Source organism: Pipistrellus hanaki, assembly GCF_964339955.1.
Source record: "Pipistrellus hanaki genome assembly, chromosome: 9".
Lineage (NCBI taxonomy): Eukaryota > Metazoa > Chordata > Mammalia > Chiroptera > Vespertilionidae > Pipistrellus > Pipistrellus hanaki.
In genome coordinates, this window is record NC_140511.1 from 79,112,725 (window position 1) to 79,174,625 (window position 61,901).

At 56.7% G+C, this 61,901-nt stretch overlaps 4 protein-coding genes across 8 annotated transcripts; 3 read left to right on the top strand and 1 right to left on the bottom strand.

The window, feature by feature from the left end:
* Positions 1 to 1,758: 1,758 nt before the first annotated feature.
* On the top strand, positions 1,759 to 17,443 carry DPF2 (double PHD fingers 2). Of its 2 annotated transcripts, XM_084895330.1 has the most exons (12): positions 1,759 to 1,891; positions 8,918 to 9,078; positions 9,458 to 9,565; positions 9,872 to 10,035; positions 11,016 to 11,108; positions 11,245 to 11,323; positions 11,799 to 11,840; positions 12,852 to 12,989; positions 13,112 to 13,240; positions 13,389 to 13,501; positions 14,324 to 14,405; positions 16,154 to 17,443. In XM_084895330.1, exons 1-12 carry the CDS (start codon positions 1,860 to 1,862, stop codon positions 16,228 to 16,230), a joined length of 1,218 nt encoding a protein of 405 aa, XP_084751456.1. In that variant the 5' UTR covers positions 1,759 to 1,859; the 3' UTR covers positions 16,231 to 17,443. The 2 variants fall into 2 exon arrangements, with proteins under 2 accessions (XP_084751456.1, XP_084751457.1); XM_084895331.1 differs by lacking the exon at positions 11,799 to 11,840.
* Positions 17,444 to 17,576: 133 nt separating this feature from the next.
* Positions 17,577 to 23,007, top strand: TIGD3 (tigger transposable element derived 3). Its single transcript, XM_084895329.1, is given in 6 exon segments — positions 17,577 to 17,889; positions 19,591 to 20,043; positions 20,869 to 21,288; positions 21,291 to 21,533; positions 21,536 to 22,051; positions 22,054 to 23,007. Coding segments are annotated over 4 exon segments (1,407 nt in total). The 5' UTR covers positions 17,577 to 17,889; positions 19,591 to 20,043; positions 20,869 to 20,882; the 3' UTR covers positions 22,296 to 23,007.
* A 5,776-nt stretch (positions 23,008 to 28,783) lies between these two features.
* Positions 28,784 to 33,317, bottom strand: SLC25A45 (solute carrier family 25 member 45). 3 transcript variants are annotated; one of them, XM_084895345.1, is made up of 6 exons: positions 32,904 to 33,317; positions 31,838 to 31,881; positions 31,574 to 31,645; positions 31,222 to 31,407; positions 30,266 to 30,524; positions 28,784 to 30,106 (listed from the first exon to the last, which is right to left on the bottom strand). In XM_084895345.1, exons 1-6 carry the CDS (start codon positions 32,938 to 32,940, stop codon positions 29,838 to 29,840), a joined length of 867 nt encoding a protein of 288 aa, XP_084751471.1. In that variant the 5' UTR covers positions 32,941 to 33,317; the 3' UTR covers positions 28,784 to 29,837. The 3 variants fall into 3 exon arrangements, with proteins under 3 accessions (XP_084751471.1, XP_084751472.1, XP_084751473.1); XM_084895346.1 differs by lacking the exon at positions 32,904 to 33,317 and adding an exon at positions 32,679 to 32,757; XM_084895347.1 differs by lacking the exon at positions 32,904 to 33,317 and adding an exon at positions 32,642 to 32,738.
* A 3,432-nt stretch (positions 33,318 to 36,749) lies between these two features.
* On the top strand, positions 36,750 to 51,807 carry FRMD8 (FERM domain containing 8). 2 transcript variants are annotated; one of them, XM_084895333.1, is made up of 11 exons: positions 36,750 to 36,923; positions 37,408 to 37,492; positions 39,134 to 39,298; positions 41,741 to 41,842; positions 42,484 to 42,542; positions 42,645 to 42,811; positions 43,816 to 44,037; positions 44,568 to 44,691; positions 45,416 to 45,559; positions 48,845 to 49,049; positions 50,441 to 51,807. In XM_084895333.1, exons 2-11 carry the CDS (start codon positions 37,408 to 37,410, stop codon positions 50,557 to 50,559), a joined length of 1,392 nt encoding a protein of 463 aa, XP_084751459.1. In that variant the 5' UTR covers positions 36,750 to 36,923; the 3' UTR covers positions 50,560 to 51,807. The 2 variants fall into 2 exon arrangements, with proteins under 2 accessions (XP_084751459.1, XP_084751458.1); XM_084895332.1 differs by having other exon boundaries at positions 36,751 to 36,923; positions 39,131 to 39,298.
* The last annotated feature ends 10,094 nt before the right edge of the window (positions 51,808 to 61,901 follow it).

The window sequence follows — 61,901 nt, forward strand, 5'->3', positions numbered from 1 at the left end:
AATAGGTATATGACAAGGACCAAAACCCGAGCTCTGATAGTTATAGGTGGAACAGAGGACAGAGTCAGCAGGCTGCTGGGCTGACAGTGTGATGGGACAGCCAGGCGCATGTTTCAGAAACCTGGAGCCAAGTTGGAAAAGGAGGGACTGGTCACTGGTGCCACGGGAGTTGACAGGCTGTTGAGGACGACAGAGAAGGGATCTCTAACTTATTGAAATGGATGTCATGGTGACTTTGTTAGGAGCGGTTTCAAGTGACCTGGTGGGTACAAAACCCCCTTTAAATTCAGTGGAAAGACTTGGAAATAAGTCAACAGAAATAGGAAGTATAAGCAGAACACCGGCTATAAAAAGGTGAAAAAATCAAAGGCAGTCATGGGCTCAAGGAAGAGGCTTGCTTTTTTTAAATTTTTTTTATACTAAGCCATGTTTGTACATACATTTGCATGATTTGACAGTGAAGGAGAAGTGAGTGGTACAGGAAGAGGGGTAGGTGCGGTGTTGTAGTGTACCCCGAATCTCACAGAGGGCGCCTCACCAAGAAGTCTATTATGGAGTCATTTATTAAAGGCCGGCGGCTTAGGAGGGCCAATCAGCACTCCAAATCTCGCAGCCCCGAAATGCTCGCCACATCTGGTAGCAGATTACCACAAAGGTACCGATTACATCTTTGGGTTTGGAATGAGGAACCTGGTTTGCCCAAAGCAGTTACAGAAGCGAAATTGAGCAAGTTAGTTATCTATACAGATTAAGTATAGTTTTGGGTCTACAGACCACTGAGTCAACAGAAACACATTGTCTGGAGCCACTGAGGCAATTGAGGGTAATTGTGCTGTCCTGGTTCCCAGGTACAGAAGAATGTGCCTAGATAACCAGTAAGATCACAATCAACGGGGTATGCAAACCACCATCCATGGAGTATTCAATCGATTGGGATAACATACATAAGTTCAGAAAATCAAAATAACGTTTCTATTGTTTTAGCGAGCAAGTAAGTACAGAACCCAGAACAGCAGGGTTAAAGTTAAAACTGCAGCCAAAACCCGTGTGGCTCAGTGGATAGAGCGTCGGCCTGTGGACTGAAGGTTCCCAGGTTTGATTCTGGTCAAGGGCATGTACCTGGGTTGCAGGCACATCCCCAGTGGGGGGTGTGCAGGAGGCGGCTGGTTGATGTTTCTCTCTCATCAATGTTTTTGGCTCTCTATCCCTCTCCCTTCCTCTCGGTAAAAAATAAATAAAATATATATTTTTAAAAACACCAAAAACTGCAGTCTCTACCTGAGAGGATCGCTACCGTACCACACTTCAGCCGGAGGGAAGCTCGGCACCTCGGCAGAGGGCCCAGCTCAGACAGGAGCAGGAGGCCAGGGGGAAGAGGTAGGTACAGTGAAGCTGCTGGCAGGAAGGCGGGGGTCCTGAGCAGACCCCCATATGCAGGCCAGAGAATTAGCCAGTTCTGGGCGTTAACGTTCCTCTCCCTAAAATGGCCACGTTCGGCATCCCAAGTGGACTGTGCGCTATCATCTTCCGCTGCCCACGCCCGCCCCGCCTGTGATGACAGCGAAGGGTTAACCACAGGTTAAAGGTCGGCGAGGTAACGGGACGCTCGGGGCCCCCCTGGGCCACCTCGGGCCTCCCATGGGAAGGCGGGGCCGGAGCGGGCGGCTCGGCGCGCACGCGCACGCCTGGTCCGTTGCGCCTGCGCGTCCGGCGCGAAGCCCGTCCTCCGCCGCCCGCTCTGGAGGGCGCGCGCTCGGGCGGCGCCTGCGCAGAGGATAGGAAACTGGGTCCCCGTTAGGTCCCCGCGCCTGCGCGTTTGGGCTCCGGGCCTCCCGGCCTGAGGGAGAGGAGCAGGGAAGATGGCGGCGGTGGTGGAAAATGTAGTGAAGCTGTGAGTGGTCGTTTCTCTCTCTCCTGGGCCGGGAGGTCCTGTGGAGGGCCTGGGAGGAGAGGGTGGCGCGGGAAGGGACGAGGCGAGGAGCGGGACGTGCCCGGGGAGGCCATGTTGGGGCTCCCCCCGGGGAGGGCGGCGGGAGAGTCCGGAGAAGACGCTGCGCCTCTTTGGAAACTTGTGGCGGCCCTGAGGGGCACCGGGAGCCCCTCGCGGGCAGCCTCCTGGGCTCGGCGGGGCTGTGCGGCCTGAGCATCCCTTCAGCCGGCCGTTTCCAGAGCGGGGCGCCCTTGCCGCGTCCGAGGGACCCTGTCCCGGGGTCGCCCCGAGACGCCGCAGTCCGGGGGAGGCTGGCCGAGGGCGGCCCGGGCCCGACCGGGTCCCCGGAGCCGGTCCCGATCTCCCGCGGGCCGCCCGCCGCCGGCCTGAAGCCGCCGCCCGGCAGCTCGGCGCGGTTAGGACCGCGGGACTGTTTCTGCCTAAACAGCTGCGCGACGTGGGGGTGGGGTGTTGGGCATCAGGTACCCAGCACCGAAACATGCCCGGTGAGGATCCGTTGAAGAGCAGGAACCAGGGGAGGAACCAGGGGAACGGGCTCTGCGCCGGCGCATCCCGCCATCGCCGCCCGGGGATGGACCGGAGCCGCCGGCCGCCCTGCCGCCCGGGAGGCCACAGCCGCTGTCTGCGCGGCGGGCATACCTGTGCCGGCAGATTTCGAGCCAAGTTAAAGTTAATATTGTTGGGGAAATGGAGAAAGGCCTGGGACCTGCGAGGGAGAGATGCTTTGGGACCTGCTTCAGCCCAGCCCCCTCCCCGAAGAGGACTCGGAATGAGCCTGGACACGGGTTCATGCCCGGGGCGAACAGAGCGGCTCCTTTCCCGTCGGCCGTGGTGCCAGAGGGATCGGAAAGCAGAGGTGTCTGGTCGTCTGGTTAGGGCTTTGGGGTTTTGATGGGATGACGAGGTAAAGGCCTGGGAACTGTTCTTAGGGACCCACGGCTTCTCGTCTGCCTTTGTGGTGGGCTGAGCTACCCTTCCCCGGAGCCTGTTAGTAAGAGGACAGCTCCCCCGCCCCGCCTGGAGCCTTTTCTTTGAGGATGCTTTCCCACTTCCATTAAGCTAAGTGCCTTCTCCTCCTCCTGTGGTTTGTGTTTTTTATTTTTATTTTTTACTTGCTTTTAGCTGGATCCTCCTGCTTTCAGCCATCCAGCCACCCATCCTCCCAACATTATCATCCTCCTCTCTGATCTGCCCACTCCAGCTTCCCCAGCTCCCTGCACACATTTCCCTCCGTCTAGAAAGGATGCTGTTGATCTACCACTTGTGTACTTATTTTTTCCTGATTCAGATGCTCTTTCTTTCTCTGCCTGCCTCTCTCTTTATTGACTCCCCCCATTCCATGGAAAGGAGAGGTTTTACACAGGTTTTGTGCTTCCCAAAAAAATAAAGCTAATACCTTGGAAATCTTACCATACTGGGGAACGTCAGACTTGCCTAGATTTTGAGAGTTATATGTAGTGAGATTTTTAAAAAAGATCTTTTTATTTCAGAGAGGAAGGGAGAGGGAAAGAGATAGAAACATCAGTGATGAGAGAGAAAATCATTGATTCGCTGCCTCCCCTTTGGGGAGCAACCTGGGCATGTGCCCTGACCAGGAATCGAACCCTGACCTTCTGGTTCACAGGTCCATGCTGGCCGGGCTGTAGTGAGATTATTTATGTTGAAAGACTTTCTTCAGGGAAATAGGGTTGTCAACTCTTTGTGTAATGTTAGATGTAAGGAGCTGCCTACTTAAATAGAGCATTACATCTTTTTTAAAAATATATATATTTTATTGATTTTTTACAGAGAGGAAGGGAGAGGAGAGGGATAGAGAGCTAGAAAGGTCGATGAGAGAGGAACATCGACCATCTGCCTCCTGCACACCCCCTACAGGGGATGTGCCCGCAACCAATGTACATGCCCTTGACCAGAATCGAACCTAGGACCTTTCAGTCCACAGGCCGATGCTCTATCCACTGAGCCAAACTGGTCTTGGCTAGAACATGACATCTTATTTCTCTTTCAAGAGCTGTAGAGCTTGGGAGGGTCACCAGGCACTGGTTCCTGAGTGCTGGTGATGAGGAACCAACACTGTCTTCCTTGGTTCTGGTTGCAGAGGGCTGTGGATCACAGTGCATTTTCCTACAGAACTTCCCCTTTCAAAAGGAGCCTCCGTTCTCTCAGTACCATTCCCGCCTGGGAAAAAATGCTGTTCCATTGCTTTTCTTGATCATGGCGTGCCTAGTCTTCTGACAGCTGAGTTGTACATCGAGGTCAGGACTGCTAGCTCATCTTTTCTAACTTACATCTTTATTTTATTTTTTAAATACCATATATTTTTATATATACGGAGAGGAAGGGAGAGGGACAGAGAGTTAAAAACATCGATGAGAGAGAAACATCAATCAGCTGCCTCTTGTACACTCCCCACTGGGGATGTGCCTGCAACCAAGGTACATGCCCTTGACCGGAATCGAACCTGGGACCCTTCAGTCTGCAGGCCGACGCTCTATCCACTGAGGCAAACCAGTTAGGGCTTACATCTTTTTTTTTTTCTTTTTTTTAAATAAAACCTTAAATTTGATTTTTAGAGAGAGGAAGGGATGGGGTAGATAGAAACACTAATATAAGAGAGAAACATCAGTGGCCGCCTCCTTCATGCCCCCATTGGGGACTGAGCCAGAAACCCAGGCAAATCCAACCTGAGACCATTGGGTGCACAGGGGCTGCCCAACCAACTGAGCCACACCAGCTGGCTCTGACTTGCATCTTGTTCTGGGGGAAGAATTTTCCTATTTATAAATTCCGTGAACTCCAAATGCCTCAAAATTGAAACAGTCTTTAAGGTATTTACTAGGGTAAAATAATGGTGGTAAATATCTGTGGCTGCTGACTAGTTTTGAAACCTGTTAGGTAACAAGATACAGAGAATAAAGTTAGCTTGAAATTTCTCACGCTAGGACTCAAGTTTTAAAGAGTCCTCTCATTCTCTCTTGCTCTGCCCTCATCAGGTCCTGTCTCCCCCCAACTGGTTTTATTCCCACCCCTCTTACCCACAAGACAGTTTGTCCCACCTTCTGAGATTTCACTGAACTCATAAGAACTTTGGTAAAACATCTCTCATGCATTCCCCTCAGGTGTTTCCAGCCTCCTTGCTTTGACTTGGCAGCTCTCAGCCGGCCTGGCCCTTCCGTTTGACTTCCAGTGTCAGTAGCAATTCCCATCAGCAGACACAAAGGAGCTGCTGCACTCAGCCTTGTTTATCCAATTTTCCTCTGATTATGAGGCCGTGGCTGCCTCCTAAAGGCGAGCAAATGTGAGCCTGTTCCATTCTCTCCACTCCAGCACAAGAGTTATGCCTACCTCAAATTACAGTCACTCAGCCTGCTGAAGCACGCAGGCTGCCTTGTGGAGTCACTGCCTTGTGTGTGGTGTGACTTTTTCAGTTGCTGGGAACATGCTAAGCTGGGCCTAAGTGGTCGATTGCAGCTGCTCAGTGAACCCCTCCCCCCTCAGATTCCAGAAGGATTTGTTGGTGTAACTCAAGATACCGACATAAGCAACACAGACTTACTCTGTCCAGCTTTTCCTGAGTCTCCTGTCTTGGAATATGTTGGGACTTATCCAGCCAAACCTCCCCTGTCTATAGAGGCACTGGAGATCCCATGGTTTGACTCGAAGTTCACATTTGATGGCTTTTAGCCAAGTCAGGTCTTTACTCCCAAGTCCAATCAAGATGCCCAGACACCTTCCTTGGTACTGGAGTTTCTGTGAGAAAGAAATCATCTCTCGCCGGGACCGGTTTGGCTCAATGGGTAGAGCGTCAGCTTGGGGACTGAAGGGTCCCGGGTTCGATTCTGGTCAAGGGCATGTACCTTGGTTGCGGGCATATCCCCAGTAGGGGGTGTGCAAGAGGCAGCTGATCGATGACTCTCTCTCATCGATGTTTCTAACTCTCTATCTCTCTCCCTTCCTCTCTGTACAAAATCAATAAAATATATTAAAAGGAAAAAAAGAAATCATCTCTGTTGAAGATGGATAAGATATGTAAATATGAATTGTTATAGTTTAAGCTCCAGTGCTAACAGATTGTTTCCATAAGCATGCTTAGAACCAGATAACTGGCACTGTGCAGTTTTCCAGCTGTTAGACCACTTAAAGGTTTGCCCTTGATTACAGTTTCCAATTGAGCCCAACCAGTGTGGCTCAGTGGTTGTGTATCGAGTTATGACATACGAGATCAAGGTTTGAGTCCTGGTCAGGGCACATGCCCAGGTTGTGGGCTCCATCCCCTGTGGGGGGCGTGCAGGAGTCAGCCAATCAAATATATTTTATTTATTTTTTAAATATATCATTAACTTTTTACAGAGAGGAAGGGAGAGAGATAGAGATTTGGAAACATTGATGAGAGAGAAACATCAATCAGCTGCCTCCTGCACAACCCCCACTGGGGATGTGCCTGCAACCAAGGTACATGCCCTTGACCGGAATTGAACCTGGGAACCTGGGACCTTTTCAGTCCCCAGACCAACACTCTATCCACTGAGCCAAACTGGTTTCGGCTGAGTGAAAATTTTTTAAAGCAAAGATTTTAAAATCAATTAAGACCTGATATAATTTACTTATAGGATATATCTTTTTCTTTTTAAAATTTTTTTTTATTAAATTATCTGTGTACATATTATAGGATATTTCTTACAGGATATTATTCTACTATCCTCCCTTTTTTAATTATTAGAAGACTTTTGGAAATTTTTTTATAATGCAGTTTTGATAACTTTACATTTTAATTTTTGCACAAAAATATGATTACTTTAGGGTTCATTGTATGTTAAGCAATTTTACCATGAAATGAACTACCAATAGAAATTTTGGTTAATACTTTAGGAACAGCTTTTTGTACAATTAAATTTTCTTGAATATTCACTTATTTCATTTAGCCAATTTAAATTAATCTGAAAACTTGACTATTTTACTGTCAAATTTAATACTTGAACAACAATTTTAATTTACCCTGTAAATATTAGTGGAAAGGATTATATGCATCCTTGAGAAAGTTCTAAGCATTCCTGGTGTTAGACTGGATTTAAATATAGGGCAGCTGCCATCAACCACTTCTCTGTTGCCTAGGTCTCAATCTTAGCTGGGTCTCAATCTGAGCTGGGCCAAATCTGTTTGTGGCCTGGGTCCTGATGGGAAGCGCGAAGCAGCCATGGGGCAGGAGACCTCCCTCAAAAGAGGCGAGTGTTCAAGCCCCTGTAATGTGGGGGGGGGGGGGGTGAGGATCTTTGCCACACCTCCGTTGATCCCCAAGTTCCCTGCGGCTGTGCCTGGCTTAGGTCGCCCCTCCCTTGAGGAATCTTACCCGTCATTAGCTAACCAGCCATCCTCCGGGGCCAAGCAGAGTGAAGTGAGGTTCAGTTCTGTCTCCTTGGTAGCCTATGCCCCCGTGGCCTCCATGCCCAGCACCTGCCTTGGGATCCCCTCGCCTGCTGGCAGGCCCCGGCATTGATCACATATCTTGGGGAACCCAGGTTTCTTCTCCAGGGACGGCCCAGCTCACACCATTGTGAGACAGACCCATGGTACCATCCACCTTGAGGCTTCAACCTCAGCATGAACTGAAAACTCAAGCAACAGCTGTGGGCAATTGGATTGTGAGAAGAGGATCCCTCTTTGTAAATAAGGCAAGAAGGGCCAATATAGAATGCTTAAGTGCCTTCTCAAGGGGCCCTCCACACAGTGGAAGGAATTAAGTCCTTCATGTCCTTTTTAAATTGCTGCCAAACAGTCAAAGAATTCGTTTAAGTTTGTTTGGGATAAATGCACAACATGCTCTTGAAAAATATCAAAATTTATAATGACATTGTAGAATAATATCATGCAAGGATGTTCTTTGCTCTAGGTCCATTACTATTTACTTTTAATTTATTGCACCCATTTTTAAAAATTGGTTATGTGCATATCTTCTAAATTTATATCAATATGAATTAATGTGGGTTTAATAATTCCTTTATAATTTTGCAATATATAATTTAAGACAACTAAATGTTCCCTGCAAAAGTAAAGTTGATCGTTACTTTCTGCAATTATATGTTCAAAAATAAAGTACATGTTGGATGTTGGTAAATTAAAATAATAGGCTTTTAAAAAAGAATAGTTTTCAGGGAAGTCCAGGGTTTTTTTCATTGACTCTAAACTTTTAGTATACAGAATTAAATAGTTGGATAAGTAAATACCTATAAATACCTAGTTCAAAATTCAAAAGATATAAAAGAGCAAGTAGGAGAAAATCCCCTAATCACTTGGTTTTTCTTCCTGGAGGCCTACAGTTTCTTTTCTTCTCTTTGTTCCATAAATGGTAGCATCCTGTAACACTTGTCAACACCTTACCTTTTGTGTTTTTCCCACCTAGTTGTCTTGGAGATTATTCAATATCAGTTCATGAAGAGCTTTCTTCTTTCTTTAAGGCTAAATATAATTTCATTGTACAGGTATACTGTAGTTTGCTAACTGTGTTTTAGTAGGTCTCCCAGACCTTGTTGAACTCATTTCCTTTTATAAAAAGGAACTAACCACTGCTTCTCAGCATGAGGGTTAAGAGAAATAGCATTTTTTTTTCCTTATTTCTTTTTTGATTCCCTTTAGAAATGGCATCTTGAGTGGCACGGGGTTAAGACTCATGAAAGCCCAAAATAAGCATTAGTTCTCTTTGTGAATTACACTTAAGTCTGATGAGACACATGAAGAGATCATGTGTTCCCAATAGTAATTGCTTGTTAAGTGCCTTTTCTCCCACTGGCTTAGTGAAGGGGCTTGGTGTCCCCTGAGGCGGAAACGGAGGCAGATGGGACCAAAGCAACAGTCTCCCAGCCCCTTGAGCCTCTGGAGAGGCGGGTGGGAAGGGGGAGGGGTAGTTCAGCACCCTGTGCCCCGCGCACACCCCCAGCACGGACACACACCCGATTGTTGTCTCTGCGGCAGCCTCGGGGAGCAGTACTACAAGGATGCCATGGAGCAGTGCCACAATTACAATGCCCGTCTCTGTGCCGAGCGCAGCGTGCGCCTGCCCTTCCTGGACTCGCAGACCGGAGTGGCCCAGAGCAACTGTTACATCTGGATGGAGAAGCGCCACCGGGGGCCAGGTGAGGCGCAGCCCAGGAGCCCAGGGGAAGGGGCTCCCTCATTTAGGGTGCGCCAGCTGAGAGGGTTTCCCTGCTTCCCACCATGGTGAGCACGGTCTCCGTGATTAGAAGCCCGGGAGGAGGCAGCAGACAGGTTTATACCAGCTCTCGGTTCTCTGCAGGACTGAGGCTATTGCTGGGCTCCTGCAGAGTTATGTGTTAGCCAAGGCCCCTCGTTCACATCTGTTTTTCTTTTCTATAAGTTACCACCCCGCCCCGGCACTGCCATTGTTCCTCCCTTGCTCTAGATCTCCTGGGGCCTACTCATCTATATAGAAAGTGTTTGCCGTTATTTTCTAGAACTGGGTTAGGGCTTGACTTCTCTCTCTCCCTTCCACAGGATTGGCCTCTGGGCAGCTGTACTCATACCCTGCCCGGCGCTGGCGGAAAAAGCGGCGAGCCCACCCTCCTGAGGACCCGAGGCTCTCTTTCCCGTCGATCAAACCAGGCAAGCCCGCCCTTCCTGCGCAGGCCGGGGCCTGCTGCGCGATAGGAGGCTGCTAACCTGTTATGTACCGGTGATAATGCTAGGTTGTGAGGTACTAACATGAGTAAGATGTGATCCTTTCTTTAAAGAACTCGGTCTAGTAGAAGAGACAGATAACTATGGTGCCCAGTGAATTAGGGTGTCCTGGTTCCGGGGCAGCCAGAGGCCAGAGACAGTGCCTGGCCTGTGGCTGGCCTAGCACTCTGTAGACCACGCGGTCTGTGTTCAGCCCTTCTGAGTCTTGCCTCCTCCTGACCTTGCCTGCAGACACGGACCAGACCCTGAAGAAGGAGGGGCTGATCTCTCAGGACGGCAGCAGTCTAGAGGCTCTGTTGCGCACTGACCCCCTGGAGAAGCGAGGTGCCCCAGACCCCCGAGTTGATGACGACAGCCTGGGCGAGTTTCCTGTGACCAACAGTCGAGCACGGAAGGTACAGGACAAGCACTTTGGCTAAGGGAGCTTTGCTGGTGACGAGCCTTCTCGGGAGAGGCCTGAGCAGAACGGAAGCAAGCAGTGGCCAGAGGCAGGCCCCCGAGTTCTGCTGTTTCCCTGTTAGTGCTGGGTGCGGCCAGCTTCTCTCACCATCCAAGTTCATCCATCTGCACAAAGGTTCTGGGGGCCTGGGGTTACATAAGTGACATAGACCTGGTCCCTGCCAACAGGAACATAAAATTATACATAAAATGATACGAGCTAAAACTGCTCCAGGCACGGTGCAAAGTGCTTTTCCATCGTTTTCTCCAGTTTATACAACCTTAGGAAGTAGGTACTGTGGTCCCCAGTTCACATACAGAGAGGCTGAAACAGCAGTTAACAGAAATCCCCCATACGTCCACACAGTTAAGCAGGAAGGTTCTAAATCTAGAACGTGAGGTGCTTCCAGGGAGCAGATCAGAGGCAGGAGGGGGCATGGTCTTGGGGTGTCGGGGAAAGCTGTGTGGGAACGCTGGGAAAGGCATTCAGGCTAGGGAAACGAGTGGCAGAGGAGGGAGAGCCCAAACACGGAAGGGAGAGGGGCAGGGTTATGGGTGTTGAAGGGCGGCAGTGAGAAAGGAGGCTTGCCGAGACCGGTTTGGCTCAATGGATAGAGCGTCGGCTTGGGGACTGAAGGGTCCCGGGTTCGATTCCAGTCAAGGGCATGTACCTTGGTTGCGGGCACATCCCCAGTGGGGGGTGTGCAGGAGGCAGCTGATCGATGACTCTCTCATCGATGTTTCTAACTCTCTATCTCTCTCCCTTCCTCTCTGTACAAAATCAACAAAATATATTAAAAAAAAAAAAAAAAAAAAAGGAGGCTGGAGGGAGAGACAGGTCGCGACGGAGGTTCTGGTGGCCTTGCCGCTGCCGTTGGGGGCGCTTTCGGACGTACATTGTTTCTGCCCATCTAACCCTGACCTCCGCCCTCCTCAGCGGATCCTGGAGCCGGACGACTTCCTGGATGACCTCGATGACGAGGACTATGAGGAAGACACTCCCAAGCGTCGGGGCAAAGGGAAATCCAAGGTGAGGGGCCAGGGGCTGCCTGCGGCCGGGGGCAGGGAGCTGTGGGTTCGCGTGAGGTCAGCAGCCACTCCCGGAGAGTTTACCCTCCTGAGGCCCAGACGCCGTAGTGAGAGCAGCCCTGTGCTCTTTCTGGCAGGGGAAAGGCGTTAGCAGTGCCCGCAAGAAACTGGACGCCTCCATCCTAGAGGACCGAGACAAGCCCTATGCCTGTGACAGTGAGTGCCTCCTGAGTGGTGGGTAGTCCTTGCCTCGGACCCAGCTCCTGCTCAGGATGTGAGGAGGGAGGGCTGTGTTCTTGCTCAGCGCGGTGAAACAAGCCTGGACTCTGGTCCTGCCTGCCGACTGATCCCCTCTGGGACCTCTGCTCCGGGGGGTGGGGCCCGCATGCTCGGGGAGACTGCTGTCCCCGGGGCTGGAGGCTGGTGAAGGCGCACACCGCGGGCAGAATCAGCCTCTTGATGGCATCCAGGTCTGCTGGCCCCAGGCAGCCAGGGCCCCAGAAGTCCAACACCCAGTTTTTCACTGTCTGTTCTCTCTCCCCCTTTGCTCTGACTCCCCACTCTGTCCCTCCACCCCGGAGCACCATCGCCGCTGAGGTTTCTCTCTCGTTTGCTCCGCTTTCCCGCGGCTGCTGCTCCTGTCTCAAGTGTACAAGGCCTTCTTCTCATGACTTTTCTTTCTGTCTTTCAGATAGTTTCAAACAAAAGCATACCTCGAAAGCGCCCCAGAGAGGTAGCTCTCTCCACTTTTCAGACTTTTGGTTTTCCTCTCCCTTCTTCCCTCCTCCCTGGTTCCTCCTGCCTTTCTCATCTCCTGTGATGCTGGTTTAAAGGTCTCTGGAATGGCTTGGGGATGGGAGCAATGGGCCTTTGTTGTGCTCCAGTCCTCCCAGTCCTGGAGCTGCCTTCCCCACTGCTTGTCTCCCACAAACCTGCTGCTAGGGCTGCTCGGGCCCACTGCATGGAGTGGCTTCAAAAGCATTCTAAGAAACCCGTTACAAACAGATCCCTCTGCTCCCCTTCCCCCAAACAGCCCTTGCTGGTGAGCTAATGTTCCCATCATCTCCTCCTCCCATCCTCTTCCCACTCCTTTCCTGCTGGCTCCCGGGCTCTTCTTGGTCTCACTGCTCTAAAGTCCCAGGTGCCTCGTGGAGCTCTGCTTTCCTTGCTGGTTGGTGGGGTTGGGCCGGCACTGGTTGGTTGGGAGTGTCTTTGAATTTCTTTCGGGGCCAGCTACCTTGCAGACTCAGTTGACAGGTTATCCCCAAGAGAGCCAGGCCCTAAACCTTTGTCCACTTAGGGCTGAGATGGGCTCCGTGTTGTATATGGGGTGTATATATGAGCCTCCCACGTTTACTAAGAGGCAGGAAAGTTTGGATTATCTCTCGTACCTTTCCTCTCCTTCCTGTCATATCACAAGACTATAGACACTCCCTTTCCTCCCTGTCCTGGAGCTCCCAGACTCCCCAGGGCACGTGCTGTGGGGCCAGGGCTCGGACAGCCAGTGTGGGAGAGGAGAGGTGGCCATGGGCTGGGGTTAGCAGGGAGAAGAGCCATGGAAGCTGGAGAGCCCCAGGGCCCGATGCTCCTGACCAAGGAGAAGCAGCCGCCCCTAACGGCCTGTCCCAGAACACAGCTGACGGGTGGGGGGGTTGTCGGCCTCAGGTGGAGCCCGCAGCTTAGCGGGAGAGGTGTGGCGCCCTTGGACCCTAATACCTTTCTCTGCAACCTTCTCCCCACTCAGTCTGTGGAAAACGTTACAAGAACCGACCAGGCCTCAGTTACCACTATGCCCACTCCCACTTGGCTGAGGAGGAGGGCGAGGACAAGGAAGACTCTCAGCCGCCCACCCCCGTTTCCCAGCGGTCCGAGGAGCAGAAATGTGAGCGGGGGCGTCAGAAGGGGCAAGCAGGAGCCGGCCTGGTTATGGAAACCCTCCTTTCAGGGATGTTGAGGGACCTCACGGCCCCCAGGGGAATCAGAGTTCTTTCTTTCTCACTGCAGCCAAGAAGGGCCCCGATGGACTGGCCCTGCCCAACAACTACTGCGACTTCTGCCTGGGGGACTCAAAGATCAACAAGAAGACAGGACAACCCGAGGAGCTGGTGTCCTGTTCCGACTGTGGCCGCTCAGGTACTTCCAGGGGCGAGGGCAGCCACAGCCAGCACCCAGGCCCCAAGAGGGCCTTGACTTGTCACTGTCCAGTGGCTGCCACAGTCAGCCAGGTCACCTCGCTTCTCCCCGTTTCCAGCTCCTATCTTACGCTCCTCCCCCCGCACAGGGCACCCGTCCTGCCTGCAGTTCACCCCCGTGATGATGGCAGCAGTGAAGACCTACCGCTGGCAGTGCATCGAGTGCAAATGCTGCAACATCTGTGGCACCTCCGAGAATGACGTGCGTGTCCCTGCCCCTCCCCGCAGCTCCTCAGCTCTCACTGTTACCTCCACAGCGCTCTCAACTCAAGCTTTCTAGTAAGAGGGAGCCAACTCCCTCCTCGCCCCTCCCCAGAGGCCTGGGTGGAACTTCCTTTGGCAGGAAGATCATACCGATGATCTACATGGTGTCAGATACCGTTGTAGACACTGAGCTCACCAAACGAGACAGACAAGGTCCCTGGAATTTACATTCTTGTGGGAATAAGCGAGGAAACGACACTTTTATGATGTGCCATGAAGAAAATGAAAGCAGTAATGTGGCAGAGAGAAACTGGCCGGCGTGGGTAGTCAGAGATGGCTTTTCTGAGGAGGTGATGTTGGTGTTGAGCTTTGGATGATACCGAGGAGCCAGTCCAGGAAGATTTGAGGTGGAGCGCTCCTAGGAAAGGAGCAGTGAGTGCAGACTCAGGCGGACAGGCCAGGGGAGCCGGTGGAGTCTTGCCCTGGGAGAGCGGTGGAAGGGATTGGAAGGCAGGACCACCAGGTCTGAGGGTTTAGTTAGGGCAGAGATGTGGCATGTCATATATTTTAAAAAGATAACTTTGCTGCTCTCTGGAAAATAGATTGTAGGGGACACAGGACCATGAAATCAGTTAGGCAGCTGGTAGGGTAGAGATGGACACCAGTGGTTTCTATGCAGAGTGCCCATGTCTGTCCTAACCCGCACCTATCTCACCTTTCTTGGAAGTAGCAGCAGTGTCTGCATGCTCCTTCCTGCCTGTCCCCGTGGCCTTCCTGAGGCCCGTTGTCACTCCCCTCCTCCCTGCTCTTCTTCGTGCAGGACCAGCTGCTCTTCTGTGACGACTGTGACCGGGGCTACCACATGTACTGTCTTACCCCGCCCATGTCTGAGCCTCCTGAAGGTGGGTCGCCTGGATCTTTTACTCAGAACAATTATCTGTATCATACATGAGTTCTCTCACAGTAATATGTCCTTCCAAATTGGGGCGTAGGCACTTCGCCTTCACTCAGTGTAGAATGCTTTCCTAGGATTTCAACTTCAAATGTATCATGTTTGCACGTTATCACCAGATAAATTTGCAAACACAAGATCAGCAGTCCAAGAGAGAGCGGATACCGAGAGAGAGCAGATACCGAGCAGAGAACAGTTGCCAGAAGGGGTGATTTGTTTTCCTCCCGTTTGTCTGGGAAACTCACTCCATAGCTTGTCTGAAGTGATGTTTTGGTATCAGCTCTTTGAACCTGACAAATTAGTGTTCATTTCCACCCAGTCTGGAAGGGACTTGAACCTGGAGCCTGAATGGGTCAGTCTGGCCTTCAGTAGTTTGTTTAATAATGCTCCACGCTTATGGAAGCTCTTTGAAGAGACCGGTGATGGCACCAGCAAGTGGCTGCCTCTCCACAAGGCCTCTCCCGGCCAAATTTCTGTGCTAAGCCCTCCTTTATAGAAATCCGTGAGCTTACTCAGGAGGGTGTGAATGCCAGAAGCGGTTACTATGCACAGAGGGTGTGGGCCAGCTTTCCCGGCAGGAGACTCTCACTGTGTGATGGGAGCTAACCTGTAAGGTCAATAGCGATCCTCCCCTTCCCCCAGGAGAGGCAGGCCGCTAGCAAAGGCCGAGTCTTAGCAGCTGCTCTTGTCCGCTGTCAAGCTCAGTTTAGAAATCTACTTTGGGGAGAAGTCATGAGTTCTGTGTTTTACTTTTTTAACCATAAAGTATAAATTTACTGGTAAATTCTGCATTACCTCTAGAAGGCTCTCCTTTGGAAGGACTGTCAGACACTAAAGAAGAGGAGAGCTGCAGGCAGCCAGGGGTAGAGGGCCTGGAAGTCCTCAGATGGCTCTAGGTCAGGGGTCGGCAGGCTGCTCCACAGCCCAATCTAGCTGCACCTAGTTTAATTAGCTCCCAAGCTAAGACAGGTTTTCATTGTTTTTTTCTTTTGAGAGTGTTTATTCAAACTGGAGACAGTGAAACAAAGGAAGTGTGTAGAATGGAAGAGGCAATAGAGTGAGCCCTGGTGCTCACTTAACTCACTGAAAAGTCAGAGACAAGGGGGCCTTGGAGACAGAGTGAGCGTTAGCCAGATGAGCTGCCGCTGCCTGTTGGCCCCGGGTTAAAAGTGGCTGCCTCTCCACAAGGCCCCTTCCGACCAGATTTCTGTGTAAACCCCTCCTTTATAGAAATCCATGAGCAAGTCTCGTGTGGACCTTTGTAGTTGAGGAGAGAAAGGCGCACACTCGAGAGGGAAGAGACGCGTGGTGTGCTCCAGAGAGAGGAAGGGGGAGAGAAACATCAGTGATGAGAGAGTCATTGGTTAGCTGTTTCCTGCACGCCTCCTACTGGGGATCCTGGGCATGTGCCTTGACTGAGACTCAACCGTGACCTCCTGGTTCATAGGTTAATGCTCAACTACTGAGCCACACCAGCCGGCCTCCAGGTGATTCATCTCCGTTGAGAATTATTCTTCATGGTGTGTGAGGACCTAGCAGTGTCTCCCAGCTCAGGATAGCTATGACCTTTCGCTATGCAGAACGTCTCCCATCCTGCCTATAGCCGATCCTGACACAGAGACGATGTGGGGAGTGGAAGGACAGCACGTTAAGATTGTGTGGGAGCCATCCTAACCCCATCCATGTGCTTCTCTGTAGGAAGTTGGAGCTGCCACTTGTGTCTGGACCTGCTGAAGGAGAAAGCTTCCATCTACCAGAACCAGAACTCCTCTTGATGTGGCCAATCCCCCTGTTCCCCCTGACATCTAGGGCTGTTCCTCCTCTCTTGTTTTTCATAACCCATTTCCCCTTCCTCCTCTCTTTCGAAAGTCCAGAGAACCTGGGGGTGGTTGTGCCAACCTGCCTTTGGCAGCAGCAAGCTAGAGTGGCAGCTCTGGCTGCCCATGGCCCCGGGCCCTCAGGGAGAACAGCGACATGTGCCCCACGTGTCCCTGCGGGCCCGGCTTCTAATGGCTCCCCAGGAAGTGCATTCACTTTGCCTGCCTTGGGCCCTGGCCCGATGATCACAGGGTTCACACAGTGTCCACTGAGGAAGGGGGGGAGCTCACCTCTCAGCTTTGCCTCCACACTGGTCCCCAGGGCTTTCCCTTCCCCCAGGGCTGAGTCACGCTGGGACCTCTCCAGGAGCAGCTGGTGGTGAGCAGCTGAGGGCATTGAGGAGGAGTAGCTGGTGGTGAGCAGCTGAGGGCATTGAGGAGGAGCCTGCAAGGAGCTTTCCATGCCCTTCCTGCTGCTCAGCCTCCCACGCTCTTCCCTCAGAGTGGCTCTGGAGCCTTCTGTTCCTGCTGCTGAGGATCCTTTGCCCACGCCAGTAGGTTCTTGGTCACCCTCTGGGCTCTGGCCTGTCCCATCCCAGGGGAAGGAGCAGCTCCACCCTGACTCTGTGCTCACCTGGCTTACTCTCGCAGATGACTGCAGCATTCCCCACCATTGGAATCTCCTATCTTCCCTTCCCTTCCTATTCCCTTAGGTTTTGTGGGGAGAGGAAGCATCAGGGGTCCAGGCCAGCTGCTTGGGGGTCACAGGGAAATGTTGGACAATGTGCCTGTTTTTTAACTCGATAAAAAAGCCTACCTCCGTAATCCCCTTTTTGTTCTTCCTGGACCTGGTATTCAGCTCCTGCCCTTACTGAATTGAGAGTCCCTGCCTCCTGTTCTGTGGGTCCTGGGTCCCGGTCACAGGGAAGCCCCCAGACATCCCATTCTTCCCTGCACACTCACTAGCAGCTGGTAAGGTCTTCACACCCTGATAACTCACCTTTCTGCCTGGTAACACTTACGTAGGGAGGGATCCTCCATGCTAGGACACCTGGTGTGGCCTTCCCTGGCCATGGGCAGGCCCTAATTCACTGTTGCTTTGGAGTTGTGTCTTTTCTTTCTTTAGTTCTCGTATTCTAAACATTAGTACAAATAAACATTTTTACACAGAGTCTTCTGCTGGATGGTTTATCTCCTGAATCCCTTTCCTAGTTATGAAGGCCAGTTCATTTAAAACTTTCTTAGGGCTGTGAGGTTTTTTGTTTTGTTTTTTTAAAATATATTTTATTGATTTTTTTACAGAGAGGGAGAGAGAGCTAGAAACATCGATGAGAGAAACACCGACCAGCTGCCTCCTGCACACCCCGCACCGGGTATATGCCTGTAATCAAGGTACATGCCCTTGACCGGAATTGAACCTGGGACCCTTCAGTCCCCAGACCGACGCTCAATCTACTTAGCCAAACTGGTTTTGGCAAGGGCTGTAGGTTTTTAATTTTTTTTTACTTTATTGATTTTAGAAAGGAAGGACAAAAGAAAGAAACATCGACATGAGAGAGAAATATTGATGAGTTGTCTCCTGTATGCACCTGACCAGGGATTGAACCCACAACCTAGGTATGTCCCCTGCCTGGGAATTAATCTACAACCCTTCGGTGCACAGGACACGCTAACAACCACACCACCCAGGGCAGGACTGGTTTTTTCATGTTTTGAAATACAACTTTTTCTCCCCAATTAAAATTTTTGATGAATTCACTCTGTAAAGCAGATAGAAAATTGAATACTTTAACTTCTTATGTAAAGTCAGGTGATAACATTTCCTTGTTAAAAAGAACAATGAATTGCCCTAGCCGGTTTGGCTCAGTGGATAGAGCCTCAGCCTGCAGACTGGAGTGCCAAGTTCGATTCCTGTGAAGGTCACATGCGCTGGTTGTGGGCTCGATCACCAATAAGGGGCATGTAAGAGTCAGCCAATCAATGATTCTCTCTTATCATTGATGTTTCTATCTCCCTCTCCCTCTGAAATCAATAAATATGTTTTTAAAAAAGTTCTCAAGATTCATTCATGTTATATGTAGCATCTATGAGGACTTAAAAAAAAAAATAGCCGGGACCGGTTTGGCTCAATGGATAGAGCGTCGGCTTGGGGACTGAAGGGTCCCGGGTTCGATTCCGGTCAAGGGCATGTACCTTGGTTGCGGGCATATCCCCAGTGGGGGGTGTGCAAGAGGCAGCTGATCGATGACTCTCTCTCATCGATGTTTCTAACTCTCTATCTCTCTCCCTTCCTCTCTGTACAAAATCAATAAAATATATTTAAAAAAAAAAAAAAAACTAAGTTGTTTTGATTAATACAAAATTTGTAGCCCTGGCCGGGTGGCTCAGTTAATTGGAGCATAGTCCCATACACCAAAAAGAGTGCAGGTTCAATTCCTGGTCAGGGCACATATTCTTGGGTGAGGATTAAAAAAAAAAATTTAGCCAAAGCCGGTTTGGCTCAGTGGTAGAGCGTCGGTCTGTGGACTGAAAGGTCCCAGGTTCGATTCCTGTCAAGGGCATGTACCTTGGTTGCGGGCACATCCCCGGTAGGGGGTGTGCAGGAGGCAGCTGGTGGATGTTTCTCTCTCATCGATGTTTCTAGCTCTCTATCTCTCTCCCTTTCTCTCTGTTAAAAATCAATAAAATATATTTAAAAAATAAATAAAATTTTTTAAAAAATTTAGAATTTGGGTTTAAATCAACTTTAGCATCCTATTTACTTCTGTATTTTGGTTGATTTGGAGGAAATTCAGCTAAACTTGCATACACAAGTGGTGACAGGTTTGTAACAGTTGATCTTACAATTTTTTTTAATTTAATCTTTATTGCTCAGATTATTACAATTGTTTCTCCTCCCCCCCCCCCATAGCTCCCTTCCACCAGGTTCCCACCCCACCCTCTGCCCTTACCTCCTCCCCATTGTCCTCATCCATAGGTGTGCGATTTTAATCCTGCTCTTCCTGCACCCCTTTCCCCCTGATAATTATCAATCCACTCCCTTTCTTTGCCCCTGATTCTATTATATTCACCAGTTTATTCTGTTCCTCCGATTTTTGATTCACTTGATTTTTAGATTCACTTGATATATATGTATTTGTTGATCATAATTTTTATCTTTACTTTTTTCTTCTTCCTCTTCTTACCAAATCTAGTCTCCACACGCCCTAAGTCAGAATTGGCCCTAGGCAATAGTTCTCTGTAGCTGGGGTGCGACTTAGGCCAGCGCTGTCCCTGATAACAGCTTTAGTGAAACAATGCTTGCTTCCGTTTTCTCAGACCACTTCCTGAGGGGCATTAGCCCTGTTTGGTGGTGAGGAAGCTGCTCTCCGGCCCCCACATTCAGGTACCGCGGGCCGGGTCCCAGCTGCGGGCGGGTCCCAGCTGCTGGAGGAGCCGCGAAGGCTGGGCGGATCGGCCTTGTCAACCGCGCGCTGAAGCCCCGCCCCCAGACGGCTCGACGAACCGCCACTTCCGCGACGTCCAATGAGACTTGCCCGGAGGCGGGACCGGCCTGGCTGAGGCCAATCTAATCGCTCAGGGGCGGGGCCGCGGCGGGTGGGAGCGGAGCGGCGCACAGCTGTCTTCCCGGGAGAGCCGGCGCGGGAGCGCGCAGGAGGCTGCCGTGCGCGCGCCGCCGCCGCTGGCCGCGCAGCCCCTCGGCCTCCTCGCCCTCCGGGGGGCGGCAGCGTCCCCCCCACTCTCCCGCCGCCGCCCGGACTGGGGCTCGGGGTACGGGCGGGAGCCGCGGGGCGAGCGCCTGAGATGGGTGCGGAGCGGGAGGGGGCGGCCGGGGGACCCCGGGTCTGGCCGGGACGGACTGGCATCGAGGCGGGAAGAGGCCGGCCAGGTCCGGAGCCTGCTCCCGGCCGGCCTAGGTCTCGGACGCTCGAGCCCGCGCCCAGATACCCTTCCCGGCCCCCACCTCCCCATCAGTGACACCGCCCCCTGGAGCGGCCGTGGCCTCCTCACCCCTCTAGCCCTTTGTCCTCTGTGCACCTGCCCTCAGGCCCTGTGCTCCCATTCACTCTCCAGACCGCACCCCGCCGCGCCTAGCTCCTCGGACCCAGCACCAAATTAGATTTGCTTCCTCAGCCCCATCCATCTCTCTTTGTCATCTGTACACCTGTCACCTCAACTCTGTTCATCCTCTCCACCACCCCGTCTTCCAGGATCTCATCTAGATCCAGCCCAGGCCCTCATCCCCCTTTTCCTCCTCCGATTCCTCCCCCAGCCCTGATTGTCTGACCTACAACTGCCCACTCAGCCCTGGCCCCATGTTCTCTCCATCCACACTCTTTTGTTGCCTCTGCAGCTGTTCCCTTGGCCCTATTCACCTTTCTCCCCCAATTATATCACCCCCCAGCCCAGACTCCCCTCTCCTGGCCATTGAGCCACCCTCTCCCCAGCCCACCTCTGTGTTCTGGCATTCCTCTGATCGGTGCCCAGCCCTGCTCACTCAGCCTAGCCATTTCCCTTCCTCTTTCAGCCCAGCCCTCACACCTCCTACCCAGTGTACCCCTCACCCTTCCCAGATGGCCCATGTCCTCCCCACAGGTGCCTGGAGAGCCATGGCGTTGAGCAGCAAGAAGAAGCTGCATGCCCTGTCCCTGGCTGAGAAGATCCAGGTGCTGGAGCTCCTGGGTGAGTCCAAGATGTCCCAGTCGGAGGTGGCCCGGCGCCTCCAGGTCTCCCAGCCCCAGATCTCACGCATCTGCAAGAACAAGGAGAAGCTGCTGGCAGACTGGTGCAGCGGCACCGCCAACAGGGAGCGCAAGCACAAGCGGGAGTCCAAGTACAGCGGCATCGACGAGGCTCTGCTGTGCTGGTACCACATCGCCCGGGCCGAGGCCTGGGATGTGACGGGGCCCAGGCTGCTCCACAAGGCCAAGGAGCTGGCCCACATCATGGGCCAGGACTTTGTGCCCAGCATCGGCTGGCTGGTCCGCTGGAAACGCCGGAACAACGTGGGCTTCGGGGCCGCCATGTCCTCGCACCTCCGTTTCCCCCGGAGCCACCTCCTCCTTCAGGCCTCACGTCCCTGACCCAGCTGCCTCTTTCCCTGAAAGACTTCTCCGCAGAGGACGTGTTTGGCTATGCTGAAGTGCCCTTGCTGTGCCGGGCAGTGCCTGGCAGAGTGGGCACGGGTGATCGAGTACAGGTGCTGCTGTGTGCCAACGCCAGGGGCACAGAGAAGCGACGGGTGCTGGTCAGTGGGCTCCAGCTGCACCAAGGTGCTTCTCTGGGGTCAGCAGCGAGGCTCTGCCGGCCTCCTTCCACCCTGACCGGGGCGTCCCCTGGTCAGAGTGGTTGGCACAGTTTGACCGGGACGTGGGGACGCGGGGCCGACAGGTCGCCTTGCTGCTGGCTGCCCAAACGGCGGAGAAGTTGGCAGGCCTGTCTGGGCTCTGCCACCTGAGGCTCCTGCCTCTTTCTGCCGCCAGCACCGCACGTTCCCTGCCCAGCTCTGTGGTCCGGGCCTTCAAGGCCCATTACCGGCACCGTCTGCTGGGCAAGCTGGCAGCTGTCCGGAGCGAGAGGGCCGGCACTTCGCTGGCGGAGGCCGGGGCAGGCATCACCGCGCTGGACGCTCTGCACATGATGGCGGCTGCCTGGGCCGAGGTGCCTCCCCCGTCCATCGTGAGCAGCTTCACTCGGGAAGGGCTGGCTCCCTGCAGAGCACCCCTGTCCCCGGGCACAGCCTCTGCGATGCCACCCGTGCCCTGCGGCCTGAGCCCCGAGGATTCTCCCGCTTCGTGGACCTGGAGGGTGAGGAGCCCGTGTCCGGAGTGTGCAAAGAGGAGGTGGACACTGAAGACGAGGGGCCTGGTGAGGGCGGCTTCGAGCCCCTGCCCACCAAAGCCGACGCCCTCCGGGCCCTGGGCACGCTGAGGCGCTGGTTTGAGTGCAATGGCGCCTCCCCAGAGCTGTTTGAAAAGTTCTATGCCTGCGAGGAGGAGGCGGAGCGGCTGTGCTGCCTGTGAGGGCCCCGCTGCTCTCCCGAGCCCCTTCCTCTCCCGTTTCCCATGGAAACGCCCTCAGAGGCGGGGGGAGGCTGGTCTGTTTCCCATGGAAACGGGCTTTTGTGAAAGGTGAAAAGGAAGGCAGGTTGGGAGACCAAGTCTAAGCTCTGACCAAGTTCTCAGCCCAGGGAAGAGGGACCCCGGGGCGGGGTAGGGGCCTGAAGCCAGGCGGGTAGTTTCTGAACCTCTAGGGAGGCTGGGACTAGGGAAGGTGGAATTTGGGCTTTACAGACAGGCCGATGCCTTGGACTCTCTGTGTTTAAAACAGTTCTGCTTCTGAAAATAAAGTTTTTAACGAGGAAAGAGGCCAGGGTGTAATTTTCAGGGGAGAAGGATGGAAACTTGGAACTCGGATTTTTATTTTAATCCTCGCCTGAGGATAAGTTTATTGATTTGAGAGAGAGTAGCATTGATGAGACAGGAACATCGATCTGTTGCCTTCTGTATTCTAAATAGACAGGAAATGTTAGTTTAGGGGTAGAGGGAGATTGAGACAAAGGAAGACCATGACATATTTTATATTTAAAAAAAAATCTAATTCTAGTTGCGGTATGGAAAAGTGGGAAGGTGGGGAGCAAAAGTGGAAACCAGAAAACCGAGTCAGGAAGCTGCTGAGTTGGTGGGACTTCCTTGTGGACAGGGCATCAGGTGTGAAGGGGTGAGAGGAGCCGAAGAGGACTATTTCCAACAGATCAAGTTTTTTGTGTTTTTTTTAAAATATATTTTATTGATTTTTTACAGAGAGGAAGGGAGAGAGATAGTTAGAAACATCGATGAGAGAGAGTCATCGATCAGCTGCCTCTTGCACACCCCCTACTGGGGATGTGCCCGCAACCAAGGTACATGCCCTTGACTGGAATCGAACCCGGGACCCTTCAGTCCCCAAGCCGATGCTCTATCCATTGAGCCAAACCGATCCCAGCCAGATCAAGTTTTTTAAAATCAAGGTCAAAGCAATTCTATTCAATTTCGCAGGTACTGCCACGTGCAAAGTAAGGCGAGGCAAAAAACATTCTGTACCTTATTTCACTCCTTTACAAGCCTGTCACGGACACCCCTGTGTCCAGAAGGCAGACAAGGCTCCAGGGCGAAGGTAAGGCACAGTCCCTGTTCTAGAGGGAGAGATGGCAAGTGACCGACTACACGTTGGTCATGTGGCTTAAACAAATTGATATTTATAAAGGGTTTTCTACTTGCCAGGCACTATTTTATTTTATTTATCTATATTGTTGGGAGTATACCAGGCATTATTTTGGGACACTCTGCATTGTCATCACCAGTCTTGAGAAGACGATGGACGGGATGCAGAGCCCAGAGGCAGGAAGATGGGTCCCATCTTCTTATATCCCTGCATTCTGCTCCAGTTCCTTCCCATCTGCCTTCAGTTCTCTTCCGCTGTGACAGTTCTTTGGGTGATTTTTTTTTCCAGATAGCCATAATAATTTTTATACTGTCTTTCTTTTAATTCTTTTTATGCATTTAAATATTTTATGCATGGTTACTTTACATTCTATATCTGATAAACCTAATATCGGAAATGCTTGGGGGCTAAATCTGCTGTGGGTTTTTTGTTCTGGTGCTGTAGTTCATGGTGGCTTTTTTCTCAGTGGGTCTGGTAATTTTTCTAGTGGGAATTTTTTTCGTTGGTTGCACTTTGTCTCAGGAAAACCTCAAGATCCTGATTCAGGCTGCTCGCCTTTCAAAAAAATGTAGTTGCTCCAACCAGGCACAAGGGGGCGCTGGCACCACGATAGATTAATTTCTGGGAGGAAGGTGTCCCAGCCCTCAGGTACCATAAGGTGAAAGTACAGGCGTGTGGTTGGTTTCTGGTTCACCCGGGAGCTGATCTTATTCTTAATTTCCCCCCACCATACACAGAGAGGCATATTTCTTTGTAGGTTCCCCTTACTGGTGGGTGGAAGTTTTCTGGTCTCTGCTTTTGCTAAAAGTGTAGCCCCTTCCAGATCTTGACTTAATTTATGAGACTTGGGTTCAGCTGGGACTCACGGTCTATGTAGTCTTCTGTGTGGTTCTTTAATCTTCAAGGTGACAACCTGGTTTACGCTCATTCTGTCGTTTGAGGGGTCCTTGGGAAGTTCCCACACCATTGGCAGAATTAGTAACGGTTCTTAAATGACGTCTGTTGTATTGGGTCTGGAGTCTAGGCGCTTAATGATAGCGGGATCCACATAAAGTCTAGAGCGCTGGCCTGACGGAAGGGAAGTCGGGAACTTCTTTCATTCATTCATTCACTTATTCAAATTTATTTATTGAGCACCTCTGTATGCCACCTAGAGTCAATGTCACTGCTTCGTGGAGCTCGTAGTTTAGAGAAGAGACAGTTATCATCAAAGAGCACACAACTGGGAGTATATATTGAATAATTGCAGAATGCAAGGACAGACAGCTAAATCTGTGTGTTTTTTGTACTGATTTTTAATTCGATGGTGGCGTTTTTCCCCGTGGGTCTGGACATTTTTGTTGTGGGAATTTTTTCCCTGTGGTCTGGTAATTTTTGCTGTGGGAATTTTTTTAATTGGTTGCACTTTATCTCCGGAAAACCACAAGATCATTGTAAGCTAAGCAACCAAGAGAAGGCGAATGCTCAGAGTGAGCCTTGTAGACTGGAAGGAGCTTGCTCTGACTCAGAACAACAGGAAGCTATCAGGGGGACAAAAGGAGCAGGGTGACTTGATCAGAACGGCATTTGAAAAAGTTGAGTTATTGTTCAGATTCAGGATGGGACCAGGGCTGTGGCACAGCACACCTCGCTTTATTGCCCTTCACAGATGTTGCACTTCTTACTAATTGAAGGTAAGATGCATCACCAGCAAAAAGATTATGACTTGCCGAAACCGGTTTGGCTCAGTGGATAGAGCATCAGCCTGTGGACTGAAAGGTCCCAGGTTCGATTCCGGTCAAGGGCATGTACCTTGGTTTTGGGCACAACCCCAGTGGGGTGTGTGCAGGAGGCAGCTGATCGATGTTTCTCTCTCATCAATGTTTCAACCTCTCTACCCTTTCCCTTCCTCTCTGTAAAAAATCAATATGTATATTTTTTTAAAAAGATTATGACTTGCTGAAGGCTCAGATGATAGCATTTTTTAGCAATAAGGTTTTTTTGGGGGGATTTGGTGGCAGTGGTGGGATCAATAAAATAAGGTGTTTTTAAATTAGGGTATGTGCATTGATTGTTTTTTTAGGCACAATGCTATTGTACACAATAGACTACGGTATTATGTAGAAATAACTTTTGTATGCACTGGGAAACCAAAAACCTCATGTGACCAAAAACCTTATTGCAATATTTGCTGTATTTCAAAGGTCTGGAGCCACGCCCACAGCATTCCTGAAATATGCCTGTGTTCGGATTGGAAGGAAGGGAGTGAGTCCCAGGAAGCTTCAGGTTAACAAGCGCTGGAGTCTCCTCTGAAGCAGGAGGAGAGGGGAGGGAGAGCTTTGAGATGTGTGGCCTGAAGGCTCACTCTGCCACGGAGCACGGCAGGAACAGTGCCTTTGGGATGGCGCTCAAGGACCTGTGACCAGAGATGGCTGTTTGCCTGGAGCTCAGGACAGTGGTCAGACTGGAGACACCAATTAAGAGTGACTCCTCGCCGAAACCGGTTTGGCTCAGTGGTAGAGTGTCGGTCTGCGGACTGAAGGGTCCCGGGTTCGATTCCGGTCAAGGGCATGTACATTGGTTGCGGGCACATCCCCAGTAGGGGGTGTGCAAGAGGCAGCTGGTTGATGTTTCTCTCTCATCGACGTTTCTAGCTCTCTATCCCTCTCTGTAAAAAATCAATAAAATATATATTTTTTAAAAAAAAAGTGACTCCTCTTTTTAAAATATATATCTAAATATATATAATTTAAAATTATATAAATATATATATTTTTTAAATTGATTTCAGAGAGGAAGGGAAAGGGAGAGCGAGATAGAAACGTCAATGATGACAGAGGATCTCTGATTGGCAGGAGTAGGGGGACCAAGCCCAGAAACCCGGGCATGTGCCCTGACGGGAATCAAACCGTGACCTCATTCGTAGGCTGACACTCAATCACTGAGCCATCTCTGCCAGGCTAAGATGACTCCCCTTAAAGAAACTAAAGCTAAACTCTGCTGTCCAGTGAGTCTGGCGATCGATAGTGATTTATACCAGAACCTGCCTCACCCTGTCAGTCCCCCTTTACCTGCACATGTAGCCTGATGGTTCCGATACACATAAGTTAGTCTCCTGTGATTTCTAAGCCCTACATGCATCCCTCAGCCACCACCCCCATTTTCAGCCTCAAAGCAGGTCATTGACTATGTCCTGGTTCTTAGGGATTCCTTCTACCTAATGAGTCTCAAGAATAATGATGACCGCCGAGCTGGCGTGGCTCAGTGGTTGAGCACTGACCCATGAACCAGGAGGTCCCTGGGACAAGATCCCCGGAGAGGGTGTGAGGAGGCAGCCAATCGGTGATTCTCTCTCATCACTGATGTATCTACCTCTCTTCCTTCCGCTCTCTGAAATCAATAAAAACACTAATCTTAAAAGGAGTAATGATGATCTCTAATAACATCTGTTAATTCCTGAAGGGATTTAATGTGCATATTATGAGACCCAGCTGATGTAAAACATCCAGCTTTTAAAAATATCTCCAGCCATTTCCTGCCTGCCTGTTTGTCTTTCCACCCTCCTTTCCAATACTGTGGTGAGTTTTCTCACTGCTCATGCTATGCTTACCCTCCCCCCTGCAGCTACCCTCCCCCTCCCCCCTGCAGCTCTGCTTACCCTCCCCCCTGCAGCTCTGCTTACCTCCCCCCTGCAGCTCTGTTCTTCAGCCCAGCTGCAGCTCCTGCCGGGCTAGTGGAAGGGGCTGCATGGCCCACGAGGCCTGCACTCTGGTTCTAATGAGCTCAGAGCATGGGAGCTCAGTCCCTCCCCACGAGGTGCCTCTGAGAGAAGCAGAGAAGGAAAACAAGTGCAAAGGCAGGCTTATGGGTGAAATTAACCCCCAGAGAGGATTTCATTTTAACAGTCACACCAGGATTTTAATATTTTATTCTCTTGCTAACTGGTAATGTGGTGAGAGATGGCAAACTTCAGAGGACTACCCTGACCTCCTGTTTCTTCTTTTATTTTTTTTAATTTTTAAAAATGTACTTACTGATTTCTTAGGGAGGGAGAGAGAGAAACACCGACTTTCGTTGTTCCACTTACTTATCCGTTCACTGGTTGGCGCTTGTGTGTGCCCTGACCAGGGATCAAACTCGCCACCCTGGTGTAACGGAAGGATGCTCTAACCACTGCGCTGCCTCCAGAGCTCCTGCCCCTTCCTGCCGGGTTAGTGAGCCGCCACCTCTTCACGTGCCCTTGGCTCTTCCAGCCTCAGGCGCCCTGCGGCGTCCCCATGACTGTCCTGTCCAGCCCCACCCCCGGTGCTTGGCGGAGCTGCCGGCCGCTGACCCACAGGCTGGCCAGCGGGAAGGGGTTTGGGGGAGCCGGCCCGGGAAGGACAGTGCGGCTCCGGCAGACCCCCTTTCCACCGCGAGAGGCTTCCTGAGGCTGCGGGTGGCGGCCCCGGCACAGGTCAGGTCCCTCCCACCCGCTCACAGCAGCCTCCCGGGCTCCTGTCTGCTGCCGAGCGGCCAGACACCTTAGGTGTGTGAAGTCACAGGAGACTTCTCCCCACACAGACTGGCCCAGCCTCAGCCTCTGACCCGCCCAGGCGGGGTGGGGGGGTGAGGGGGCGGGTAGGGGTGGCTGCTGGGAGTCGTTCTAACCGGCTCCGGAGTCCGATGCCGCTGCTCCCGGACACACTGGGACACCGGCCAGGGTGCAGGCCCTCGCCCGCTGTGGGCGGCGTGAGGGCTGGGCGGTCCCCCGGTTCCGGGCCAGTGGCGCCCCCTGCACCCTCAGCAGTCCTCCCAGGGCACCGGCGGGAGGAACTGCCTTGTAAGCAAGTGAGGGCAGTGTGCGCATCACCACTCCTCCAGTAAGAACCACGCACAGCCCCCACCCCACCCCCACCCCGCTGCAAGGGAGGCTGGGACCCACCGGCTCCGCGGCCGCGCCCTGTGGCCATGGTACGGCGAAGGGCGGAGGGAGAGTGACTGCGGGCTGTGCCCGCCATCTGGTGAAGCAGCTCCGATAAGCCCCCGGCAGGGCTGGTGCCGGCAGGCCCACCAGGTGAACTTGAACGCAGGTGACTCCTGGGAGACTGAGCGCCTGGAGAGCAGGCGGCAGAGTAGCCGCTGAGCTCTGGCGTCGGGGCTCAGAGGCACCCAGGCGAGTGTGTGATGCGGGGCCCCAGCTGTGCCGCCCGGGACCCGTTACCCGCGTCTGAGCCTGAGAGAGGCCCCGTGCCAGGGTGATTGGAGCCTCAGCGAACGGGCAGGGGCAGGGGTTCAGGCGTCAGGTCCCCACAAGGGGGGCCCAGGTTGACCAGCTTGGTCTCAGACATCAGGACAGACTCTGCTCAGCTTTATTGCCGGTTACACGAACCCTCAGCCGGTGCTCACGCCCACTCTGCCGGAAATGGCTGGAGATAAGAAAGCCTGTGCCGTGGTGGGAACGGCTAGGCCGGTGGTCGGCAAACTGCGGCTCGCCAGCCACGGTTTGCCGCTCTGTCGACTAATGAGTTTGCCAACCACTGGGCTAGGCAGACACCCTGCTGCTGGCACCCTGAGCTGACCCCAGGAGGCAGGCTCCCCGGGAGGGGCCGGCGGGCAGGGGCAGGACAGGAAGCAGGTGGGCGGTTGGAGTTCGGCCAGAGCCCGGAGCACAGCGCCACTCCTTCAGCAGCCGTCCACCGGCCGCTCTGAGCACCAGGCCCGAGCTGGGAAATGGTCAATGTGCCGCCCCTGCCTCGAGGAGCCCCCGTTTAATGGGGAGCTGGGAAGGCCATCAGCCACCAGGACAAAGAGAGGGCTGTGGTAGGGGGCAGGGGATCTGCAGACCCGAAGTCAGCCTGGGGGGCCGAGGAGGGACAGGAGACAGAGCTCAGCCTGGGCTGGTGGAGTCACCCCTCGGCGATGCTGTGTTGGGGGGGCTTCGGGGGGGACTCGGCCCCAGGCCAGGGGTGCCGAGGGCGCAGCTTGTTCTGGGCGGGGCGAGGCCGCCCAAGCTGCGGAGGGCGAGGAAAGCTGGGGGCGGAGGCGCCCCCTCAGGAGCGGTGGAGTCTGGGCTTCTCCCTGGAGGGGGTGGGGGTCACGGAAGCATGTGGACCTGGAGATGGGAGGGACGAGGGGAGTCCGGGGGGGGGGGGGGTTTGGAAAGGAGATGGGGGGAGGGGCTGAGGCGCCCCCTGGATTCCAGGGGAGAGTTAGCAGCAGGCAGCGGTGGAGGCTGAGAGCTCTTGGAGGGTCAAGTCACAAGGGGGCCGTGTCCCTTCCAGGCGGGAGGGGCCCCCCCAGGACGGCTGAGACCCCCATTGAAATCTCAGCCTGGTGCTTTCAGCTCGGCTCCGACTGGGCAGGCGGGGGCTCGGCCCCCGGAGCGGCGGCAGCCCTGCGCCTCACCCCCACGCCTGGAGGAGGTACTCGTAGCTGAGGAAGATGACGGCGTTGACGGGGAAGGCGCGGGCGCTGTTGATGGTCAGCCCCCGGAAGAAGACGCCCAGGCCCTCCTGCCGGGCGCTGCTCACCATGCAGTCCAGCAGCCCCCGGTACTCCCTCTGCCCCAGCCCGGCCATCTGCATCCGGGACTTGACCACGTCGAAGGGGGTGGCTGTCACCCAGGAGGTGATGCCTGCGAAGCCCCCTGCCACCAGCACTGTGGCTGAGCCTGGGGTTGAGGGAGCCGGGGGGTGGGGGAAGGACAGGGTTAGAGGGGGCAGGGTCAGACCGGGGAGCGCCCTCCCCTGACCTTGCCTCCCCATCCTCCTCGCTGGACCGGCTCCCACCTCACCCCTCTCCGCCCCCGCCCTCACACCACCTCACTTACTGGGGTCCTGGCCCTCCGGCGTGGCCTGGCGGCAGAGCCATTCGTAGGTGACGAAGTAGATCCCCAGGGTGGGGGTGTCCCTAAGCGTCAGGGCCCAGGCTCCCCGGAACAGCCCCCGCGGCCCCTCCTCCCGGAGGATGGAGGCCGCGCAGTGCACTGGCCCCCGGTACCGGGGCGGGGGGCCCCCCCGCCCTGCCCGCGGCTCCGTCTGGTTCTGTAGCCGGACTTTGATGAGGTCGAAAGGGGCCAAGCAGTAGGTCTGCAGGGAAAGAGGGTGAAGGCCAGGAGGGGGGCCTGTGCTGAGGAGAAGGAGGAAGGCGAAGGGCGTCTTCCCGCAGCACCTCCCGCGGCCGAGCTCGGCTTCTCCCACTCCGAGCGGGCGGCCAGGGAGCCCCCCAACCCGGGGGAGAGGTGACGGGTCTGAAGAAAGGGGCAGCCTGCACCCACACTCCGGGGTCGTAGGTCACCGCGTGGGTGTTGGGGTCTCAGCTTCAGAGAGCCTCCCTCCCCGCCTCCCGGGGCACCTCTCCGAGGGGCGGGCGCTGGGCCAGCCTCCCGCCTCCACACCCTCACAGCTGGTGCCCGACAGAACGTGGTGGCTCTGAGGTCTGCAGGCCCCAGAGCTCATACATATACATACATACATATCTATACATGTATGTTCTGTGTGTTTTTTGGTGCTAGAGCTCTTAGCACTGGCAGGCCAGGCCCCCCCCAGCCTGCGGGCGGAAGGCCACTCAGCCAGGCCGGGCGGTTGGGAACAGCCTCTCACATTCCGAGGGCACAGCCATGGTCTGCAGTGTGTCACCACATGAGGCTAGGAGGGGAAAAGCCGAACTGGCCACCTCTGCCCCCGTGTGTGTGTGTGTGTGTGTGTGTGTGTGTGTGTGCGTGTGTGTGCGCGCACGTGTGCCTGTGCATGTGCATGTGCGTGTGCACGTGCCCCCTGCCCTGACCTGGAGGAAGCCCCCGGTGCAGCCGGCGATGAAGACGTGCGTGTAGCTGGGCGGCTGCAGGCGCCGCTCGTGGTGGGAGGTGGCGGTGAGCAGCAGCAGGGCGTTGCTGTAGACGCCGAAGAGCACCGAGTTGACCACGGCGATGCTGGCGATGGGGAAGCTCATGCCCTTGAAGAAGCCCAGGACCTGAGGGGAGGGCGGCACGGGGGTGGCGGGGGCCTGGCCTCCCCTGTGCCCTTCCAGCCCGGCCCGGCCTGGGTCTGCTCCCCAAGGGCAGAGCCTGCCTGGGAGGAGGAAGCCGGTACGATGCTCAATACCGCCCACCCCCAAGCCCCAAAGAGCAGCCACCCACCGACTCGCGGCGGTAGGTCTTGACCATGCAGTCGATGATGCCGCTGTATGTGCTCTGGGTCTGCAGCCGCACCTGGAGGGGAGAGCGGGCAGAGGGGGCGGGCGGGTGGGCGGGCGGCGGGCATGGCAGCTCACTCAGCCTCTGCCCCGGAGCAGGAGCCCGCGGGCAGCAGAGGCGGGAAGGAGCCTCAGCCAGGCCCTCCCTTGGGCGTCCGCCCTTTGGTTCGGTGACATCTCTCCTTCCTCGTGCCTCCCCCCCACTCACCTTCACGGTGTCGAAGGGGTGTCCCAGCACCAAGCCCAGGGCCCCTGTGGTGACAAGAAGGTGCTGTCAGTGAGGCCCAAGCGCCAGGCCGAGGGAGCGAGTCTGCGCTGGGAGGAAAGGGGGGTTCAGGCAGGAGAGGGCCAGGCCTTCCACGGCTCCAGACACCCCGCTGGCCCGTGGGCCCTCCGCACGGGCGCCGGGACCAGGGGACCCCAGGAGGGAGGGCTCACGTGCGGAAGGGAGAAGGCAGCCACGGACACGGGGTCCTCCTGGGCGCCCACTCCCCAGTGCCTTGCTGGCTTTTCTAGCCACGACTCTGGAGGGGTCCCCATCGCTCCTGCCTCCCTGACAGCTTTTCTCCTTCCTTCCTCCTTTCCTCTCTCCCTTCCTTCCTTCCTTCCTTCCTTCCATCGACTCACAGCCGCTGTCCAGTCTGGGGCCTGGGTCCAGTCCGGGCCCTGCCCCACGGGCGCTCCGCCCTGTCCGCCGGCCGTGCAGAGCCTGTCCTCAGGGGAGCCTCTCTGGCCCCAGGCGCAGAGGGTCCAGCCCCGGCCTCTCCCGCCTCCTGGTCTTGCTCTCTGCAGCAGAGCCGGCCCTGGAGCCCCGGGAGAGGTGGCATCCCTGGAGGCAGGTTCAGAAAGTCCCCCTGTTTCTCCTAGAGAAGTGTCCCAGAAGCTGAGCGGGGCCTGTAGCACAGCGGGCCTCAGGGTCCAGGCCTCGGTGCATGGCCAGGTCGGCACAGGCCAAAGGGGGAACACAGGACAGCGGATGCCCTCAAAGGTGAACTTCCTTCTGAGCCCACACCTGGGGAGTGGGTTCAGGCAGGTGCTGTGGCGTTCACCTGGCTCCCCCCTTGGCAGGCGGTGGGCAGCATGGCCTTGGGGCAGCCCCTGCCACCTGTGCCTCCCTGTCCTCTTCCCTCGGACCGCTCCCAGCAGGCCCTGGGGCCGCTGGCCCGGACCCTCCGGGAGCCAGGACTTTGGCCTCAGCTCCTCCTATGTCACCTACCTTCCCCAGGAAGTGACCCGCCATTGGGGGACGTGACAGAGGAAGAGAGAGAGCTCACCGGAGACCCAACCGGCCACAAACTCCTCCACAGACATCGTCCAGCCGGGGCCGGTGGCTCCCGCAGAGCAGACGTGGTGAAAGTGTAACTACCCTCTCCCTCCCGAACCCAACTGATAACCTCCCACTAATGTTTAACCCGGCCTGGGCACCAGCGGAGGGAGCGGGTGGGCCTGCGGCCCGGGGGTGTGCGGTGCGGAATCTCAGGGGCCCCACGGTGGCCCCGGCGACCTGCCCGCCAACGACGGCCTGGCGGTGTGACCAGGCCTGGCCCCTCCGGCTGCCTCGGCCAGCAGGGCTGGAATGAGTCTGCTGGGGACAGGGCCTGCCCGGCCCGCACTCCATTAGCCCTGCAGCACAGACGGAGGCCCCCCGGTTGAGGACAGCCAGCTGGCCACCAGGGGCCGCCTGGGCCCCGTCCCCTGAGCCTCGGAGAAACAAGGAGCCGGCAGGGCGGGAATCACCCCCTGCAGTGACTCACCGGCCTGGGGCCGGGCTCCTCCCAGTTGTTTACCGCCCGCTGAGTCATCCACAGCCTCATGGGGAGCGGGGGGCGGGGGGACGGAGTGCATGAAGGGTGGAGCACTCTCTGCTTTGGATGGAAGGCTCTGACCGCCACTGCTCCTGGAACAACTACAACCTTCACTGACAGGGCGGGACCCCAATCCCTCTCCGCAGGATGAGGGAGGAGAGGATGGAGAGAAGGCGGCTCTTCTTTTTTTTTTTTTTTTTATTAAAAAAAAAATACATTTGTATTGATTTCAGAGAAGAAGGGAGAGAGGGAGAGAGATAGAAACAGCCATGATGGGAGAGAATCATTGATTGGCTGCCTCCTGCCAATGACGCCCAGGCATGTTCCCTGACAAGGATCGAACCGTGACCTCCTGGTTCATAGCTCGATGCTCCACCACTGAGCCACACCGTCCGGGCTAATGTTAGTTATCTTGAAGGCTTAGAACAACGTGTGGCACAGAGTAGACACAATAAATGTTCATGAAAGAAAGGAGGAGTAGACGAGTCAGGGGCAGCATCAGCGGACAGCCCTGCACCGTCCCTCAGCCCCAGTCCTCTCCCCTCATCTCCAAGGGGCCGCCAAGAATGTGAAGGCCCAACAAGACCCCTCCTGCCCCTCCAGATCTGGTGGCAGCTCTCAGTTTCCCATCAGATGTCTGAGGACCAGTCCGCTCGCCCTTCTCTCCCTCTGCAGAGCGGATCCCATCACCCACTGCTTTCTCCTGCGGGGTAGGCTCTGGGCAGCAGGGTTTCACCTCTGACATCGCCCCCTGGAGCTGCCCCTGCTCCTGGGGCCGCCCCGAGATCTTCCCAGCCCTGGTCTCTCACGCAGGGCTGGGCTGCCGTGCTCCTGCTGGCTCTCCCTGGAGTGATGGCAGAGAATCCCTTCCTGGGCCTCAGACTCCTAACGCTTGCAAAAGCAGGGGGCCAGCCCCGCTGATGGCTGAGTCTAAGGCCTTGGCTCTCAAGGTTAGTGCCCCCCTGGTGCCCTGCAGGACGGCCTCCCTGACCAGTCTTCTCCATCCTTCCAGTCCCACCAGGTCAGCCGCCTGCCGGGCAGAGCAGAGCTCTCATCTCACTGCCACGCCCACCACACTCCCCCCCTGGTACCCCCGCCCCCGCAGCTCCCACTCCCCGAAATGCCTTCGGGATCTCTGCTCCTCCGCCTGGGCCTCAGCTTCCTCACCACCACCACGCCTACACCAGGCCTTAGCCTTGTCACTTCACCTCTCTGACTCTGTTTTATCATCGTAAAATGGAGAAATATACCCAGTGTGTTATAGAGTTAAGCCCTTAGGCTGGTCTGGCAGCTGCTCTTACTCAGGTTTCCACCCCCGGGGCCGTAGGAGGCAGAAAAGGGGCCTCCCGCACGGAAGACGCCTGGGAACTGAGGCGAGTTCCCTTGCTGCTTGTGGCATTTTACGTTTTTTTAAGGCAATCTTGTCATCTTACATAGTTTCAAATGTGTTTCAAATTTCACATTGATGCTTCTCTCTCTCCCCTCTTTCTCTCTCTAAAATCAATAAAATATATATATTAAAAATCTTAACACTTTAAAAAATAAATAAACCGCCGAAATCGGTTTGGCTCAGTGGATATAGCGTTGGCCTGTGGACTGAAGGGTTCCAGATTCGATTCCGGTCAAGGGCATGTACCTTGGTTGTGGGCGCATCCTTAGTACGGGGTGTGCAGGAGACAGCGGATCGATATTTCTCTCTCATCCATGTTTCTAGCTCTCTATCTCTCTCCCTTCCTCTCTGTAGAGAATCAATAAAATATATATTTAAAAAATAATAAATAAACAAACCATAAGCTTCCGAATCTCACCCAGGCCTCCCTCCCCCGCCCTTGCCCAGGCCCCCTCGCAGTGAGCACTCAGCTACTCTGAACTATTGCTCCACTTTGCTCCGACGGGTGTAGGAGGCCAGGAGCCAGCGTCCGGTCTGAGGGTCAGAGCTGAGGACCAGGACGGAGATGCCTGTTGCCACTGTGTCCTCTTCTCCGGCTCACGTCTGAGCATCCTGAGACCTCGGTCACTCTGGTGAGGAGGACATTGTAATGGCCTCCATTGCGGGGCAGTGTGTGTCCTGAGAGCAGGCTGAGAGCTGTTTCAAACACGAGGAAACGAGGCCCGAGCCAGGAGCTGGGGGTCCCTTCCGCTGCCCGGGGAGCAGGGCCTGGTGACCCAGTCCTCCCACCTCCTCCCGCAAACCCCTCTTGGTTCTGCTGATCACCAGGTTCTCCGCGGTCACCTGGAACAACCTCTGATCCTCTAGTTCCAGAAGGCGCCCCATGGACCTGTTTTTCTCCTGACACCCACACCTCCGGCTCACAAGCTGGCCTTGCCAGGGCTTGTTGGTGACGTGGCCCTGGGGACAGGCGGTTTCACACCTGCTCTTCCAGCCCCAATGCCTTTCCCAGCCCTGGGAAGGCCTGCGGGCTCCGAGGCTGTGTGTGTGTGTGTGTGTGTGTGTGTGTGTGTGTATAAGATGGCAGGGCTCGTGGCTGCTCCTGGAAACACAAGTGTGCCGGCCTGGAAGGTCCTTGGAGGGCATTCTCTTTTCACAGAGGAGGAAACAGGCCCGGAGGGTTAGGGGCTTGTCCGGGATGAGTCAGGACAGGGATGCGGTCTCCTGACCACAGCGAAGGGCCTCACCCCTCACGGGTGCTCCTGGGTCACCTGCACCCAGCACCCAGCACAGTGGGAGCCCCTGACGCGTCCCAGGAGGCATCTCCTTTTCACAGGTGAGGGGAACAGGCTCAAAGTCACTACGCCCAGACCCCCGATTGCCTAGAACAGTGTTTTTCAACCTTTTTTGGGCAAAGGCACACTTGTTTCATGAAAAAAATCACGAGGCACACCACCATTAGAAAATGTTAAAAAAATTTAACTCTGTGCCTATATTGACTATATATAAAGTAATTCTCTTGAATAGGAATCAAATAAACACAAAGTATTTTATAATTACTTTATTATGAAATATTAAGTAAACAAAATAGTGAAAAATTATAAAATTCTTGTCTTGTCTGCACCTACGGCACACCAGGCAACATCTCGCGGCACACTAGTGTGCCGCGGAACAGCGGTTGAAAAACGCTGGCCTAGAACCTTCCACACCTGGTTGGAGGCCATCGGTGTGGGGCCGCTCGCCCTTAGCCACGGGGGTTCGCGGCGCGGCCAGCCCGGGTGTGACCACACGAACCCAGAGTGTGACCCGGGCCTGCGCGGCCGCGCATGCGCAGGACCGCGGGCGGCCGAGAGCGCGCGGCACCGGGCAGAGCGCGTGCGTGGCGGTCCCGGACGCCGATTGGCTCCCGCGGGCCGGGAGGCGGGGCTTGTGGCGCGGCGCTTCCTCCGCCCGGGCTTCCGCGTCGCAGCCCGGGAGCCGGAGCCCGAGGCGGGAGTCCGAGTCCTGGCGGCGGCCCACCCGAACCGGACCGGACCGGACCGGGGTTCAGAGCCAGGCGGCGGCCCGGGCCCAGGCGGCCGGCGCTGCGTCCCTGCGAGGTGAGCGCGCGGCGGCGCCCGGCTCCGAGGCTGCGCGGCGCCCTCCCGCCCCGCCGGCGGCGAGCCGAGCTTCCCCGCCCCTCCCGGCAGGCCTGCCCCCCCCACAGCCCCGACCGGGGTTAGCGGGACCCCATCGCCCCCCCTCCCACAGCCCCGACCGGGGTTAGCGGGACCCCATCGCCCCCCCTCCCACAGCCCCGACCGGGGTTAGGGGGACCCGGGCCTGCCCCCCCCCCACAGCCCCGACCGGGGTCCGGGGTTAGGGGGATCCGGGGCTGCCCCCCCCACAGCCCCGACCGGGGTTAGCGGGACCCGGGCCCCTCCCACAGCCCCGACCGGGGTTAGCGGGACCCCATCGCCTCCCCTCCCGCTGCACGCCGTGCCTCCAGCCGCCATTCGCTTTCGCACTTCAGCCCGGACCCCTTCCTTCCTCACTGAGAGGCCCCACCCCCGGACCCCCAGTAACTGCCCTTTCCCTCCGCAGATGGACGGGCCGGAAGGCAGTGCCGGGCAGCCCGGCCCCGCGGAGCGCTCCCATCGAAGCAGCGTGTCCTCCGTGGGAGCCCGAGGTGGGTCCTGTCTCCCCTCCATACCTTCTTAAGGCCCGGCCCCGGGGGAATGGCCTGGCTCCTCATCTGTCCCCTTAAAGAGAATCTGTTAACTAACAAATAAGAGATGTTGAGGTGTGAAAGAGTGACCCCAGTCTATCAGAGGTGCTGGGCACTGTTACTAGGTTACAACCTGGGTACTCTTTAAAAGGCATTTTTTTATTGATTTTTAGAAAGTGAGAGAGAGAGACATTGACCTGTTGTTCCACTTACGATGCAGTCATTGTATGTGCCCTGGCCCGGATCAAACCCACAACCATGGCATATCAGATGCCACTAACCAACTGCTCCTCGGCCCTGGCCGGTCCTCTTCCTGAATCTCCCTCCCCTCACTTGTGGAATGAGCTTGTCACACGTCGCTGTGCAGTGCAGAAGTCTTATGAGTGAAAAGCGACATGTTCACGTTTTTTGTTGGGCTTCTTTCACACAAACGCCTTTTTGAAGGGACCGTTATGTTCATCTCACCGGAAGGAAAAAACAGAGCCCTCAGCGCCTGTTTCCCTGCCTGAGAAGTGGGTCTGCATCCGGCCTCCAGGAGATCGTTTCACCATCTCCCAAGAAAGTAGCTGCTGCCTCCAGCGAGGCTCCGAGGTTGAGCGTTGACCTATGGTCAGGGCACATGCCCAGGTTTCCGGCTGGATCCTCAGTAAGGGAGGCAGCAGATCTATGATTCTCTCATCATCCATGTTTCTATCTCTCCCTCTCCCTCCCTGAAATAAATAAAATACTTTTTTTTTTAAAAGAAAGTAGCTCTAGGGGGACAGATTGGTATCTAAAAAGCACCTTCACTTTATTGATGATAAACTATGCTCTCGCCTTTCCCAGGCTTCCCCTCCTGACTCACAGCCACTCTCTGAGGGAGGGTGTCAGCCCTGCTTTTGGGGCGGCAGCCTCACTCACTGACCTGCCGACGGTGGCCAGCTGGCCGGGGCCTGGAGCCGGGATATGCTGGCCTCCACGCTCAGTGTGCCGCAGGGCACTGCGGTGCCAGGGATGGGGTTTGAGTCTGGCCGCTCTTCCCAGGGTCTCCTTGTGGCTCTGGGCTCCAAACAGGAATCCCAGAGGCTGTCACAAGGGAAGGCTGAGCTTGTCCTTCCCCCGGCCTCTCCTGAAGCCATGGCACTGCGTTCTGAGGCTCGAAGAGTTCAAAGGAAGCTAAGCCCTGGGTCTTGCTTTGCCCTGGGGTGGCCTTGAACCAGAGAGAGACAGCACCTTGCCCTGGGATAATGGAGGGCCCCAGCTCTCCCCCCTCCCAACCTGATACACCAGCTCTGGAGCCTGATGGATGGAGCCTCCACCCCCACAGACGGAATGTTCTCTTTCACGGGGGAAGCGCAGAGCAGTCCTTGGGGCTGCAGGGGCGTGTGGCCCGCTCTCATTGGAGCCTTCGGGGGTTAGGGACCAGTCCCCGGGGCAGAGTTGTGGGTTTCTGGGGGTTTGAGCATCTTGCGTAAGTCCTAACAGACAGCGTTCTGCACAGGACCCTTCAGGGTCTGTCTCAGTGTGGCCTCGGGCCCCCGAGGGTGTAGAGTGGGGGCCGGCCCAGCGGGACACGCCTGTGCCTGAGGCTGGCCCGCTGACCGCCTGGCTCCATGGCAGCAGCGGACGTGCTGGTGTACCTGGTGGATGACACCGTGGTGCCCCTGGCGGTGGACAGCCTGCCGTCCCTCAGCGCCCACGAGCTGCACCGCGCCGTCCGCGAGGTCCTGCAGCTCCCGGACGTCGCCCTGGAGATCTTCGCCCTCTGGCTGGTCTCCCCGCTGCTGGGTAAGGCGCGGCTCTGCGGAGCCCAGGCGGAGGGTACTGGTCAGCGTCCAGAGCCCGTGGCCCCCGTGGTCCGGGAAAGGCGGGGCTTGTGTGGGTAGGAGCTGTCTGTCCACCTTTCCAGGACCCAGAGCCCTGAGGGCATGCCTGGCTCCTCTGCCCCCACCTCCTCGCTGCTGGTGCCAGGGGAGGGGCCGAGCTGCCCCGCAGCCTCAGCAGTCTGGGGGGGGGGGGGCAGGAGCAGTGGGACCAGGAGACAGGGAGGGAAGTGGGCTGCATGCGCCGAGCACATGGTCTGTGCCACCACCCGAGCTGGCATTTCGTGAGCAGAGTTTCACCTTATCCTCACGGCCCAGCCCTGACTTGCAGATGTCAAAATTGAGGTTTGGGTGGTGGGACCAGCGAGAGGTAGGACCAAGGTCAGAGCAGAAACCTGGGCGGCCCCCAGCTGACCTCTTTGAACTGCCCCTGCTCTGGAGGGCAGGGAGCAGGTGGTGATCAGCCCGGAAGCTGCCGCCGCTGACGAGATTTCCCGAGCGCGGGAAGGCAGGACGAGTGGGAACTGACTGCCCTGCGCGCGGCCTCCGGCTGCCTGGTGTCTGGCCTGTGACCGCCATGTCCTTCCTGCCCTTCCAGGCTGAGGTCCCCAAGGCGGGATGTGCGGGATGGAGGCCTGGGAGGGGAGGGCGGGGCTCCCTGGGGCCGCCAGCCTCCTGGCTTGGACGGGGGGAGGGGAGCACCCACCTGGAGCCAGGGCCAGGCTTGTTTTCTGAGCTTAGACTTTCTCTTTCAAGAATAGGGACAAGAAGGGGTGGCTGGTGGGTTAGCTGGGGGGACACATATGTAACACCTTAATCTATAAAAAAAGAAGGGGTCACTGGTCCCAGGGCCCCTAGTGGCTGGGGTTTGTGCCTCTGCCCTGGCGGGGTTATCAGCTAGCTTGGTGGGAGAGTGGGTGCCTGCCCCTCCCCCCCACCCTGCCCAGCAGTTAGAGCTTCCTGTCAGCTGCTGCTCTCACCCACCCTCTTCCTGCTGACCGCTCTCCTCCGGCCGCTCCCCGCCCGGCTCAGCTGTCCCTGGGCAGGACTGCGGGCCCCTGGGCTGGTGTCTTTGAAAAGCTGGGGTGGCTGCCCTGCCTCGGCTCCTGTCCCTACAGCTGGCCACGGCTTGTTCCTCCTCCCACTTCCTCCGCCCCCTCCCTCCCCACCGCATTCCTGCTCCCACGCAGGGAAGTGAATGGACCCTGTGTGTCCCTGCACCGGTCGCCCGGGGACCTGCCTCCAGGAGGAGGGCGGCTGGAGGCCAGCAGGAAGTCACTGCCCCTTTGTTCCCGCGCTGTGCTCAGGGAGGCCGAAAGGTCACTCAGCTTTGCCCCGGCCCCTCAGAGCCTTTGCCCACCCCCACCCCCACCCCAGAGTGGGTGAGCACCCTCGGATGCCCAGGGCAGTGAGGCAGAGGGGGGTGCCGTCTGCCAACGCTGCTCTTCCTTTGAGCTGGATGTTTGGGAGGTTTGGCCTCCTCAATGCCATTGTCACTCTACATGGAACAGGGTCCAGGGACAGTCTGTCTGTCTGTCTGGGTGAGTTTCCAGCAGAAAGGCCCATCTGGAAGTGTGTCTCTGTGGGTCAGCATAGTTCTGTTCTGAGAATGGAAGTTCTCTGGAGTGTAAGGCTGGTCGGGGCTGGGCCATTGGCAGAAGGGAGCACCTGCCTCAGGTCCCCGCCTCCAGTGTGTCAGGGGGCTCAGCGAGTCAGCTGCCTCGTTCATCTCACAAGTGTGTGCAGAGCCCGCCCACCCCCCTCCCGGACAGCCCTCTGGATGCTGGGATTACAGCGGGGAACAGGACCAGAGGGGCCCCTGCTCTCAGGGAACTTACAGTCCAAAGTGCGGGGCAGCTGGCCGGTGTTGCTCAGTGGATAGAGCATCAGCCTGCGTACTGAAGGGTCCCAGGTTCTAATTCTGTTCAAGGGCACATGCCCTGGTTGTGAGCTCGATCCCCAGTAGGGTGCGTGCAGGAGGCAGTTGATCAGTGATTCTCTCTCATCATTGATGTTTCTATCTCTTCCTCTCCCTTCCTCTCTGAAATCAATAAAAATATATTTAAACAAATAAGTAAATAAAAATGTGGAGCTTCGGGCTCTGCTTCCTAATGGCAGTGCCAGGCGCACCTGTACCGCCACCCACCCCCGCCCTCCGCGCAGCCTGGGCTCCGGCCTGCCCTGGCGGGAGAGGACAGTCAAGGCTGCAGCCTAACCTCTAGCCTCACTTTCTCTGGGTGCAGTGAGGGGCATTGCGGAGAGTCCCCCTGAAGGTCCGGGCCTCTCAGTGCCTGCCCAGTTGACATTGACCATGACGCCGTCGTGTTGTGGAGGGGCGGGTGGCAGCGCGCTTGCTGTGCCTCGGGCCGCCCTGGCAGAGGCCGCATGGCTCCCCTCCCGCCTGCAGAGGTGCAGCTGAAGCCCAAGCACCAGCCCTACAAGCTGGGCCGCCAGTGGCCAGAGCTGCTGCTGCGCTTCACCGACGCCCCGGACGACGACGTGGCCACAGGTGAGGTGCTCCCCGGCCCCATCGCAGCCCCCCGGGCGGGAGCACCGGCTGCCAGGCCCGCCAGCCTCTCCTGGCCCGGGAGCGGGGGCCTGAGGGGAGCGGGGGGCCTGAGGGGAGCGGGGGGCCTGAGGGGAGCTGAGGGGAGCCGGGGGCCTGAGGGGAGCCGGGGGGCCTGAGGGGAGTTGAGGGGAGCCGGGGGCCTGAGGGGAGCCGGGGGGCCTGAGGGGAGCGGGGGGCCTGAGGGGAGCTGAGGGGAGCCGGGGGCCTGAGGGGAGCCGGGGGCCTGAGGGGAGCTGAGGGGAGCCGGGGGCCTGAGGGGAGCCGGGGGGCCTGAGGGGAGCCGGGGGGCCTGAGGGGAGCCGGGGGCCTGAGGGGAGCCGGGGGGCCTGAGGGGAGCCGGGGGGCCTGAGGGGAGCCGGGAGGCCTGAGGGGCGCCGGGGGCCTGAGGGGAGCCGGGGGGCCTGAGGGGAGCCGGGAGGCCTGAGGGGCGCCCAGGAGAGGACGGGCTGGGAGGCCAGCGAGCTTGTCCAGATAAGCCACCCCCTGTGCCCAGCCCCAGGCTTTCTCAGCCCGGTTGGTGAGCCTGGGGTCGGGACTGGCCGGTCGGAGGGGCTGGGCAGTGACCCGGCCTCTCCCTGCAGATGAGCCGTCCCTGCAGTTCCGAAGGAACGTGTTTTTCCCCAAGCGGAGGGAGCTCCAGGTGAGCCGGAACCGGCAGGTCTGGTGCCCTGTGTGTCGCCTCCCCTTGTCCCCGGACCCCCGGACCCGGGGCCGGAGCTAGCTGAGCCCCCTCCCCCCTCAGATCCACGACGAGGAGGTGCTGCGGCTGCTCTACGAGGAGGCCAAGGGCAACGTGCTGGCGGCGCGGTACCCCTGCGACGCGGAGGACTGCGAGGCGCTGGGCGCCCTGGTGTGCCGCCTGCAGCTCGGGCCCTTCCAGCCCGGCCAGCCCACCGCCTGCGCCGTGAGGTGAGGCCGTGTGGCCTGAGGCGGGGGGGGGGGTCGCCCCAGAATGCTATTACAGTGGGCCTTAGGTCTTGCAGGGTCCCGGCGTCAGGAGGCCTCAGCCCGAGGGCTGGCCCTGACACTGAGACTGTGGGTGAGCCCTCCCCTCTGAGCCTCCTCTTCCTCATCTGCCCTGGGCCCAGCGCCCGCTGGGGAGGGGGTGAAGCACGTCTGTGAGCGCCCCAGCCCTCGGAGCCCTTGGTGCCTGAGGAGGAGCCAGCCTCCATGTGAGGTCGGGAGGGAGCCGGGCTGGCTTGTTGTGGTCACAGTTAGGGACTGTGTAGGCACACGTGATGGCAGTGCCCGCAGCAGGCAGCCCTGAGAAGGGGGCAGCCCCCTGGAGACCCCCTCACGCCGCCCTGCTGCCTGCCTCTCCTCGCCCTCCCTCCCCCATGGCCGCTGTGTGGTCCTCCCTCTTTGTCGGAAACGCAGCTGCAGGGAGACGTGTGTGACGCACGCTGTGCCCTCTGTGGCTGTGGACGCCGGTGTCCTTAGGTTACACGTGGGAGGCCGAGGCCAGCTGTGGCTGGTGCAGAACCGCCAGCGTGCGGCCGGGAGTCAGGACTGCCCGGGGGCGGGACACGGTCTCACTCGGGCTGTCCCCCGTGTGTGAGTGAAATGCCCTCTTTCACGGACCTGCACCGGGGGCTGCAGGTTGGTGTTTCCCTGCATCCTGTTTGGCAGAAGAAAGCATCGCTAGCTCTGGGTCGCTCGTTCCGTTTTTGGTTGTGAAAGTCCCGCTGGTCCAGGAAGCCACATCTCCCTGTGGAACTCCAGCCGCAGCCTGGCCCGGGCGGCCTGGGTGGGCTCAGCTCCGTCTCCCGGCTCTCCCGGCAGTGTGCTGTGGCCGTGGCAGCAGTGGGTCCCTGGCTGTTCACGCCTGCCCTCCCCCCATGAGCGGGGCTGCACCGGAGGACCGTGGCCTGTCAGCCCCGAGCCTCGTGCGGAGCCTCCCCTTCCTCCTGCAGGGAGAAGCTGGACTCCTTCCTCCCCGCCCACCTGTGCAGGCGAGGCCACAGGCTCTTCGCCGCCCTCCGGGGCCGCGGGGCCAAGGCCGGGACCAGTGAGCAGGGCCTGCTCAGCGCCTACCGCCGGGTGAAGGAGGGCAGCGGCGACAGCGAGCGGGAGGCGTCCCTGCGGACCCACTACCAGGCCTACCTCGCCAAGTGCCACGAGCTTCCCTACTACGGGTGAGCCCGCCCGGCCGCCACGCCCGGGTGCCCTGTCCCCCGGACGCCGCTGGATACCCAGGCGGCCGCTCCGGGGAGGCGTTTGGTGTCTGGGTCTAGCGTTCGGTACAACTGGTGAGCCATCAGCACGTGGATGGTGTTTGAAAGCAGGGACCCAAAGGGGTGGTCAAGGAGGTGCGTGTGGACGGAAAGAGGACCTCCAGTGGCTCAGCCCTGGTCCCCGGGCTCCTGGCGGCTCTGTCCGCACCTGGATTCACGCTCTTCCCTCTGCCTGTGGTGCCCCCTCTGTGTGCCACTCGGGCCCGCCTCCTGCCTGTGCACACCCTCCTGTCCTGCACACCCGCTCCGATGCCACCACCTCCAGCCTTCCCCCCTGGGCGCGTTCCCCGAGGCCTCCAGCCTTCCCCCCTGGGGCGCGTTCCCCGAGGCCTCCAGCCACCCGAGGGCCTGGCAGAGCCCTCGCTGGGGATGAGCCACAGCTGAGCCGTCTGCTCGGTGCTGGCGGACGGCTGACCCAGCTCCCCTCACAGGTGTGCCTTCTTCCACGGCGAGGTGGACAAGCCAGCCCAGAGCTTTTTGCACCGGGGCGGACGGAAGCCGGTGACGGTAGCCATCAGCCTGGAGGGTGTGCATGTCATCGACAACAGGGAGAAGGTACCTCCAGCTCCTCCAGGATGGGACCTGGGGGTCTCGGTGGAGAGGAGGGGAGTGGGGTCCTTACTCAGGCCTTCCGGGTTACCCTGGGCCTGGGGTTGGCCTTGGGCAGGGTGGGTGGCCTGTCCGAGGGGACCCTCCCTCCCTCGATGTCCCTGGGCTTTTCTGGGTCTGCTCTGGGGCAGCCCAGTGTGCTGGGCCGTGGCTGCCTGGCAAGGAGGCTGCAGCTGGGATGAGGCCTCTGATTGGAGGGACCCTGTAAGGCCTGGCTGTTCTGCCTTCCAAAGGCGGAAGACCAGCTCTGGTTTCCCAGAAATGCCCAGGACCAGGAGCCCTCCTGGCGTCTGCGTCCTGCTTCTCACTGCATTGGCTGCCGGTGGTGAGGGCGGTGGTGGCAGCCGCCCTGTGGGCAGCGTCTGCACCCGCTCAGGAGCCCTCCTCCGCCGGCAGGACAGTTTGCTCAGCTCCTGGGTCTCCCTCCTCACTTGCTCTTCCCCCACGAGATACCCTGTTGGGCTTGACCCACTGGTGAGACGCACTGTGGTGAGGGTGTCTCATCCTCCTGGGTCTGATGGAAGCAGGGACCCCCTCCCTGGAGAACTCACGAATGCAGACTCAGCCTTGGAGTTAAACAGCCAAGAGGCCCCTTCCGGTGGCGCCGAGCCAGGCGGGGCAGGGGAGAGACCTCTGCCCCAGGTCCAAGCTCTGCCTCTCCGCGGACCAGCACGTCCTGCTGGGCCTGCGTTTCCAGGAGCTGTCCTGGGACCACACGTCCCCCGAGGAGGAGGAGTCTGTCCTGTGGCTGGAGTTCGATGGCAACAATGAGGGCACGCCAGTCAACAAGCTGCTCAAGATCTACTCCAAGCAGGTAGTGGGGTGAAGGGCCATTGAGGGCCGGGGGCCGGCGCGCTGGCTTCTACAGGCCTGGGCCACCCTCGCGAGTTAGCTGGGCCTGGCCGGGAGCGTCACACCGGTGGCGGCTGTGTGTTGAGGGCTTCCCAGTGCTGTCGACCACCCACACCAGCTCCCTCTGTCCTTGAGGCCCCCTGAGAGTTGGCTGCTCTGAGACGAGGGGCAGCACGGAAAGGTTAGGGCCCCTCTGCACCCGTGCCGCCACTGACTGCTTATGTCCAGGAGCTCTTTCCTCTCTCGGCTTTGACTGCCTCGCCGTCCCCGTCTTCATGCTGATGACCACACATTTTACATTGCTACTCTAGACCTCTTTTTTAAGTGAATGTTGTATTGAATTATAATATACAGAAAAGTACCCAAATCCTAAGTGTGTAACTCAATAGATTTTCCCAAAACAAACCCATGTGCCACCTTTCAGATTAGGAAGTAGAGCCAGGACCCTAGGAGACCCCTCAAGCACCCTTCCAGCCCTTTCCCCCCGAAGAATCACCCCCTCCCCACTCCTGACATATCTGCCAGTCATGTGTCTGTCTGCGAACCTTCTAGCAGCGGCTCCCCAGTGTGTGCCCGTGGCTGGTTTCTCGCTCAGCATTGAGTCCTCCGTTCTGTCCCTGGCAGACCATGGTGTCTGGTTTGGGATGTTGCGGGCAGTGCTGCTTGTCTGGTGCACACCGGAGTGCAGGGGCTGTCACAGTGGGCCGCGCTCAGCCTTTGTGGACACGGCCAGCTTCCCAAGCGGATGTACCAGTCTGCACTCCGCAGGGTAGATGGGAGTTGATAAAACAAGCTCCGACGCCTACTGTTACCAGTGGGGATGTGTGTGTTTTGTTTTAAGTTTTTATTGATTTTAGAGACTGAGGAAGGGGGAGAGAGAAAAACATCAGCTGTCCTGCACACGCCTTAACCGGGGTGCAACCACAACACGAGTGTATGCCTGGCTAGGAACTGAACTAGCAACCTTTCAGTGAGCAGGGCAGCACCCAGCTGAGCCATAGGGGCCAAGACTACCAGTTTTTTTGTGTTCATTTTAGCCACTCTGGTGGGTGAGTAGCGGTATCTCCTTATAATTATTTTTTAAAATATATTTTATTGATTTTTTACAGAGAGGAAGGGAGAGGGATGGAAAGTTAGAAACATCGATGATGAGAGAGAAACATTGACCAGCTGCCTCCTGCACACCCCCCATGAGGATGTGCCCGCAACCAAGGTACATGCCCTTGACCGGAATCGAACCTGGGACCTTCCAGTCCACAGGCTGACACTCTATCCACTGAGCCAAACCAGTTTCGGCTCTTATGTTTTTTATTCAACTCCATTGAGGCATAATTTACAATAAAATGCATCCATTTTAAGAGTGAGTTTTGACAACTACCTCCACCACAGACAAGCTATGGAGTAGCTTATTTGCTGTTTGTGTTTCTTCCTAGAGGTGAAATGTCTGTTTATATATATTCTTTTTTAAGAGACAGGAAGAGAGAGAGAGAGAGAGAGAGAGGAAGAGGGAGAGGAAGAGGGAGAAGGGGCGGGGGAGAGAAACATTGATTGGTTGCCTCTCACACAAGCCCCAGCTGTGGATTGACCCTGAAACCTGGGGATGTGCCTGACCAGGAATTGAGCCCGCCACCTTTCCCTGTGTGGGATGACACTCGAACCAACTGGGCCGCACCAGCCATTCGCGTCTTTTGCCCGTTTTTTATTGGCATTATTTCTGTCACCACGCGGGGTGGATTGCTGGGTTCTATGACAAACATGTGACTGGCTTTACTGGACACTATCAGACTGTTCCCTGAATGACTGTCCTGTTTGCGTTTCCACCCGTGTCTGACGGTTCTGGTCTCTGCGTCCTTGTCAGCACTCGGTCTGTCAGTCTCATTTGCTTGTTTGCCATTCTCATTACTTTGTAATAATGATATGTCACTTACATGGGGTTTTGTGTGTGTGTGTGTGTTAATTCTAACCCAGGGATGTTTTTCCATTGAATTTTAGAGAGAGTGGAAGGGAAGGAGAGAGAGAAAAACATTGATGCTAGAGAGACGCATTGTGGTTTTAATTTGCATTTTCCTAACGACTAATGATGTGACCATCTTTTCATGTATTTATTTGCTATCCATACATCTCTTTTTTAATTAATTTATTTAAAATCAATCTTTATTGTTCATATTATTACAAAGGTTCCTCATTTCTTCCCCCCTCCACCAGGTTCCCACCCCACCTAATTTATTTTTTTATTGTTTGAAATATTACAAATAATAGTACATATGTCTCCTTTTCCCCCCCATTGACTTCCCCCGGCCTCCCCTACCCCCAGTACATGCCCTCACCTGCACCCCTCCCCCCAATTTCCATCCCCCCCCCCCCCCTGCCTGCTGGCACCCATCTTGGCTGGCATGGTGCTGCCTGCTCACTGGTCCACCCCCCACTGATCTGATCATCATTCCACTGTTCCATCAATTTGCATATTAGGCTTTCCTTATATAGGATGTGTTGTTTCACATTTGCATATTAGGCTTTCCTTATATAGGATGTGTTCACATTTGCATATTAGGCTTTCCTTATATAGGATGTGTTATTTACATTTGCATATTAGGCTTTCCTTATATAGGATGTGTTGTTCACATTTGCATATTAGGCTTATATAGGATGTGTTGTTCACATTTGCATATTAGGCTTTCCTTATATAGGATGTGTTGTTTCACATTTGCATATTAGGCTTTCCTTATATAGGATGTGTTGTTTCACTTTGGTTGAGAAGGCTCACTGTTGAAGAATGTGCTCAGTGGGAGCCACCCACCCCTCCCCCATGACCTCACTGCCGCCTTCCTCCCCTCACGGGCCTGCAGGCTTTTCCGGCCAACACGCATGCAGTTCCTTCAGTGACGGGGCCAGGCACTGGCCCTCCCCTCAGCGCCCCTCCGCCCTCCCCTCCGATCTCATCCTCTCCGTAGCAGCAGCCTCCTGCCTTCCCAAGCTGTAAAATGTTCTCTTCCCCACCCACCTCCCAGCCCTGGGACCCCCACTCACCCACCAGGACAGGTGGGCCGCCTGCCCTGCTGCTGGCCCGCAGAGCACCTGCCCCGCTTGCTTTCCTCTGTGAATGGCATTTGTTTCCTCACGTGCCTCCCCCACCCACCGGAGGGGGCAGGGACGTCCATCTGGTTCCTCTCGCTCTGCAGGGGCTGGAAGGCTGGGCCTGGGCCTGGCCCCCCTCTGGTCCTCACGCTGGCCCCCCCCCCCTCCCCAGGCTGAACTGATGAGCAGCCTCATCGAGTACTGCATCGAGCTGAGCCAGGCCTCCGAGCCCGCTGCCCCCCAGGAGGGCGCCTACGGTGCCTCCTCCGCCCCCGGCTCCTCTCCGCCTCCCGCTCAGCGCCCCCAGCTCCGCAGACAGGGCAGCGTGGTGAGCAGCCGGATCCAGCACCTGTCCACCATCGACTACGTGGAGGAGGGTGAGCGGCGGCCTCGTGGCGCTGAGGGGAGGGAGGCTGGGAGCCTCTGGCTGAGGGAGGGCTGGTGGGAGCGGCACAGCTGAGCTCGGGGGTCCCACAGAGGCCCCTGGGTCCCGGCGAGAGTCCTGCTCGGCCCCTCTCCCTGCTGCGCCCACAGGCGTGGTCCCTCAGGACTGGCCCGACGTGGAGACGAGGAACTCCCGGGTCGCAGTGTGTGCCCCGAGCGGGTCCCAGAGCAGGGACGTTGTGGAGCGACGGGTGGTCTGCATGCCGCTCCCAGGGGCCCGCGTCTGCGCCCACACCAGCCCGAGGGCTGGGAGCTTCTAGTCTCACGTCGAGAGGCAGTGAGTTACTGTCCAGGGGGAGGTGCTGTTTGAATTCTAGTGAAGTTGGACCATTTTTATGTGCGTGATCATGTATGTTTTCTTCATGAATTACTGTTCACGTATGTTGCCTGTTTTTCTTTTTTTGCTTGATTTTTTAAAATTAACATCTTCTGTTAACATGGCGTATATATTGTAATTAATGAACTAATATTAATAACTTTTTTCTTTTTTTTTTTTTTCAGAGAGGAAGAGAGAGGGAGAGAGAGACAGAAACATTAGCGGTGAGAGAGAATCATTGATTGGCTGCCTCCTGCATGCCCCACACTGGGGATCAAGCCTGCAACCCAGGCCTGTGTCCTGACTGGAATTGAACCCACACCTTTCAGTCCGCAGGCGGACGCTCTGTCCACTGAGCCCCACCAGCGAGGGCTGGTTCTCCTGTTGTTAACTGAAGTCCTTAGTGTAGCCTCGTGTCTCTTTAGTTCATGGGTCGTCTGGACCCCACACTGTGCTCAGTTGTCATGTGTCCTTAGGCTCCTCTTGGCTGTGACCGTTTCTGACCTTCCTTTTGTTGACCTTGGCAGTTGGGGGGGCGGGGGCTGGTCAGGGACATTGTAGGATTCCCTTCTCTGGAGTTGGATGTTTTTCTCAGGACTAGACAGGGCTTCCAGCTTGGGGGGAGGAGGGTCACAGAGGTGGAGTGCCCCTTCGACCCCATCCTGTCAGAGGTGTTCCCAGCAACATGGCACCTGCTAGAAACTGGGCCCTCGTGAGGTTCTCTGGCCTTGCTGAGCTCACCCTCAGCCTCCTGGAGGTCCAGGTCCTTTGTTTCCTTGGTCTGTTCGGGAATCGGTTTTAGCAAAGCTCCTCAGGCACCACGGCTGGCCCAGCATCACTCACACACGGATCTGCCTGTGACACGCCCGCCCACACCCGTCCCTGGTGGGAGAGTCGGGGTGGGAGAGCGAGGCCAGAGGCGGCAGGTGTGAGAGGGGAGCGCAGCCCAGAGCAGGCCCCGGGGCTGGGCCTCCCGGAAGCCCTCCTCAGTGGGTCCTCACCCAACAGGCGAGCAGATCAGGCCGGTGAAGCCGAAGCGCACCACGTCCTTCTTCAGCCGGCAGCTGTCCCTGGGCCACGGCAGCTACACCGTGGTGCAGCCCGGCGAGCGCCCGGACCAGAGCTGAGGCCCGCACTGTGGGCCCCGCTGCCACCCAGGACCTCTCCTCAGGCCCGGACCCCCTTACCCAGGGACTCGCCTGTGGGCCCCTCAAGACGGACAGCGCTTCCTGCTCTGAAGCCCCACGCGGCTCCCACGGCAGGAGGTCAAGGACCAGGGCTTGGGCCCTTTGTCCTCCCTGGACTTCGGCGACCACATCCCCGCAGGGCACTGGCCAGCATTCCATTCCACGCCTGTGCCAGGCGGGCGTCCCTGGCGGTGGGCCGGGCCTCAGAGCTGAGCCATGGCCGGTGGCAGCACCGGGAGGAGGGGCCGCACTCTTCCCTCCCTGGATGGAGGGGACCGGAGGGAGCCGGGCAGGCCCAGCGCAGTGGGGCACCTGTGCCCTCACTCGGGCCTCTGTGGGCAGGGACACTGACCGGAAGGAAAGTCCTCTTTGCTGGTTTTGGTGACGTCACTGTGCTGGAGGGCCCCGCCCCACTGGGAGAAGCTCCCAGACCCCGGCTTCAGGTTGTTTTAGTTTTTACTCATCAGCTTTGGTTCCTGGAACCCAGAAAACTCTGAAGCAACTGGAGAGAACTCCACACCCTCCGAGCCCGCTCCCCCTCGGAGGTGGCGTGTGCTGGGGCCGGCCAGGCGGGAAGGCCCACCCCAACAGCAGCCCCTCTTTCTTGGGAACAAATGGCCGCGGTGAATGTGGCGCCGGTGTGGCCAGCCCAGGAGCTCCCCGCCCTGGGGCTCCCCTGTGGGGGCCTGGCCCCGCTTCCCGGGACTTTCCTCCGGGAAGAGGCTCAGCCAGCTCAGGGCTCCCTTTGTCTCCTTCCTGGCGGGCTGTGGGCGAGGAGATGCCAGCCACGCCTCCAGCTGCCAGAGCCACCTCCTGCCTGGTGACGTGGGAACTCCAGGTGTCTGAGGTGGGCTCGCCTCGGGCAGCAGGGACTGTATTTGTCATAAAAGGTGCCCAGCCCGGAGTCACTGGCTCCCGCTGCCCAGCCGTCTGGCTCCCGGCCCCTGGCCCTCCGGCCCACACACTGTTTTGAAGCCAAGTGCATTCTTATCTGATGGGCCCCGGGGCCTGTGGGTGTGGCGGGCGTGTGTGCACACAAATTACTTGTTTTTACTCCTGTCTTCCAAGCAGCCATTGTGTCTTAACCTTTCCTCCTGTCCTTTGGGACAAAGCCTTTTGCTAAATGTCCTTTAAATATTCTGATTGTTTTGTACCACGTGACTTATTAATAATAAAACCTTTCCAGCAGCTTCGGTGTTTGTGAGTAATGAGAGTTGGTCCCCGCCTGGGAGCCGGTCACAGCGGTGTGTGGGCTTTTATTCTCTGTGCGTCAAGGGGTGCAGCCCTCGGGCTCCCCTGCTGAACCCACGGAGCAGCAGTGAAGTTTCCGATCTTGGTGGGTGGTCAGAGTAAGAAGGTCCAAGAGAGGTTTGGGGGTTCATGGTGGGAACCAAGGCAGGAGTCCTGCGAGGAGGCAGGGGAACAGGAAGTGACAGAGGCTGCTGGGCCTTTGTCCCTGTCCTGTGACCCTGAGCCACCTGTCACCAGGTGCCTCCTCACACCGGGGATGGGGCCCAGGGCAGTGCCTCGGGAGATGGCAGAGAGCCCAGGAGGTTTGGGCCATTCTCGAACCCTCCCTGTGGGCTCCCCGGGCCAGGGCCAGGGCAGGGGCAGTTTGTCTCCACAGATCCTGTTGGGCAAGGCCAGCGTTAGGCCAGCCCTCCGGAGCGCTGCGGACCCCACAGGAGCTGCGCGGCAGTGATACCCGTGGCGCTGGCCTGTGGGTGAGGTCCTGTGCCCAGAAAGCTGGAAGGGAGAGCGGGACTCACCTGGGGCCAGGGCCTGCCGATGGCACAGGCACCCATCCTGGTGGTTCCCGGAGCACCATGGCCTGGGGCCTGGCAGGCCTGGAGCCCCTTCCCTGTTCGCTCCACCAGGCTAGTGTCCTGTGGCTGCTGTGACCGATGACCATGATCCCGGTGGCTTACACAGCACACTCACTGTCTCAGCTCCGAGGTCCGAGTCTGAAGGGAACTCGCTGGCTGAGGGGAGAGGGTGGGCAGGGCTGCATTCCGTGCTCTGGCAAGAACCTGTTCACGGCTCCAGCTTCCAGAAGCCCCTCCCTCCACCTTCAAGCCAGGGAAGGAGACGGGGTCCTCAGCCCGCACTCGGTCCCTCCTCCGCCTCTTTCTCCGCCTCTCCTCTGCCTGCCACGTCCAGTGTAAGGACGCTTGTGATTACCACCACCCCGGGCCCAGGTGGATGACCCGTCTTCTCCCTACAGTCAGCTGATGAGCCACTTAGTCCCTCTTTGCTGGGGAACTCACAGCCTGGGGAACAGCTCGCAGCTGTGTGTGGGCTTTTTATTAACCACTAGTGGCCCGGTGCACATTGAAAGGAAATGAATTCGAAATATTTTAATATCGCTATTCGCCCTTTCTCTATAATGGAAGTGTCAACCAAATTCACAATCGACAATGACAGATGGAAACACATGTGCCGTTGGCACCAGCGAGAGCTTTGTATGTATTGTGCTGCATGACGTGAGTCAACTTAGCCTCTTAAGTTATAGAATAAACTGGCTTAATTAGACTGGCTTTCTGATGTAGCTAAGCTTTTTCCAGCCCAGTGAAGCTCCCCAACTTCTCTTTCAGGTAACTGTCAGCAACACAGCAGTAAATATCAACACGAAGCACATCATTGTAGATCACGCAGGGAGAACAAAGGGTGAAACATTCAACTGCAGCAGTGTTTGACTATACTCTGCGCAGTGAGAAAACCTGAAGATATTTTCAAGATCCACCATTTCTTCTTTTTCAATCAGGTCACATTTCTAAACTTTCTAAATCTCCGTTTTCCGGCTAATGAAAAGAAAATAGGATTCCACTGAGTCTCCTATCTACCTCCTCCAGGACTTCTCTGAGGACCAAATGAGATGAGGCTTCACAGATGTTTGGTTACAGTGTAAAGTGTTTCCACCTGGCTATAAAGCAAGTCCTGTTCCTGGGCTGAAGAAACTCCAAGGAGGCTAGTGGTCACTAGGGAGAGGAAGCCGGGCGTTGCTTTGTGACAGCGTTACCCGGACGGACACAGCACATTAGCCTTTTATACAGAGAGAATATGCTCAGGGAGCACAGCCCTCGGGCTTGGGCTCCGGCTCCGTGCTGAATGCCACGGAGCAGCCAGGGTGAGGTTTTCCAATCTTGGTGGATAGTCAGGGTAAGAAGGCCCAAGAGGGTCCTTAATTTCTCTTTGCCTGTAAATTCTGATTCACGGGCTCCAGGGATGAGGCGTTCTGGGAGCCTGCCTTCTGCCTGCCACACCACGCTTTCACTGCGGCCCTCCCTGCTTTGTGTTTTTATCTCCCCCTTCTTCTCTGAAATAAAAATGCGTTTTAAAAAAATACATAAATACGATGGGGATGGCGTAATACCTCTTCTTCGGGTTTGGGGAGGAGGATGCCTGTCTAATCTTGCACACCCCGGGGCAGAGCGCCCGGTTCGTACCTCTGTAACCGTTGGCAGAGGCGGGAGGCGGCTGGTAGGCGCTCCTGGTTGTGGAATCAAAAATCAGCTCTCTGCCGAAACCGGTTTGGCTCAGTGGATGGAGCGTCGGCCTAGGACTGAAGGCTCCCAGGTTCAGTTCTGGTCAAGGGCATGTACCTTTGGTTGTAGGCACATGCAGGAGGCAGCTGACTGACGTTTCTCTCTCATCGATATTTCTAACTCTCTATCCCTCTCTTTTCCTCTCTGTGAAAAATCAATAAAATATATATATTTTTAAAAATCAGCTCTCTGAGCCTCAGTTTCTTCATCTGTGAAGTGGGGACACTGAGTGACGGATGTAAAAGCATCTCTGGCCTGCAACGGCTGCATCTGTCTGTGGTTACGTCAGGTTCCTGCATTCACTCATCCCACTGGGTCCTGAGGTCATTTCCTGCCCTTGTTCCCGCCTGCAGTTTCCTGGAGCTGCCTCCACAGGTTCTACAGCTGAGGGCCCTGCATAAACAGCAGGAGTGCATTGTCTCCGCTCAGGAGGCTGGAGGGCTGCAGGGGTCCCTCCTGCCTCTCCCAGCCTCTGGGGTTCCGCTGGCAGTCTGTGGCTCCCCCGTGTGTCCGTCTTACATCCTCCTGAGGACCCCAGTCATAGCGGACTAGGGACCCACTCTACTTCATCCTGACTACACTGACTACGCTAACGTCCTCGCCAAGGTCACATTCTGATACTGAGCGTTACTGGGTCACACGATTCAACCCATAACACCACCCTGAAGGTTTGTTACCTTGGTCTTCTTGGGGATTTTACAAACTATCAACTAGCAGCCAGGTAGCTGAGTTGGTTGTAGCATCACCCATTTACCAAAAGGTTGCAGGTTCAGTTCCAGGTCAGGACACATACCTGGGTTGTGGGTTCGATACCTGGTTGGGGTTTGTGTGGGAGGCAATCAATCAATGTTTCTCTCTCACATCGCTGTTTCTATCTCTCCTAATTCCCTCTCCCTTCCTCTCTCTCTAAATCAATAATAATAATAATAATACATACCCCCAGGTGAGGATTAAAAAGAAATCTTTAAAAAAGTAAAGCAGGAGAAATCCAAGATGGCTGCTCGGGTAGGCAACTAGCCGCAGCCGCACACAACAATTTTAATAAAATACAACTAAAATATAAAATGGACATTACCCAGAACTACAGGAAAGTCGACTGACTGGAAATCCTACAACAAGAAGCAAGGAGAAAACCAGAAGGAAGCACGGAGGAGCTGTAAAAGCCTAAGGTACGGAGACACGCGGCGCACGCGAAGAGGTCGGAGCCGGAGAGGAGGGAGGCCAAGTGCCTGGCGGGCGTTCCCTAGCGGAAAGGAGATAAAACTCCGACTGTGCTGGGCCCCTGACTGCTCTGAACCCCAGTTCTGGGCCAGACCCCGGGGACTCAGGCTCAGCCATAGGGAGCTGGGCTGTAAGACGGTACCCGGGGAAGCGGCGAAAGGAGGTCCCGGAGGCGCGCACACTGCCCCCAGAGAAGGGCTGGCCGGCTGTGCCGCGGGATTGCCCTGACGGGAAGGAGACTGGGGCTCCAGACTGCTGTGAACGCCACCTCCAACTCCACTTCCAACTGAACTGAACCCCAATACCGGGCTCATTGTGGGAGAGCATAGACTGTTTGGCAGCAGGCGAAAACCGAGGGCACCTTTCTCTCAGAGGCGCCGGCAGCGAGCACTGAAGGACCCGCATAGGGCGGGGCTGACGGAAGCCAAAGCTGCAGGCTCCACCCTGAAACCCCGCCCCATCTGTAACTGCGAAATGCGACAACAAAATAGATCACAAACGAAAGAAATGGAGGACAAAAAGCGTCTGGATATAGAGTTCAAATCTACGCTTATAAGGTTTTTCAAGAATTTCCTAGAAAAGATGGATAAGGCCTATGAGGATATGAAAAGAGATCAACTAGAATTAATAAGGAGTCAACAAGAAATGATAAGGGATCAACAAGAAATAAAGAATACATTGTCTGAAATAAAAAATATTCTACAGAGTCCTAAAAACAGAAGGGAAGATCGCAAGAATCAAGTCAAAGATTTGGAACATAAAGAGCCAGAAGACACTCCTCCACAGAAGCTAGAAGGCAAGAGAATCCAGAAAATTGAAGATAATGTAAGAAACCTCTGGGACAACTTCAAGCGAACCAACATCAGAATTATGGGGGTTCCAGAAGATGAGAGAGAGCAACATATCGAAAACATACTGAAAGAAATAGTGACAGAAAACTTCCCCCACCTGGTGAAAGAATTTGACTTACAAGTCCAGGAAGCGCACAGAACTCCAAACAAAAGGAATCCAAAGAGGACCACACCGAGACACATCATTATTAAAATTCCAAGAGCAAAAGATAAAGAGAGAATATTAAAAGAAGCAAGAGCAAAGAAGGTAGTAACTTATAAAGGAGCACCTATACGATTGTCAGCTGACTTCTCAACAGAAACCATGCAGGCCAGAAGGGAATGGCAAGAAATATTCAAGGTGATGAATAGCAAGAACCTACAGCCAAAAATAAGCTACCCAGCAAAGCTATCACTCAGAATCGAAGGCCAGATAAAGAGCTTCACTAATAAAAAAAAGCTAAAGGAGTTCATCACCACCAAACCAGAATTATATGAATTGCTGAAGGGGGTTCTTTCAGAAGAGAAAGTAAACAAAGATAAAAATTATGAACAACAAATACGTAATTATCAACAAGTGAATCTAAAAACCAAGGAAATTAAAAAAATCTGATGAACAATATTAACTGTTGAATATAATAGAATCAGAGGTATGGAAGGGGAGTGAACTGACGATTCTTGGGGAAAAGGGGAGAGGAGGGCGTGGGAAGAGACTCAACATAAACTGTGCACCTATGGATGAGGACAATGGGGAGAGGGGAAAGGGCAGAGGGTGGGGTGGGAACCTGGTGGAGGAGAGCAATGGTGGGGGGGGGGAGGAACATTTGTAATAATATGAAAAATAAAAACTTAAAAAAAAAAATAAATAAATAAAAATAAAAATGACAAAAAAATAAAAAAAAATAAAAAATAAAAAAGTAAAGCAGGTGTGGTTACCCCCACTAGCCTGGCAGCTCTCCTGGCTCAGCCAGCACCTGGCTCTGGAGGCGCCCAGAGATTGCCGATGGGGGTTGGTGCAGGGGGACAGGGTCTTCATGGCTCCCAGACACCCCTTAATTCCTCAGGTAACAGGTCACTGAACCATCAGCACGGTAATCCCATTGTCATTCCCCACCACTCACAGCCCTGGGAGCCGCCTCGCACCTGCTTCCTGCCCACACCAGCTCCACGTTTCAGAGAACCAGCCTCATCCGGAACAGGTGGCAGGGCAGGCCGGGGTCGTCACTTCAATTTAAAAAAAAGCCTGGTGCCCCACCCTAGCCAGTTTTGCTCAGTGGGTAGTGTCGGCCTGCGGACTGAATGGTCCCGAGTCCTATTCTGGTCAAGGGCAGATGTCTGGGTTGCAGGCTTAATCCCCAATAGGGGGTGTGCAGGAGGCAGCCAATCAATGATTCTCATCATTGATGTTTCTCCCTCGCCCGTCCTCTCTGAAATCAATAATATATTTAAAATAATAATAGTAATAAAAGTCTGGTGCCGCAAGGTTGGCTGCTTTTGGTGCCTTGACCCAGCCGCTTGGGGCCCTGGTGGGGGGCTGGCCCTGCGCGTCCACCACAGTCCTTGCCTGCAGGTTGCTTCTCCCACTGCGACCAGCAGGGGGCAGCTGAGCCCGTCCTTTCCTCCGGTTCAGCTGCAGAGGCTGTGAGATGGCACCTCCTGCCTGACCTACGCAGCTGGAAAAACCGGGGCAGAATCTGGAGGGCTTGGGTCTGGCCGGCCTTGCTGCCCACATCCTCGCTGAGCAGGGGCCCTGGGGGCCTGGGTCCAGACGCCACCATCATCTTCCCATCCATGATGGGGGAGTCCCTGACCCCTGACCTCCAAGAGCACCAGATACAGGGGTTCCCCTAGGTTCCTCATTTGGTGATGGGAACCACATTATTCAAAGATCAGGATCCATGTCCTGAAAACAGATTCTGCTTCGGAATTTAAAAAAATTTCCTATGAAGTTTTCCTGTCTAAAACGGGTTATTTGGGTGAGTCCAGGGTGTGTGTGTGTTGGGGGGGCACACCCTGAGACCACTCATCCCCTCCTGCTTCACCCTGTGCCCACAGGAGCTGACCGCCCTGTTCCTCCCCCTCCCAGCTGTCCAGGCCGGCTCTCAGCGCCTCCCTCCCCCACCCATACCAAGCCCTGGAGCTATTTTAAACTACTGGTCACAAGCAATGAATTCCCAGCTCTTTCCTAAGCCTTCTGTCTCCTGCCCACTTGACCTTGGCATTTGGCGGAGGGGGTGGTGGTGACTGTTGATTTTCTGGGCCAGTGAGAGCACAGGGCTCCCTCCCTGTCAAGGTCAGAGCCTCATGGGCCGCTGGCACCTTCCAGAGGGTTTTGCTCTCCCCGTGAAAGCCCTGCCACCACGCACACCTCACCCAGCAATGCCCCTCAGGTGGGCCAAGGGGATCTGAGCAGAACCTCCTTCCGAGGTTCGAGGAGAGTCTGAGCCAGGCTCAGAGCTGAGACTGGCCCCGCAAGCAGGCGGGCGCTGGAGAAGGCGGGGCTGTGCAGACCTGGGGGTGGAAGACGGTGGTTTGTCAGCACCAGTGCGGCTCCCTGCCCAGAGGAGCTGTCGCCAGGGGTCCTGGTGGGCACGGCTTGGGGAGAGGCTGGCAAGGTGGGCACAGGCCCAGAACTGGGCCTTGCTTAGTTGGCAACAGGGGACCTCGGAGGCTGGGGGCCGCTGGAGGAGCCTCAGTGGTGGAGGGAGGCCAGGCTGGGGAACCAGCTTCCTCTCCCACAGCCCTCCCTCTGCTGGAGGCCGGGGGGGGGGGGGGGGGAGGGCAAGCACACAGGGGCTTGGCTTGGGGGCCAGGGGGTCCGGTGAGCACGGAGGGGCAGGGCTGCAGGACCCAGGGAGGTGACCGGGAACGTGGAGGCTCTGGCAGGGGAAGGGCAGAGCTGGCTCCAGGCAGACGGCCAGTTGGGCAGGGCTCAGGGACCTTGAGGGAGGGGGGTCAGTAGGGCTGGGGCACCGAAGGCCGATGCACAGGAGTTGGGGTGTAAGTGGCAGGGAATCTGGATGCGGGGACTGACACCACCCAATTTCCTGGAGGCCTGGCCTTAGAAGGGGAGTGGACCCCAATTGGGCCTGCCCCAGCAGTGACCAGGAAAGGCCCCCAGGGACACAGCCCACAGGCCCTGTGACCCCCAGAGGAATGCTGGTTCCAAGGTGAGAAGTCCTCTCCTCACTGAGGATGCCCTCCCAGCCCCCCTGCCCGTGTTTGGCCCACGTGGGAGTAGGCCCAGGGGTCCTCAAACTTTTTAAAGTGGGGGCCAGATCACGGTCCCTCAGAGAGCTGGAGGGCCGGACTATATGAACTACTAATTCCTACTGTAACACCTCGGCTGCGCTCACTGCCCAAAAAACCTGGCGGGCCGGATCAGACTCTTCTGCGGGCCGCATGTGGCCCGCGGGCCGTAGTTTGAAGACCCCTGGACTAGACAATGGAAGCATAGCAAGCAGGGGGCTGGCTGCCTCCTCCTCTGCCCAGTAAGCCAGGGTCTGGGGAGGTCAGCCCCCACACCCTCTCCCTCAAGCTTCTCCCGGCTTTGGTTCCCTTGCCCACCCCAGGCACTCTGTGAGCTCCCAGCCCACCCACAGGGAGCACCCCACCCGTGTCCTTGTCCGCCGGCCTGGGAGCCCAGCGCTGGACAGACCCCAGAGTTTGTGGGCTGATGCTCCTGACAGTCCACAAATACCACAAACGCTCACGGACAGCGCACAGGGGGCAGAGGGGCCTTTACAGCACAGACTGTTTGCTCCACTCGGTTACCAGGTCCCTCTGGGCCGGGAGCACACCGGGGCCTTGGGGCGCCGTGATCCAGGAGGACAAAGCACCCTTCCTGACGGAGCCAGGTCCGGTGGGTGGGGCCCCGGAAGGTGACCTCTGACCTTGGCCAAGGCCTGAAGGAGCTGGGCCAGGAGTCCCTAGTGAAGAGCCTCTCGCAAGACACACTCAGGATGAGGAAGTGGGAAAGAGGAAGGCAGGCAGGGTGGTGGGTGGAGGGTGTGCTCAGGGTCAGGGTCCGGGAGAGGCGCTGGGGGCCGGGGTGGGGCCCTGGGGGTGGGGGTGGGGTGCTGGGGGCGAGGGTGGGCGCCCGGGGCTGGTGAGGGCACTGGGAGCCGGTGTAGGGCTGGGGGGGCCGGTGTGGGCGCTGGTGGCTGTTCTGTGTGAGCTGCTGGGCGGCAGCAGGCAGGAAGGGCTTGGCCGGCAGCCAGCATGGGTGACTGTGCGGTTTCCTCTCTCAGGCCCTGAGACTGGGGAGGCCTCCGGCTCAGAGGGGCCGCCCGCTGAGGGTCCCTGTGAGGAGGGCACCCGCTGAGGGTCCCTGTGGAGGCTGCCCGCTGAGGGTCCCTGTGGGAAGGCCGCCTGCTGAGGGTCCCTGTGAGGAGCCGCCCGCTGAGGGTCCCTGTGGGGAGGGCACCCGCTGAGGGTCCCTGTGGGGAGGGCACCCGCTGAGGGTCCCTGTGGGGAGGGCACCCGCTGAGGGTCCCTGTGGGGAGGGCACCCGCTGAGGGTCCCTGTGGGGAGGGCACCCGCTGAGGGTCCCTGTGGGGAGGGCACCCGCTGAGGGTCCCTGTGGGGAGGGCACCCGCTGAGGGTCCCTGTGGGGAGGGCACCCGCTGAGGGTCCCTGTGGGGAGGGCACCCGCTGAGGGTCCCTGTGGGGAGGCCGCCCGCTGAGGGTCCCTGTGAGGAGCCGCCCGCTGAGGGTCCCTGAGGAGGCTGCCCGCTGAGGGTCCCTGTGAGGAGCCGCCCGCTGAGGGTCCCTGTGGGGAGGGCACCCGCTGAGGGTCCCTGTGGGGAGGGCACCCGCTGAGGGTCCCTGTGGGGAGGGCACCCGCTGAGGGTCCCTGTGGGGAGGGCACCCGCTGAGGGTCCCTGTGGGAAGGCCTCCAGCTGAGGGTCCCTGTGGGGAGGCCTCCAGCTGAGGGTCCCTGTGAGGAGGCCTCCAGCTGAGGGTCCCTGTGGGAAGGCCTCCAGCTGAGGGTCCCTGTGGGGAGGGCACCCGCTGAGGGTCCCTGTGAGGAGCCTCCAGCTGAGGGTCCCTGTGGGGAGGCCTCCAGCTGAGGGTCCCTGAGGAGGGCGCCCGCTGAGGGTCCCTGTGGGAAGGCCTCCAGCTGAGGGTCCCTGTGAGGAGCCGCCCGCTGAGGGTCCCTGTGGGGAGGCCGCCCGCTGAGGGTCCCTGAGGAGGCAGCCTAGGGGCCTAGGCCACAGCGCGGGGACCGGGCCACGGGGGGCAGGTGGAGTTCACTCTGCCCTTGTCCTGCCCTTGGTGTGAAGGAGAACCCCCTCCCGCCCTCTCCTCTCCTCTTCCCGCCGCGGGGAACCTGGGCCCCCTCCTGGGCTGTGTGTTTGGGAACAGCAGAGCTGGGCTGACTTCAGAACGAATGGGGAGGGGAGGCGCCGTGGCCGTGAGGAAGGACAGAGCCGAGCGCTGACCCTGACGTCGGAGGCTGCCCAAGGGGCCCTCCCCCACTCCCCCCTCCCCCAGCCAGGGCCCGAGGGCTGCCAGGAAGGCGGCCTCCGCCCCAACGGCCGGCAGGGCGGGCCGGCCTGGCCTCCACCCACCCCACCGCACCCAGGCTGTTTACTGCGGTTGGTTTCCGGGAACAGCTTGTTTTGATCTAGAGAAATCTGCTGACACACTCCGCCCTGCCCTGCCCGCCCTGCCCTCCCCCGGG

Coding starts and splice junctions, on each gene's coding strand:
- DPF2 (XM_084895330.1), top strand. CDS start 1,860: ATGGCGGCGGTGGTGGAAAATGTAGTGAAGCT. Junction 12,990..13,111: donor GCGGTCCGAGGAGCAGAAAT/GTGAGCGGGGGC, acceptor TTCTCACTGCAG/CCAAGAAGGGCCCCGATGGA. Junction 14,406..16,153: donor CATGTCTGAGCCTCCTGAAG/GTGGGTCGCCTG, acceptor GCTTCTCTGTAG/GAAGTTGGAGCTGCCACTTG.
- SLC25A45 (XM_084895345.1), bottom strand. CDS start 32,940: ATGTCTGTGGAGGAGTTTGTGGCCGGTTGGGTCTCCG. Junction 31,408..31,573: donor AGACCTACCGCCGCGAGTCG/GTGGGTGGCTGC, acceptor CCCTCCCCTCAG/GTCCTGGGCTTCTTCAAGGG. Junction 30,107..30,265: donor GCCGGAGGGCCAGGACCCCA/GTAAGTGAGGTG, acceptor CCTCAACCCCAG/GCTCAGCCACAGTGCTGGTG.
- FRMD8 (XM_084895332.1), top strand. CDS start 37,408: ATGGACGGGCCGGAAGGCAGTGCCGGGCAGCCCGGCCCCGCGGAGCGC. Junction 37,493..39,130: donor GTCCTCCGTGGGAGCCCGAG/GTGGGTCCTGTC, acceptor GCTCCATGGCAG/CAGCGGACGTGCTGGTGTAC. Junction 49,050..50,440: donor CATCGACTACGTGGAGGAGG/GTGAGCGGCGGC, acceptor CTCACCCAACAG/GCGAGCAGATCAGGCCGGTG.